We start from the raw sequence: 70950 nt of genomic DNA on the forward strand, positions 1-70950 counted from the left end.
TGTGTGATTTGAGCACTGTATTAACGAATGGGCCTTGATTAGCCAGTCGTCTAGATATGGGAACACATGTATTTGCTGCCTTCTTATGTGTGCAGCGACTACCGCTAGGCATTTGGTAAAGACTCTTGGTGCGGTTGTTAATCCGAAAGGCAGTACCTTGAATTGGTAATGTATTCCTTTGAATACAAACCTTAGGTATTTCCTGTGCGATGGGTGTATTGGTATATGGAAATAAAGCATCCTTGAGGTCTAAAGTTGCCATGTAGTCGTGTAGTTTTAGCAATGGCAATACTTCTTGTAGTGTGACCATGTGAAAGTGGTCTGATTTGATGAAAGTGTTCACTACTCTGAGGTCTAGGATTGGTCTCAGCGTTTTGTCCTTCTTTGGTATCAGAAAGTACAGTGAGTAAACTCCTGTGTTTATTTGTGTGTTTGGCACTAATTCGATTGCATTCTTTTGCAATAGTGCCTGCACTTCTATCTCCAGGAGATTGGAATGGTGTGTTGTCAAATTTTGTGCTTTTGGTGGTATGTTTGGAGGGAATTGTAGAAATTCTATGCAATAACCATGTTGGATAATTGCTAGAACCCAAGTGTCTGTAGTGATTTCCTCCCATGCTTTGTAATAATGACTTATTCTTCCCCCCACTGGTGTTGTGTGGAGGGGGTGAGTGACATGTGAGTCACTGTTTAGTAGTAGGGGGTTTTGGGGCTCTGAAATCTTCCTCTATTTCTAGGGAATTGCCCTCCTCTATATTGTCCCCGAAAACGTCCTCTATACTGTCCCTGGTAACTGGACGGTGTTGCTTGTGAGGTGCTGGCTTGTGTGCTCTGACCCCGAAACCCCCCTCGAAAGGGCGTTTTACGGAATGCGCTGTAATTCCCTCTGCTCTGCGGGGAGTAGAGTGCGCCCATGGCTTTGGCAGTGTCCGTATCTTTTTTGAGTTTCTCAATCGCTGTGTCCACTTCTGGACCGAACAGTTCTTTTTCATTAAAAGGCATATTGAGAACTGCTTGTTGAATCTCTGGTTTAAATCCAGACGTTCGGAGCCATGTATGCCTTCTGATAGTTACAGATGTATTAATTGTCCGTGCAGCTGTATCTGCAGCGTCCATGGAGGAGCGGATCTGGTTGTTGGAAATGGTCTGTCCCTCCTCAACCACTTGTTTTGCCCTATTTTGTAAGTCCTTGGGCAGATGTTCAATGAGATGTTGCATCTCGTCCCAGTGGGCTCTGTCATAGCGCGCAAGTAGTGCCTGGGAGTTCGCGATGCGCCACTGGTTTGCAGCTTGTGCTGCGACTCTTTTACCAGCTGCATCGAACTTGCGGCTTTCTTTATCTGGGGGTGGTGCATCTCCAGATGTGTGAGAGTTGGCCCTTTTCCTAGCTGCTCCTACAACGACAGAGTCTGGTGGCAGCTGTGTAGTGATGAAAACCGGGTCTGTAGGAGGCGCCTTATACTTTTTTTCCACCCTTGGTGTGATTGCCCTACTTTTGACCGGCTCCTTAAAGATTTTTCGCGTGCCGGAGCATACCAGGGAGCATAGGCAGGCTTTGGTATGAGCTGTGGGTGGAGGAGAGTGTGTTGAATAAAAAATCATCCTCGACCTGTTCTGAGTGGAGGCTTACGTTGTGAAATTGTGCTGCTCTAGCCACCACTTGAGAATACGCGGTGCTGTCTTCTGGTGGAGATGGCTTCGTAGGGTACGCCTCCGGACTGTTATCTGACACTGGGGCGTCGTATAGGTCCCATGCGTCTTGATCTTGGTCACCCTGGCTTATGGTGGTGTGAGCTGGGGAATGTGATGGAGTTCGTGCTGGTGAGACGTTAATCACGGGCGGAGGAGAGGGTGGTGGGGTAACTCTTTTCACCACTTTTGGTTGTGGTGTCTGTTCAGTCTGGAACTCCAACCTTCTCTTTCTCCTAATGGGGGGGAAGGGTGCTTATTTTTCCTGTCCCCTGCTGTATGAAGATACGCTTTTGCGTATGGTCCACATCAGTTGCTTGTAGCTCTTCCTCAAACCTATGCTTTTGCATTTGGGAGGTTAGCGAGTGCTCTTCTGTATAAGAGCCTGAAGCTGGGTCGCTTGCAGTTTGTTTCGGCATCGAAACCCTGTCTGCGTGTTTTTTCGGCTCCGAGGTGACTTTTCTTTTTCGGGGCCGAAACCTCTCGGCGTCGATCTTCTTCGGTGCCGCTGTCTCAGCGTCGAGCCGTGTCCACACCGGCATCTCGGTGTCGAGGCTTGTCTCCAGCACTTTCTCGGTGTCGAGAAGGCTGCGTGCTGGTGTCTCGACCGGAGTCGGACGACCTCGGCACTGTTTGGGCCTTTTTCGGTGCCGACGGTCGGTCACCGAATTTATGGGTGGAGCCATGGCCGGATGGCAGTGGCGTCCCCTGGGCCTTGTAAATCTTTCTCTGTGTGGTTTTCGACGTCTTACTCACAGTTTGTGTATCGTCGAATCCTTCGGAGTCCGATTCTTGGATCGAGAAGGTACCTTCCTCTTCCTGCTCCTCGAACTCTGTGGGCTGTCGGCGCGGACGCCATCTGAAGTCTTCTGGCTCGACGGTCTCGGAGTGTCTTTCGGGACCGGAACGCACGACAGGCCTCACAGGTGTCTTCACTGTGCTCAGGTGACAGGCACAGGTTACAGACCAAGTGTTGGTCTGTATAGGGGTATTTATTGTGGCATTTGGGGCAGAAACGGAACTGGGTCCGTTCCATCGGCGTTCTTCAGCACGCGGTCGGGCCGACCAGGCCCCGACGGGGGATCGAAAAACTACCCCGAAGGGCACCGGAGCTCTTCGATCTTCGATGCGGTGTGGAATCTAAGTACGCCGATCCCGAACGCAACAATACCGACGAAAATCTTCCGAAATTAGCTAATTTTCCGTTCCGAAACTCGGAGCGACAGGAACACGTCCGAACCCGATGGCGGAAAAAAAACAATCGAAGATGGAGTCGACGCCCATGCGCAATGGAGACCAAAGGAGGAGTCACTTGGTCCCGTGACTCGAAAGACTTCTTCGAAGAAAAACAACTTGTAACACTCCGGCCCAACACCAGATGGCGAGCTATTGCAAAACATGCGTATCTACAGCGACAGATGCCATCGAACAAATACGTTTCTGCGTATGGTCTACATCGGTGGATTGCAGGTCTTCCTCAAACCTATGCTTTCGCATTTGGGAGGTCATTGATTGCTCTTCGGTATAAGAGCCTGAAACTGGGTCGGTTGCAGGTTGTTTCGGCACCGAAACCCTGTCTGCATCTTTTTTCGGCTCCGAGGTGGCTTTTTTCTTTTTCGGAGTCGAAACATCTCGGCGTCGATCTTCATCGGTGCCGCTGTCTCAGCGTCGAGCCGTGTCTACACCGCTATCTCGGTGTCGATGTATGTCTCCAGCACTTTCTCAGTCCCGAGAAGGCTGCGTGCCGGTGTCTCGACCGGAGTCGGACGGTCTCGGCACTGATTGGGCCTTTTTCGGTGCCGACGGTCGGTCACCGAATTTATGGGTGGAGCCATGGCCTGGTGGCAGTGGCGTCCCCTGGGCCTTGACTATCTTCTTATGCGTGGTTTTCGAAGTCGTACTCATGGTTCGTGGATCGTCAAATTCCTCGGAGTCCGATTCGTGAATCGAAAAGGTTTCTTCCTCTTCCTGTACCTCGAACTCTCGGTGCGCTGTCGGCATGGACGCCATTTGAAGTCTTCTTGCTCGACAGTCTCGGAGTGTTTTTCGGGACCGGAACGCACGACAGGCCTCGCAGGTGTCTTCACTGTGCTCAGGTGATAGGCACAGGTTACAGACCAAGTGTTGGTCTGAATAGGGGTATTTTTTGTGGCATTTGGGACAGAAACAGAACGGGGTCCGTTCCATCGGCGTTCTTCTACACGCAGTCGGGCCGAGCAGGCCCCGACGGGGATCGAAAACTACCCCGAAGGGCTCCGGAGCTCTTCGATGCGGTGTTGATTCTGACTACGCCGATCCCGAACGCAACAATACCGACGAAAATCTTCCGAAATTTAGCTGTTTTTCCGTTCCGAAACTCGGAGCGACAGGAACACGTCCGAACCCGATGGCGGAAAAAAAACAATCGAAGATGGAGTCGACGCCCATGAGCAATGGAGACAAAAGGAGGAGTCACTCGGTCCCGTGACTCGAAAGACTTCTTCGAAGAAAAACAACTTGTAACACTCCGACCCAACACCAGATGGCGAGCTATGCAAAACATGCGTATCTACAGCGACAGATGCCATCAAACACCTAGTTTGTGGAGGATTTGTATGACATATCTTGTGTGTTGTGAACACCGTCTTAGTGTGTTGGTTTTGATTAACCAATCGTCTAGGTACGGGAACACATGTATTTGCTGCCTTCTTATATGTGCAGCTACTACTGCCAGGCATTTTGTAAAAACTCTTGGTGCAGTTGTTATTCCGAATGGCAACACTTTGAATTGGTAATGTATCCCTTGGAATACAAACCTTAGGTACTTTCTGTGTGAAGGATGTATTGGTATATGGAAATATGCATCCTTTAGGTCTAGTGTTGTCATGTAGTCTTGTTTGAGCAGTGGGATTACGTCTTGTAATGTAACCATTTGAAAGTGATCTGATTTGATGTAGGTATTTAATGTTCTGAGATCTAGTATAGGTCTCATAGTCTTGTCTTTTTTGGGTATGAGAAAGTACAGGGAGTAAACTCCTGTGTTTGTTGTTTTGGTACTAATTCTATTGCTTCTTTCTGTAGCAATGCCTGAACTTCTAGTCCTAGAAGATCTATATGTTGTTTTGACATATTGTGTTTTCGGTGGGACGTTTGGAGGGAATTTGCGAAATTCTATGCAATAACCATGCTGGATAATTGCTAAGACCCAAGTGTCTGTTATTTCCTCCCAATGTTTGTAAAACTTGGTTAGTCTTCCCCCCCCCCCCACGGGTGTTGTGTTGGGGATTTGTGACCTTGAAGTCACTGCTTGTTTGGAGGAGTTTTGGGACTTTGGAACTTTCCTCTATTCCTTTGAAATTGTCCCCCTCTATATTGCCCCCGAAAACCTCCCCGCTGATACTGGCTCTGGTAAGTGGGCTTTGTTTGTGAGGTTGTGGCTTCTGTGGTTTGCCCTCGAAACCCCCCTTGGAATTGTGTCTTTCGAAATGTGCCTCTGCTCTGTGGGGAGTAGAGTGCGCCCATGGCTTTGGCTGTGACTGTGTCTTAAGTTTTTCGATCGCAGTGTCCACTTCCGGCCCAAACAACTGCTGTCCGTTGAATGGCATATTCAGCACAGCTTGCTGTATCTCTGGTTTAAATCCTGATGTACGCAGCCATGCATGTCTCATTGTTACTGCTGTGTTGACAGTTCTAGCAGCTGTGTCTGCAGCATCCATTGCTGACCGTATCGGATTATTGGAGATACTCTGTCCTACTACTTGCTGCGCTCTTTTTTGGAACTCCTTGGGTAAATGTTCAATAAAGTGTTGCATCTCATCCCAATGGGCCCTATCATATCTGGCTAACAAAGCTTGCGAATTTGCAATACGCCACTGATTTGCTGCCTGTGCCGCCACCCTTTTGCCTGCAGCATGGAATTTTCGACTTTCTTTATCTGGAGGTGGTGCATCTCCTGAAGTTTGAGAGTTGGCTCTTTTGCGCGCTGCTCCCACTACAACAGTCTGGTGTTAGCGGTTGTGTAATGTACACTGGGTCTGTTGGTGGCGGTTTATATTTTTTTATCTACTCTTGGAGTAATGGCTCTCCCTTTAACAGGCTCCTCAAACACTTGTTTGGAGTGTTTTAGCATTCCGGGTAGCATAGGAAGACTGATATTGGCTGTGTGTGGACGACAGTGTATTAAAAATAAAGTCGTCTTCAATGGGCTCTGAATGAAGGCTGACATTATGAAATGGCGCTGCTCTTGACACCACCTGTGCGTAGCCTGTACTATCCTCTGGTGGCGATGGTCTAGCTGGATAGCATTCTGGACTATTATCTGACACTGGTGCGTCATAAAGGTCCCATGCGTCAGGGTCATCTTGACTCATTCCTGTATGAGTTGGGGATTGCATCATTGGTGGAGTGGCTACCGGTGATGGTTGCGGAGAGTGATGTGGGGATGGTGGCGGCGTTACTTGTTTAGCCACCTTTGCGTGTTGGCTGCTTGTCTTTGTCTTGGAAGGCAAGCTTGCGTTTCATTTTGACTGGAGGAAGAGTGCTGATCCTCCCTGTATCTTTTTGAATAAAGAGCCGTCTTTGTGTGTGATCTGGCTCTATTGTCTCTAATTCCTGTCCAAATCTATGTGTACAGTCCTTGTTCCTCAGTGCAGGAACTTGTTTTCGGTTCCGAGGCCGGATGTTTCGGTACCAAAACCTTTTCAGCTGCTTTTTTTCGGCTCCGACGAAACTTTCTTTACTTTCGGCGTCGTGCTCTCTCGGTGCCGACCCGTTTCGGTGCTGCTGTCTCGGTGCCGAATTTTTTCTGAGCCACTATCTCGGGCCCGAGATTGCTGTGTGCCGGTATCTCGACCGGAGTCGGAGGACTTCGACACCAGCTCGCCCTTTTTCGGTGCCGATGAACGGTCACCTATTTTTCGGGTTAAACCATGGCCTGTTGGCGGTGGCGTCCCCTGGGCTTTAGCGGTTTTCTTGTGAGTTCTTTGTTTCGACGTCTTACTCACGGTTTTCGGCGTTTCCTCGGGATCGATCTCCTCAGAGTCCAAATCTTGGGTGGAGAATGTTTCTTCCTCCTCCTCGAAACACCCTTGTCCTGTCGGCACCGACGCCATTTGCAGTCTTCTTGCTCTTCGGTCTCTGAGTGTCTTCCTGGACCGAAACGCTCGACAGGCCTCACAAGTATCTTCCTTGTGTTCTGGTGACAAACACAAGTTACAGACCAGATGTTGATCTGTATATGGATACTTGTTATGGCATTTTGGACAGAAGTGGAATGGGGTCAGTTCCATCAGCCTTGAAGAGACACGTGGCCGGGCCGACCAGGGCCCGACGGGGACCGAAAAAACCCCAGAGGGCCACCGGAGCTCTTCTTAATTCGGTGTCGACCTGTTGTAACTAACCCGATACCGAACGCAAACAATACTGACGATTTTTCTGAGATTCTAACTAACTTTCCGACCCGAAACACGGAGCGAAAAGGAACACGTCCGAACCCGATGGCGGAAAAAAAAACAATCTAAGATGGAGTCGACGCCCATGCGCAATGGAGTCGAAATGGGAGGAGTCCCTCGGTCTCGTGACTCGAAAAGACTTCTTCGAAGAAAAACAACTTGTAACACTCCGAGCCCAACACCAGATGGCGGGATGTGCACAGCATGTGTATCTGCAGCTACACATGCCATCGAACATTAATATACACATTCTAATTAGTTCAAGCGAGACTGGCGTTTTAAAATAGTTATGTGATTTATTTTTAGCAAGCAATTCAACGTGGATTTGCGTTAACTTTGGGGTTTAAAAAAAAACAACCTAGCTCTTTTCAAAACTTATTTGAGCCACGCAAAATCGAGAATATGCATGCTTTTTAAAAGCGTTCTTTAGTGAAGGCAGTGAGACGCAGAGCTTAAAACATCAACAAATTAGCAGTTACAAGACCACGTTTACCTACTTTCATTAGTTGGTCGGTCCATCTCCTGTTCCTAAAAGCAATGAAAACATTTTAGACACAAGATTTCTGGTAATACAAGTTAAAAACTTGACAGCCTCAGCAGATTATGTTTATAGGAAAAATCCTGTCCACTACTCTTGCATCTCACATCACAGACTCTGCTAGCTACACTATATGACAATGCCCCTAAAGGTGCAAAAGCTTCAGCGTTCATGCTAAAATGCTAAGGTGCAATCTGAACTTAACTCGCACAAAATCGAAAACCATGGAAAACCGAGTGTAAACACCAAATGTCAGCATTCCACACGTACATCTGAAAATTATGGGCATCCAACAATGGTCCCCATGCATCCAGTTGGGCCGTAACAGACAAAAAGGAAAATGTCACTTACCCAGTGTACATCTGTTCGTGGCATTAGTCGCTGCAGATTCACATGTTGTGCATAGTCTGCCGTCTGGTGTTGGGTCGGAGTGTTACAAGTTGTTTTTCTTCGAAGAAGTCTGAGTCACGAGACCGAGGGACTCCTCCTCCTTTATTCCATTGCGCATGGGCGTCGACTCCATGTTAGATTGTTTTCCCCCGCAGAGGGTGAGGTAGGAGTTGTGTATGTTAGTAATAGTGCCCATGCAATGGATTGAATAAGTATGTACCAAATAAGGTTTAAGTATGAAAATGTCACTTACCCAGTGTACATCTGTTCGTGGCATTAGTCGCTGCAGATTCACATGTTTGGCACAGTCCGCTGCCTGGTGTTGGGCTCGGAGTATTACAAGTTGTTTTTCTTCGAAGAAGGCGGGTGGGCACATGTGAATCTGCAGCGACTAATGCCACGAACAGATGTACACTGGGTAAGTGACATTTTTCGTTCGGTGGCATGTGTAGCTGCAGATACACATGTTGTGCATAGACTAGTAAGCAGTTATCTCCCCAAAAGCGGTGGCTCAGCCTGTAGGAGTGGAAGTAGTCTGAAATAAAGTTCTTAGTACGGCTTGACCTACTGTGGCTTGTTGTGCGGATAGCACGTCTACACAGTAGTGCTTAGTAAATGTGTGAGGCGTAGACCATGTGGCTGCCTTACATATCTCGTTCATTGGAATGTTTCCTAGGAAGGCCATGGTAGCGCCTTTCTTTCTGGTTGAATGTGCCCTTGGTGTAATGGGCAGCTCTCTCTTTGCTTTGAGGTAGCAGGTTTGGATGCACTTAACTATCCATCTGGCTATACCCTGTTTTGATATTGGGTTCCCTGTATGAGGTTTTTGAAATGCAATAAACAGTTGTTTTGTTTTCCTAATTTCTTTCGTTCTGTCAATGTAGTACATTAATGCTCTTCTGATGTCTAATGTATGTAGTGCCCTTTCAGCTACTGAGTCTGGCTGTGGGAAGAACACTGGTAGTTCTACCGTTTGATTTAAGTGGAACGGTGAAATAACTTTTGGTAAAAATTTAGGATTGGTTCTTAGGACTACCTTATTTTTGTGTATTTGAATAAAAGGTTCTTGTATAGTAAACGCCTGAATTTCACTTACTCTTCTTAGAGATGTGATGGCAATGAGAAATGCAACCTTCCACGTTAAGAATTGCATTTCGCAAGAGTGCATGGGTTCAAAAGGTGGGCCCATGAGTCTTAAGACGATGTTGAGGTTCCATGAAGGGACAGGTGGTGTTCTTGGTGGTATAATTCTTTTTATGCCTTCCATAAACGCTTTAATGACAGGTATCCTAAATAGTGAAGTTGAATGGGTAATCTGCAGGTATGCAGATATTGCTGCGAGGTGTATTTTTATGGAAGAGAAGGCTAGATTTGATTTCTGTAAATGTAGTAAGTATCCCCCTACATCCTTTGGAGATGCATGTAATGGTTGAACTTGCTTATTATGGCAGTAGCAAACAAATCTTTTCCATTTGCTTGCGTAGCAGTGTCTAGTGGATGGTCGTCTAGCTTGTTTTATGACTTCCATACATTCTTGGGTGAGGTTTAAATGTCCGAATTCTAGGATCTCAGGAGCCAGATTGCTAGATTCAGCGATGCTGGGTTTGGATGCCTGATCTGTTTGTGTTGTGTTAACAGATCTGGCCTGTTGGGTAACTTGACATGGGGTACTACTGACAGGTCTAGTAGTGTTGTGTACCAAGGTTGTCTTGCACATGTTGGTGCTACTAGTATGAGTTTGAGTTTGTTTTGACTCTATTTGTTTACTAGATATGGAAGGAGAGGGAGAGGGGGAAAAGCGTACGCAAATATCCCTGACCAGTTCATCCATAGAGCATTGCCTTGAGACTGCCTGTGTGGGTACCTGGATGCGAAGTTTTGGCATTTTGCGTTCTCTTTTGTTGCAAATAAGTCTATTTGAGGTGTTCCCCAAATCTTGAAGTGTTTAGAATTTGGGGGTGAATCTCCCATTCGTGGACCTGTTGGTGATCCCGAAAGATTGTCCGCTAGGTGATTTTGGATCCCTGGGATAAATTGTGCCATTAGGCGAATGTGGTTGTGAATTGCCCATTGCCATATCTTTTGTGCCAGGAGGCACAGCTGTGTCAAGTGTGTTCCCCCTTGTTTGTTTAGATAATACATTGTTGTCATGTTGTCTGTTTTGACAAGAATGTATTTGTGGGTTATGATGGGTTGAAGTGCTTTCAACGCTAGGAATACTGCCAACAATTCGAGGTGATTTATATGCAGCTTCGTTTGATGTACGTCCCATTGTCCTTGGATGGTTTGTTGACTGAGGTGTGCTCCCCACCCTGTCATGGAAGCATCTGTTATCACGTATTGTGGCACTGGGTCTTGGAAAGGCCGCCCCTTGTTTAAATTTATACTGTTCCACCATAGAAGCGAGAGGTATGTTTGGCGGTCTATCAACACCAGATCTAGAAGGTGACCCTGTGCATGTGACCATTGTGATGCTAGGCACTGTTGTAAGGGCCTCATGTGCAGTCTTGCGTTTGGGACAATGGCTATGCATGAGGACATCATGCCTAGGAGTTTTAATACCATCTTTGCCTGTATTTTTTGTGTTGGATACATGGCTTGTATAACCTTGTGAAAATGTTGAACCCTTTGTGGACTTGGAGTGGCTATTCCCTTTGTTGTGTTGATTGTTGCTCCCAAGTACTGCTGTGTTTTGCACGGCAGAATGTGAGATTTTGTATAGTTGATGGAGAAACCGAGTTTGTAGAGGGTTTGTATGACATAATCCATGTGGTGTGAACACTTTGTTAGGGAGTTGGTCTTGATTAGCCAATCGTCTAGATACAGGAATACGTGTATTTGCTGCCTTCTGATGTGTGCAGCTACTACTGCAAGGCATTTTGTAAATACTCTTGGTGCGGTTGTTATACCGAACGGCAACACTTTGAATTGGTAATGTATGCCTTTGAATACGAACCTTAGGTATTTCCTGTGCGAGGGATGTATCAGTATGTGGAAATACGCGTCCTTTAGATCTAAGGTTGTCATGTAGACTTGTTGCTTTAGCAGTGGTAACACGTCTTGTAGCGTGACCATGTGAAAGTGGTCTGATTTGATGTAGGTGTTTAGTGTTCTGAGATCTAGGATTGGTCTCCGTGTTTTGTCCTTTTTTGGTATTAGAAAGTACAGTGAGTAAACTCCCGTGTTTTTTGTGTGTACATGGTACCAATTCTATTGCGGCCTTTTGCAGTAATGCTTGAACTTCTAGTTCCAGAAGGTCTAGATGTTGTTTTGACATATTCTGTGTTTTTGGTGGGACATCTGGAGGGAGTTGGAGAAATTCTGTGTTTTTGGTGGGACATCTAGAGGGAGTTGGAGAAATTCTATGCAATAACCATGTCGGATAATTGCTAAGACCCAAGTGTCTGTTATCTCCTCCCAAGATTTGTAAAACTGACTTAGTCTTCCCCCCACTGGTGTTGTGTGAAGGGGTTGAGTGACTTGTGAGTCACTGTTTGGTTGGAGGGGTTTTTGGACTTTGAAATTTTCCCCGGTTTCTAGGGAATTGTCCTCCTCTCTACTGGCCCCGAAAGCCTCCCCTTTGGTACTGTCCCTGGTATGTAGACGGTGTTGATTGTGAGGTGCTGGCTTGTGTGGCTTGACCCCGAAACCCCCCTCTGAAGGTTGTTTTGCGGAAGGTGCCGAAAGTGCCTCTGCCCTGCGGGGAATAGAGTGCGCCCATGGCCTTGGCTGTGTCAGTGTCTTTTTTCAATTTCTCAATTGCCGTGTCGACTTCGGGTCCAAACAATTGTTGTTCATTGAACGGCATATTGAGCACCGCTTGCTGTATTTCCGGTTTAAAGCGAGATGTGCGCAACCATGCGTGCCTTCTTATGGTTACTGCGGTATTTATTGTTCTTGCAGCTGTGTCCGCAGCGTCCATAGAGGAGCGTATTTGGTTATTGGAGATGTTTTGTCCCTCCTCAACCACTTGTTTTGCCCGTTTTTGAAATTCCTTGGGTAGATGCTCGATGAGATGCTGCATCTCGTCCCAATGGGCTCTATCATATCGCGCTAGGAGCGCCTGAGAGTTGGGGATGCGCCACTGGTTTGCAGCTTGTACTGCGACCCTTTTCCCAGCTGCGTCGAACTTGCGGCTCTCCTTATCCGGAGGTGGCGCCTCGCCTGATGTGTGCGAGTTGGCTCTCTTGCGAGCTGCCCCTACCACGACTGAATCTGGTGGCAGCTGTGAGGTGATAAAAGTAGGGTCCGTGGGCGGTGCTTTATATTTTTTCTCCACCCTTGCAGTTATAGCTCTACTCTTGACAGGTTCTTTGAAGATCTGCTTTGCGTGCCTTAGCATTCCTGGAAGCATAGGCAGGCTTTGGTAGGTGCTATGGGTGGAAGAGAGGGTGTTGAAAAGGAAGTCATCCTCAACAGGTTCTGCGTGTAACGACACGTTATGGAACTCTGCTGCCCTAGCTACCACCTGTGCATACGCTGTGCTGTCCTCAGGTGGTGAGGGCTTGGTAGGGTACGACTCAGGACTATTGTCTGATACTGGGGCGTCGTATAGGTCCCAAGCGTCTTGGTCATCTTGGCTCATGGTGGTATGAGCCGGTGAATGTGACGGAGTCTGTGCCGGTGATTGAAAATGAAAATGTCACTTACCCAGTGTACATCTGTTCGTGGCATCAGTCGCTGAGATTCACATGGTATGCATGAGCTCGCCATCTGGTGTTGGGCCGGAGTGTTACAAGTTGTTTTTCTTCGAAGAAGTGTTTTCGAGTCACGGGACCGAGTGACTCCACCTTCTGTGCTCATTGCGCATGGGCGTCGACTCCATCTTCGATTGTTTTCCCCGCAGAGGGTGAGGTAGGAGTTGTACTATAGTAATAGTGCCCGCGCAATGAAAAATGTAAGTATGTACCTATTAAAGGATTAAGTAATATATATACAAATGTACAAAATTGAAGGTAACTTCTGAACTGCTACAGGCTTCCGGGGAGGTGGGTGGGTCCATGTGAATCTCAGCGACTGATGCCACGAACAGATGTACACTGGGTAAGTGACATTTTCAGTTCGATGGCATCTGTCGCTGTAGATACACATGGTATGCATAGACTAGTAAGCAGTTAGTTCCCCATAAGCGGTGGTTTAGCCTGTAGGAGTAGAAGTTGTCTGAAATAGAGTTCTTAATACAGCTTGACCTACTGTAGCTTGTTGTGCGGATAGCACATCTATACAGTAGTGTTTGGTGAATGTGTGAGGCGTAGACCAAGTGGCTGCCTTACATATTTCTTGCATTGGGATGTTTCCTAAAAAGGCCATTGAAGCACCTTTTTTCCTTGTTGAATGTGCCCTGGGAGTAATGGGCAGTTGTCTTTTTGCTTTAAGGTAGCAGATTTGGATGCATTTAACTATCCATCTGGCTATACCTTGTTTTGATATTGGGTTACCTGCATGAGGTTTTTGGAATGCAATAAATAGCTGTTTAGTTTTTCTGATGTTCTTCGTTCTGTCAATGTAGTACATTAATGCTCTTTTGACATCTAATGTATGTAGTGCTCTTTCAGCCACAGAATCTGGCTGTGGGAAGAATACTGGTAATTCTACCGTTTGATTTAGATGGAATGGAGAAATAACTTTTGGTAAAAATTTTGGATTAGGTCGTAGGACGACCTTATTTTTATGTATTTGTATAAAAGGCTCTTGTGTTGTGAACGCTTGAATTTCACTTACTCTTCTTAGAGATGTAATGGCGATGAGAAAGGCAACTTTCCAGGTGAGGAATTGTATTCCGCAAGAGTGCATGGGTTCGAAGGGTGGGCCCATGAGTCTTGTTAGAACCACGTTTAGGTTCCATGAAGGAACAGGTGGTGTTCTTGGTGGTATAATTCTTTTAAGCCCTTCTATGAATGCTTTGATAACTGGTATCCTATACAAGGAAGTTGAATATGTAGTTTGCAGGTATGCAGATATTGCTGCAAGGTGTATTTTAATAGAAGAGAAGGCTAGCTTTGCTTTTTGTAAATGGAGCAAGTAATTTACTATATGTTTTGGAGTTGCCTCTAGTGGTTGTATCTGATTATGATGGCAGTACCAAACAAATCTTTTCCACTTACTTGCGTAGCAGTGTCTAGTGGATGGCCTTCTGGCCTGCTTTATGACTTCCATACACTCTTGGCTAAGTTGTAAGTGTCCGAATTCTAGGATTTCAGGAGCCAGATTGCTAGATTCAGCGATGCTGGGTCCGGGTGTCTGATCTGTTGGTTGTGTTGCGTTAACAGATCTGGTTTGTTGGGCAGTTTGATGTGTGGTACTACAGACAGATCTAGCAGTGTTGTGTACCAGGGTTGTCTTGCCCACGTTGGTGCTATTAAAATGAGTTTGAGTTTGTTTTGACTCAATTTGTTTACTAGGTAAGGAAGGAGAGGGAGAGGAGGAAAAGCGTAAGCAAATATTCCTGACCAGTTCATCCATAGGGCATTGCCTTGGGATTGCTTGTGTGGGTATCTGGACGCGAAGTTTTGGCATTTTGCGTTCTCTTTTGTTGCAAATAAGTCTATTTGTGGTGTTCCCCAGAGTGTGAAGTAGGTGTTCAGAATTTGTGGGTGGATTTCCCATTCGTGGACTTGCTGGTGATCTCGAGAGAGATTGTCTGCCAGCTGATTCTGGATCCCCGGAATAAACTGTGCTATTAGACCAATTTGATGGTGGATTGCCCACTTCCATATTTTTTGAGCTAACAAGCTTAACTGCGTTGAATGTGTTCCTCCTTGTTTGTTTAGATAATACATCGTTGTCATGTTGTCTGTTTTGACAAGGATGTATTTGTGGGTTATGATTGGTTGGAAAGCTTTTAGTGCTTGAAAAACTGCTAATAATTCTAGATGATTTATATGCAGTTTTGTTTGATGTATGTTCCATTGTCCTCTTATGTTGTGTTGATTGAGATGTGCTCCCCACCCTGTCATGGAAGCATCTGTTGTTATTACGTACTGTGGCACTGGGTCTTGGAAAGGCCGCCCTATGTTTAAATTTATACTGTTCCACCATAGAAGCGATAGGTAAGTTTGGCGGTCTAGCAACACCAGATCTAGAAGGTGACCCTGTGCTTGAGACCACTGTGAGGCTAGGCACTGTTGTAAGGGCCTCATGTGCAGTCTTGCGTTTGGGACAATGGCTATGCATGAGGACATCATGCCTAGGAGCTGTAGTATTGTTCTTGCTTGTATTGTTTGGTTTGGAGACATGTGTTGAATGACCCTGTTGAAATTGTGGATCCTTTGTGGAGTTGGCGTTGCTACTCCTTTTGTCGTGTCTATTATGGCTCCTAGATATTGCTGTACTTTGCTTGGCAGAATGTTTGATTTTGCAAAGTTGACGGTGAACCCTAAATTGTAGAGGGTTTGTATGACTTGATTTGTGTGGTTTGAGCATTGTGTGAGCGAACTGGTTTTGATTAGCCAGTCGTCTAGATACGGGAACACATGTATTTGCTGCCTTCTGATGTGTGCAGCGACTACTGCTAGGCACTTTGTGAATACTCTTGGAGCGGTTGTTAAACCAAAAGGCAATACTTTGAATTGGTAATGTATTCCTTTGAATACAAACCTTAGATATTTCCTGTGTGATTGATGGATTGGTATATGGAAATATGCGTCCTTGAGGTCTAGGGTTGTCATGTAGTCGTGTTTTCTGAGCAATGGTAACACTTCTTGTAGTGTGACCATGTGAAAGTGGTCTGATTTGATGAATGTGTTTACTACCCTGAGGTCTAGAATTGGTCTCAGTGTTTCGTCCTTTTTTGGTATCAAGAAGTACAGTGAATAAACTCCTGTGTTTATTTGTGTGCTTGGTACTAATTCTATTGCATTTTTTTGCAGTAGTGCTTGAACTTCTATCTCTAGAAGTTGTGAATGGTATTTTGATAAATTTTGTGATTTTGGTGGTATGTCTGGAGGGAATTGCATGAATTCTATGCAATAACCATGTTGGATAATTGCTAGGACCCATGTATCTGTAGTTATTTTGTCCCATGCTTCGTAATATTGATGTATCCTCCCCCCCACTGGTGTTGTGTGGGAGGGGTGAGTGACGTGTGAGTCACTGCTTGTTGGTAGTGGTTTTGGGGCTTTGAAATCTTCCTCTATTCCTAGGAAATTGCCCCCCTCTATACTGGCCCCGAAAACCTCCCCTGTACTGTCCCTGGTAGGTGGGCGGTGCGGACTGTGAGGTGCTAGCTTGTGTGGCCTGACCCCGAAACCCTCCTCTAAAAGGTGTTTTGCGGAAGGTGTTATAAGATCCTCTGCTCTGCGGGGAGTAGAGTGCGCCCATGGCCTTGGCAGTGTCAGTGTCCTTCTTGAGCTTTTCTATAGCTGTGTCGACCTCCGGACCGAACAGAAGTTTCTCGTTTACTGGCATGTTAAGCACTGCCTGCTGAATTTCTGGCTTGAATCCAGACGTTCTGAGCCATGCGTGCCTACGGATGGTAACCGACGTATTAATGGTTCTTGCGGCCGTGTCTGCTGCATCCATGGAGGAGCGTATTTGATTGTTGGAAATGTTTTGACCCTCCTCAACAACCTGTTTTGCTCTTTTTTGCAGATCTTTTGGGAGATGTTCAATGAGATGCTGCATCTCATCCCAGTGGGCTCTGTCGTATCGCGCTAGCAGCGCTTGTGAATTTGCGATGCGCCACTGGTTTGCTGCTTGGACAGCAACCCTCTTCCCGGCTGCATCGAACTTCCTACTTTCTTTATCTGGGGGAGGTGCATCCCCAGAAGTGTGTGAGTTTGCCCGTTTTCTGGCAGCCCCTACCACCACAGAGTCTGGTGGCAGCTGAGAGGTGATGAAGACAGGGTCCGTAGGAGGCGCCTTATACTTTTTGTCCACCCTAGGCGTCACTGCCCTACTTTTAACTGGCTCCTTGAAAATGTCCTTTGCATGGCGTAGCATGCCTGGGAGCATCGGCAGGCTTTGGTAGGAGCTGTGGGTTGAGGAGAGGGTGTTAAATAAAAAATCATCCTCTACTTGTTCCGAGTGTAGTTCCACATTATGGAATAGAGCTGCTCTAGCCACCACTTGTGAGTAGGCTGTGCTGTCTTCCGGTGGTGATGGCCTAGTTGGGTATGTGTCTGGGCTGTTATCAGACACTGGTGCGTCGTACAAGTCCCACGCATCCTGATCTTGGTCGTCGTGGCTTATGGCGGTGTGAGCTGGCGAATGTGACGGGGTGTAAGTTGGCGAAGCCGGAGTTACAGGTGGAGGCGAGGGAGGAGGTGTTACCTTTTGTGTTGTTTGTTGCTGAGGAGTAAACTGAAGCGTTCTCTTTCGTTTGACAGGTGGAAGGGTACTGATCTTCCCAGTCCCCTGCTGAATAAAGATACGCTTTTGCGTGTGATCCACGTCAGTGGATTGCAGTTCTTGTTCAAATCTATGTTTCTTCATTTGAGAAGACATAGAATGCTCTTCGGTATAGGAGCCAGAAACAGGGTCTGATGTCGCTTTTTTCGGCTCCGAAAGCCCTGTCGATTGTTTTTTCGGCTCCGAGGTAACCTTCCTCTTTTTCTGTGCCGAAAATTCTTGGCCTCTATGGTCTTCGGCGCCACTGTCTCGGCGTCGATCGGTGTCGACACCGAACTCTCGGTGTCGATGCTTCTGTTTAGCACTCTCTCGGTCCCGAGGAGGCTGCGTGCCGGTGTCTCGACCGAAGTCGGACGATCTCGACACTGAATGGGCCTTTTTCGGTGCCGATTGTTGGTCACCGAGAATTTGGGTGGAGCCATGGCCGGTTGGCAGTGGCGTCCCCTGGGCCTTCTTTCCTTTTTTAAGGTTTGATCTCGACGTCTTACTCACAGTTCTTGTAGAGTGTAGCTCGTCGGAGTCTGAATCCTGGATGGAAAAGGATTCCTCCTGTTCTTCTTCTGTCTCGAACTGTCGACGCTCTTTTTGGCGTGGACGCCATCTGCAGTCTTCTCGCTCGACGGTCGCGCAGAGTTTTTCGGGACCGGAACGCCCGACAGGCCTCGCAGGATTCTTCACTGTGCTCGGGTGACAGGCACAGATTACAGACCGAGTGCAGGTCCGTATAAGGATATTTGTTGTGGCATTCGGGGCAGAATCGAAACGGGGTCCGATCCATCGGCGTTGTCCTCCACGCGGTCGGGCCGACTAGGCCCCGACGGGGTGCCGAAATCTACCCCGAAGGGCACCGAAGCGCTTCGATGTTCAACGCGTCGTCGTATGTGTCTATCTCTAACCGGATCGCAACGATACCGTCGAAAATCTTCCGTCTTCAGCTATCTTTCCGTTCCGAAACTCGGAGCGACATGAACACGTCCGAACCCGATGGCGGAAAGAAAACAATCGAAGATGGAGTCGACGCCCATGCGCAATGAGCACAGAAGGTGGAGTCACTCGGTCCCGTGACTCGAAAACACTTCTTCGAAGAAAAACAACTTGTAACACTCCGGCCCAACACCAGATGGCGAGCTCATGCATACCATGTGTATCTACAGCGACAGATGCCATCGAACTGTCACTTACCCAGTGTACATCTGTTCGTGGCATCAGTCGCTGGAGATTCACATGTTCTGCATAGCTCGCCATCTGGTGTTGGGTCGGAGTGTTACAAGTTGTTTTTCTTCGAAGAAGTCTTTCGAGTCACGGGACCGAGTGACTTCTCCTTCTGTCTCCATTGCGCATGGGCGTCGACTCCATCTTCGATTGTTTTCCCCGCAGAGGGTGAGGTAGGAGTTGTGTTGTAGTAATAGTGCCCATGCAATGGAGTGACTAAGTATGTACCTATTTAAGGTGGAAAATATATATATATACAAATGTACAAAGTTGAAGCTAACTTCCGAACTGCTACAGGCTCCCGGGGAGGCGGGTGGGCACATGTGAATCTCCAGCGACTGATGCCACGAACAGATGTACACTGCGTAAGTGACATTTTCAGTTCTATGGCATCTGTCGCTGTAGATACACATGTTCTGCATAGACTAGTAAGCAGTTATCTCCCCAAAAGCGGTGGCTCAGCCTGTAGGAATGGAAGTGGTTTGAAATAATGTTCTTAACACGGCTTGACCTACTGTGGCTTGCTGTGCGGATAGCACGTCTACACAGTAGTGCTTGGTGAACGTGTGTGGCGTAGACCATGTGGCTGCCTTACATATTTCTTGCATTGGGATGTTCCCTAGAAAGGCCATGGTAGCACCTTTTTTTCTGGTTGAGTGTGCTCTTGGTGTAATGGGCAGTTGTCGTTTTGCTTTAAGGTAGCAGATTTGGATGCATTTAACTATCCATCTGGCTATACCTTGTTTTGATATTGGGTTTCCTGCATGAGGTTTTTGGAATGCAATAAATAGTTGTTTAGTCTTTCTGATGTTCTTCGTTCTGTCAATGTAGTACATTAATGCTCTTTTGACGTCTAAGGTATGTAGTGCCCTCTCAGCTACGGAATCTGGCTGTGGGAAGAACACTGGTAGTTCCACTGTTTGATTTAGGTGGAACAGTGAAATAACCTTTGGTAAAAATTTAGGATTAGTCCTTAGGACGACTTTATTTTGGTGTAGTTGTATAAAAGGTTCTTGTATTGTAAACGCCTGAATTTCGCTTACTCTTCTTAGAGATGTAATGGCGATGAGAAATGCAACCTTCCAGGTTAGGAACTGTATTTCGCAAGAGTGCATGGGTTCAAAAGGTGGACCCATGAGTCTTGTTAAGACAACATTTAAGTTCCATGAAGGAACAGGTGGTGTTCTTGGTGGTATAATTCTTTTAAGGCCTTCCATGAATGCTTTAATGACTGGTATCCTATTTAGGGAAGTTGAATAGGTTGTCTGCAGGTATGCAGATATTGCTGCAAGGTGTATTTTAATGGAAGAACAACTTGTAACACTCCGACCCAACACCAGATGGCGAGCTATGCAAAACATGCGTATTTACAGCGACAGATGCCATCGAACGGCTAGGTTAGATTTTTGTAAGTGAAGCAAGTAACCCACTACATCCTTTGGAGTTGCGTGTAAAGGTTGGATCTGATTATGATGGCAGTAGCAAACAAACCTCTTCCATTTACTTGCATAGCAGTGCCTAGTGGACGGCCTTCTGGCTTGCTTTATGACTTCCATACATTCTTGGGTAAGTTGTAAATGTCCGAATTCTAGGATTTCAGGAGCCAGATTGCTAGATTCAGCGATGCTGGATCTGGATGTCTGATCTGTTGGTTGTGTTGTGTTAACAGATCCGGCCTGTTGGGCAATTTGATGTGGGGTACTACTGATAGGTCTAGCAGTGTTGTGTACCAGGGTTGCCTTGCCCAAGTTGGTGCTATTAATATGAGTGAGTTTGTTTGGACTCAATTTGTTTACCAGATAAGGAAGGAGAGGGAGAGGAGGAAAAGCGTAGGCAAATATCCCTGACCAGTTCATCCATAGGGCATTGCCTTGGGACTGCCTGTGTGGGTATCTGGATGCGAAGTTTTGGCATTTTGCGTTCTCTTTTGTTGCAAACAAGTCTATTTGAGGTGTTCCCCAGAGTCTGAAGTAAGTGTTTAGAATTTGGGGGTGAATTTCCCATTCGTGGACCTGTTGGTGATCGAGAGAGATTGTCTGCAAGTTGATTCTGGATCCCTGGAATAAACTGTGCTATTAGGCGAATGTGGTTGTGAATTGCCCATCGCCATATCTTTTGTGCCAGCAGGCTCAACTGCGTTGAGTGTGTCCCCCCTGGTTTGTTTAGATAATACATTGTTGTCATGTTGTCTGTTTTGACAAGAATGTATTTGTGAGTTATAATTGGTTGGAAAGCCCTTAATGCTTGAAAAACTGCTAGCATTTCTAGGTGATTTATATGCAGTTTTGTTTGATGTACGTTCCATTGTCCTTGTATGCTGTGTTGATCGAGGTGTGCTCCCCACCCTGTCATGGAAGCATCTGTGTAAGGAAATGCCTCCTTGGCATGGTTGCCCCCTGACTTTTTGCCTTTGCTGATGCTATGTTTACAATTGAAAGTGTGCTGAGGCCTGCTAACCAGGCCCCAGCACCAGTGTTCTTTCCCTAACCTGTACTTTTGTATCCACAATTGGCAGACCCTGGCATCCAGATAAGTCCCTTGTAACTGGTACTTCTAGTACCAAGGGCCCTGATGCCAAGGAAGGTCTCTAAGGGCTGCAGCATGTCATTATGCCACCCTGGAGACCTCTCACTCAGCACAGACACCCTGCTTGCCAGCTTGTGTGTGCTAGTGAGGACAAAACGAGTAAGTCGACATGGCACTCCCCTCAGGGTGCCATGCCAGCCTCTCACTGCCTATGCAGTATAGGTAAGACACCCCTCTAGCAGGCCTTACAGCCCTAAGGCAGGGTGCACTATACCATAGGTGAGGGTACCAGTGCATGAGCATGGTACCCCTACAGTGTCTAAACAAAACCTTAGACATTGTAAGTGCAGGGTAGCCATAAGAGTATATGGTCTGGGAGTTTGTCAAACACGAACTCCACAGCACCATAATGGCTACACTGAAAACTGGGAAGTTTGGTATCAAACTTCTCAGCACAATAAATGCACACTGATGCCAGTGTACATTTTATTGTAAAATACACCCCAGAGGGCACCTTAGAGGTGCCCCCTGAAACTTAACCGACTATCTGTGTAGGCTGACTAGTTTTAGCAGCCTGCCACAAACCGAGACATGTTGCTGGCCCCATGGGGAGAGTGCCTTTGTCACTCTGAGGCCAGTAACAAAGCCTGCACTGGGTGGAGATGCTAACACCTCCCCCAGGCAGGAATTGTCACACCTGGCGGTGAGCCTCAAAGGCTCACCTCCTTTGTGCCAACCCAGCAGGACACTCCAGCTAGTGGAGTTGCCCGCCCCCTCCGGCCAGGCCCCACTTTTGGCGGCAAGGCCGGAGAAAATAATGAGAAAAACAAGGAGGAGTCACTGGCCAGTCAGGACAGCCCCTAAGGTGTCCTGAGCTGAAGTGACTCTAACTTTTAGAAATCCTCCATCTTGCAGATGGAGGATTCCCCCAATAGGGTTAGGATTGTGACCCCCTCCCCTTGGGAGGAGGCACAAAGAGGGTGTACCCACCCTCAGGGCTAGTAGCCATTGGCTACTAACCCCCCAGACCTAAACACGCCCTTAAATTTAGTATTTAAGGGCTACCCTGAACCCTAGAAAATTAGATTCCTGCAACTACAAGAAGGACTGCCCAGCTGAAAACCCCTGCAGCGGAAGACCAGAAGACGACAACTGCCTTGGCTCCAGAAACTCACCGGCCTGTCTCCTGCCTTCCAAAGATCCTGCTCCAGCGACGCCTTCCAAAGGGACCAGCGACCTCGACATCCTCTGAGGACTGCCCCTGCTTCGAAAAGACAAGAAACTCCCGAGGACAGCGGACCTGCTCCAAGAAAAGCTGCAACTTTGTTTCCAGCAGCTGTAAAGAACCCTGCAAGCTCCCCGCAAGAAGCGTGAGACTTGCAACACTGCACCCGGCGACCCCGACTCGGCTGGTGGAGATCCGACACCTCAGGCGGGACCCCAGGACTACTCTGATACTGTGAGTACCAAAACCTGTCCCCCCTGAGCCCCCACAGCGCCGCCTGCAGAGGGAATCCCGAGGCTTCCCCTGACCGCGACTCTTTGAACCTAAAGTCCCGACGCCTGGGAGAGACCCTGCACCCGCAGCCCCCAGGACCTGAAGGACCGGACTTTCACTGGAGAAGTGACCCCCAGGAGTCCCTCTCCCTTGTCCAAGTGGAGGTTTCCCCGAGGAATCCCCCCCTTGCCTGCCTGCAGCGCTGAAGAGATCCCGAGATCTCTCATAGACTAACATTGCGAACCCGACGCTTGTTTCTACACTGCACCCGGCCGCCCCCGCGCCGCTGAGGGTGAAATTTCTGTGTGGACTTGTGTCCCCCCCGGTGCCCTACAAAACCCCCCCTGGTCTGCCCTCCGAAGACGCGGGAACTTACCTGCAAGCAGACCGGAACCGGGGCACCCCCTTCTCTCCATTCTAGCCTATGCGTTTTGGGCACCACTTTGAACTCTGCACCTGACCGGCCCTGGGCTGCTGGTGTGGTGACTTTGGGGTTGCTCTGAACCCCCAACGGTGGGCTACCTTGGACCAAGAACTAAGCCCTGTAAGTGTCTTACTTACCTGGTTAACCTAACAAATACTTACCTCCCCTAGGAACTGTGAAAATTGCACTAAGTGTCCACTTTTAAAACAGCTACTTGTGAATAACTTGAAAAGTATACATGCAATTTTGATGATTTGAAGTTCCTAAAGTACTTACCTGCAATACCTTTCGAATGAGATATTACATGTAGAATTTGAACCTGTGGTTCTTAAAATAAACTAAGAAAAGATATTTTTCTATACAAAAACCTATTGGCTGGATTTGTCTCGGAGTGTGTGTACCTCATTTATTGTCTATGTGTATGTACAACAAATGCTTAACACTACTCCTTGGATAAGCCTACTGCTCGACCACACTACCACAAAATAGAGCATTAGTATTATCTCTTTTTACCACTATCTTACCTCTAAGGGGAACCCTTGGACTCTGTGCATGCTATTCCTTACTTTGAAATAGCACATACAGAGCCAACTTCCTACAATCTGTTATTACGTATTGTGGCACTGGGTCTTGGAAAGGCCGCACTTTGTTTAAATTTATACTGTTCCACCATAGAAGCGAGAGGTAAGTTTGGCGGTCTATCAACACCAGATCTAGAAGGTGACCCTGTGCTTGTGACCATTGTGATGCTAGGCACTGTTGCAAGGGCCTTATGTGCAGTCTTGCGTTCGGGACAATGGCTATGCATGAGGACATCATGCCTAGGAGTTGTAATATCATCTTTGCTTGTATTGTTTGTGTTGGATACATGCGTTGTATGATCTTGTTGAAATTTTGAATTCTTTGTGGACTTGGAGTGGCTACTCCTTTTGTTGTGTCTATTATGGCTCCCAGGTATTGTTGTACCTTGCACGGCAAAATGTTGGATTTTGCAAAGTTGACGGTGAAACCTAGTTTGTAGAGGGTTTGTATGATTTGATTTGTGTGGTGTAAGCACTTTGTTAGTGAATTGGTTTTGATTAGCCAGTCGTCTAGATACGGGAATACATGTATTTGCTGCCTTCTGATGTGTGCAGCCACTACTGCTAGACATTTGGTAAAGACTCTTGGTGCGGTTGTTAAACCAAAAGGCAATACCTTGAATTGGTAATGTATTCCTTTGAATACGAACCGTAGGTATTTTCTGTGCGATGGATGTATTGGTATATGGAAATACGCGTCTTTGAGGTCTAGGGTTGTCATGTAGTCCTGTAGTTTTAGCAATGGTAACACTTCTTGTAGCGCGACCATGTGAAAGTGGTCTGATTTGATGTAGGTGTTCAGTATTCTGAGGTCTAGGATTGGTCTCAGTGTTTTGTCCTTTTTTGGTATTAAGAAGTACAGTGAATAGACTCCTGTGTTTGGTACTAATTCGATTGCATTCTTTTGCAATAGTGCTTGAACTTCTATTTCCAGAAGTTCGGAATGTTGTTTTGATAAATTCTGTGCTTTTGGTGGTATGTTTGGAGGGAATTGTAGGAATTCTATGCAATAACCATGTTGGATAATTGCTAAGACCCAAGTGTCTGTAGTTATTTCCTCCCATGCTTTGTAATAATGACCTATTCTTCCCCCCACTGGTGTTGTGTGGAGGGGGTGAGTGACATCTGAGTCACTGCTTGGTTGTAGGGGCTTTGGGGCTTTGAAATTTTCCTCTATTCCTAGGGAATTGCCCTCCTCTGTATTGACCCCGAAAGCCTCCCCTGTACTGTCCCTGGTAGCTGGACGGTGTTGCCTGCGAGGTGCTGGCTTGTGTGGCCTGACCCCGAAACCCCCCTCTAAAGGGTGTCTTGCGGAAGGTGCTGTAGGTTCCTCTGCTCTGCGGGGAGTAGAGTGCGCCCATGGCTTTAGCAGGGTCAGTGTCTTTTTTTTGTTTTTCGATTGCTGTGTCCACTTCTGGTCCGAACAGTTGTTTTTCGTTGAATGGCATATTGAGCACTGCCTGCTGTATCTCTGGTTTGAACCCAGACGTTCTTAGCCATGCATGCCTTCTAATGGTCACAGATGTATTAATTGTTCTTGCAGCTGTGTCTGCTGCGTCCATAGAGGATCGTATCTGGTTATTTGATATGTTCTGTCCTTCCTCGACCACCTGCTTTGCCCTCTTTTGTAGTTTCTTGGGTAGATGCTCGATGAGGTGTTGCATCTCATCCCAATGGGCTCTGTCATAGCGCGCAAGTAGTGCTTGAGAGTTAGCGATGCGCCACTGGTTTGCAGCTTGTACTGCGACTTTTTTCCCAGCTGCATCGAACTTGCGGCTCTCTTTATCTGGGGGTGGTGCATCCCCAGATGTGTGGAAGTTGGCTCTTTTCCGAGCTGCTCCTACTACGACGGAATCAGGTGGCAGCTGTGTGGTGATGAAAACAGGGTCTGTAGGAGGTGCCTTATATTTCTTTTCCACCCTTGGCGTTATTGCCCTACTTTTGACCGGCTCCTTGAAGATTTCCTTTGCGTGCCGAAGCATACCTGGCAGCATAGGCAGGCTTTGGTAGGAGCTGTGGGTGGAGGAGAGGGTGTTGAATAAAAAGTCATCCTCGACTTGTTCTGAGTGGAGGTTTACGTTGTGGAATTGTGCTGCTCTAGCCACCACTTGAGAATATGCTGTGCTGTCTTCTGGTGGTGAGGGCTTTGTTGGATATGCCTCCGGACTGTTGTCCGACACTGGGGTGTCATAAGTCCCAAGCGTCTTGATCCTGGTCACCTTGGCTCATGGTGGTGTGAGCCGGGGAATGTGACGGGGTTTGTGCTGGTGAGATGTTAATTACAGGTGGAGGAGAGGGTGGCGGAGTCACCTTTTTCACCATCTTTGTTTGTGGCGCCTGGTCTGTTTGAAACTCCAGTCTCCTTTTTCTCCTAATAGGGGGAAGGGTGCTTATTTTTCCTGTTCCCTGCTGTATGAAAATACGTTTTTGCGTATGGTCCACTTCGGTGGATTGCAGCTCTTCCTCAAACCTATGCTTTCGCATCTGAGAGGACAGTGATTGCTCCTCTGTAAAAGAGTCTGGACCTGGGTCGGTTGCGGGTTGTTTCGGCACCGAAACCCTGTCTGTATGTTTTTTCGGCTCCGAGGTGGCTTTTTTCTTTTTTGGAGTCGAAACCTCTCGGCGTCGATCTTCGTCGGTGCCGCTGTCTCGGTGTCGAGCAGTTTCTACACCGCTATCTCGGTGTTGTTGCTTTTCTCCAGCACTTTCTCGATCCCGAGAAGGCTGCGTGCCGGTGTCTCGACCGGAGTCGGACGATCTCGGCACTGTTTGGGCCTTTTTCGGTGCCGATGGTCGGTCACCGAATTTATGGGTGGAGCCATGGCCTGGTGGCAGTGGCGTCCCCTGGGCCTTCTCACTTTTCTTATGTGGTGTTTGACGTCTTACTCGCGGTTCTTTGATCGTCGAATTCCTCGGAGTCCGATTCGTGGATCGAAAAGGTTTCTTCTTCCTCCTCGAACTCTCGGTGCGCTGTCGGCGTGGACGCCATCTGAAGTCTCCTGGCTCGACGGTCACGGAGTGTCTTTCGGGACCGGAACGCGCGACAGGCCTCGCAAGTCTCCTCACTGTGCTCAGGTGACAGGCACAGGTTACAGACCAAATGTTGGTCTGTATACGGGTATTTGTTGTGGCATTTGGGACAAAAACGGAACGGGTCCGTTCCATCGGCGTCGTTCTACACGCGGTCGGGCCGACCAGGCCCCGACGGGGGATCGAAAGCTACCCCGAAGGGCACCGGAGCACGTCGACCTTCGATGCGGTGTTGAATCTAACTACGCCGATCCCGAACGCAACAATACTGACGAAAATCTTCCGATATTTACTAACTTTCCGTTCCGAAACTCGGAGCGACAGGAACACGTCCGAACCCGATGGCGGAAAGAAAACAATCGAAGATAGAGTCGACGCCCATGCGCAATGGAGACAGAAGGAGTCACTCGGTCCCGTGACTCGAAAGACTTCTTCGAAGAAAAAACTTGTAACACTCCGACCCAACACCAGATGGCGAGCTATGCAGAACATGTGTATCTACAGCGACAGATGCCATCGAACAAATGAGTTACAGGTGGAGGAGAGGGTGGCGGGGTTACCTTTTTAACCACTTTTGTTTGTGGTGTTTGTTCCTGTGTTTGGAACTCGAGTCTCCTTTTTCTCCTGATTGGGGGAAGGGTGCTGATTTTCCCTGTCCCACTTTGTATGAAGATTCGCTTGTGTGTGGTCCACGTCAGTGGTCTGCAACTCTTCCTCAAATCTGTGTTTGCGCATTTGAGAGGACAGTGATTGTTCCTCTGAATACGAGCTGGCAGTCGGTTTGGTTGCCGGTCGTTTTGGCACCGAAACTGTGTCTTTGTTTGTTTTCGGCTCCGAGGAGAATTTCCTTTTTTTCGGAGTCGAGCCTTCTCGGCGTCGATCATCCTTGGTGCCGCTGTCTCTGCGTCGAGCAGCTTCGGTTCCGCTGTCTCGGCGTTGATCTTTTTCGGCAGCACTGTCTCGGTCCAGAGATTGCTCGTGCCTGTGTCTCGACCCGAGTCGGACGATCTCGGCACCGGTTCAGCCTTTTTCGGTGCTGATGGACGGTTACCTACTTTGTGGGTGGAGCCATGGCCTGTTGGCAGTGGCGTCCCCTGGGCCTTGTCTGTTTTCTTGTGTGGTGCTTGCTTCGACGTCTTACTCACGGTTTCTTTGACGTCGAATTCTTCCGAGTCCGATTCATGGATGGAGAAGGCTTCCTCTTCTTCTCCTTGTTCCTCGAACCCTCGTTGTCCTGTCGGCGTGGCCGCCATCTGCAATCTTCTGGCTCGCCGGTCATGGAGCGTTTTTCGGGACCGAAACGCACGACAGGCCTCACACGTCTCTTCCCTGTGCTCGGGCGACAGGCACAAGTTACAGACCAAATGTTGGTCTGTATATGGATATTTATTGTGGCATTTAGGACAGAATCGGAACGGGGTCCGTTCCATCAGTGTCGATGTTACACGCGGTCGACCAGGCCCCGACGGGGGATCGAAATTACCCCGAAGGGCTACCGGAGCTCTTCACGATTCGGTGTCGATTCTATTCTAACCAGATACCGAACGAAACAATACCGACGTAGTTTTCCGAAGTTATGACTATCTTTCCGTCCCGAAACCCGGAGCGAAAAGGAACACGTCCGAACCCGATGGCGGAAAAAAAACAATCTAACATGGAGTCGACGCCCATGCGCAATGGAACAAAGGAGGAGGAGTCCCTCGGTCTCGTGACTCGAAAAGACTTCTTCGAAGAAAAACAACTTGTAACACTCCGACCCAACACCAGACGGCGGACTATGCACAACATGTGTATCTGCAGCTACACATGCCACCGAACGTTACATTAAACCTGCCTACGTTTTTATTCATCAGTGCACAGACGTTAATGGGAATGTAAAAACATTGTGATGGAAGATGGGAATGTCAAAACAATGAGGGAAGGAGGTCATCGGTATGAAATAAAGCACTACACCTTGCTACGTCACATTCTAAAGTTGCACCAGTACTTTGCGTTAAGCTCAATAACTTTAAAAAGCAATGTGTGACTAGTTAAATGCAGACATCGAAACCAGCTTTTGCAAGGACAATTATCCTTTAGCTTAATTCCTACACTTTATCATCGTGGAGGTTAACACTCAATCATAATTCAAAATATTATTTTCGGAAAAAACTTTGTACTTTAGGTAAACATCCAAATACAGCAATTAGCAATAGAAAGGTGCCCGGTCAAACGCGTTAAGGGCCTTCCACTGTGGAGCAACACATGGTGCGGCGTGTTTAGTTACTTTTCATCCCATTGAGATAGAAGCAACATTGTTAAATCTAAAGATTATACATCAGACGATTGTGGCAAATAGATTGTTAGGTGGACCACCACAACTGTAAATTAAAAATACGTTTGTGATCTAGTTTTTTTTGTCACCAAGATAAACCTCGATGAAGACTCACTCCCTGACCATACTTCTTCGTTTTCTTCAGGACTGAAACATCAAACCCACTACTTCAGCCATAGTCTAAACTTTGAAAAGCATGAAAAAAAAAATCCCTGTACAGAGAATACTATGAGAGGATCTGAATGTGAGGGAAAGCTGTTTTTTGGGAGTTCAATCAAATCAGACATACCATTTCATACATTAAACACACTACTGAAAAAGAAATTCATGCAAGTTAATGAAAATGTCACTTACCCAGTGTACATCTGTTCGTGGCATTAGTCGCTGCAGATTCACATGTTGAGCACAGTCCGCTGCCTGGTGTTGGGCTCGGAGTATTACAAGTTGTTTCTCTTCGAAGAAGTCTTTTTTGGTCACGGGACCGAAGTACTCCTCCCTCTTCGGCTCCATTGCGCATGGGCGTCGACTCCATCTTAGATTGTTTTCCCCGCAGAGGGTGAGGCTGGAGTTGTTTGCTATAAATAGTGCCCATGCAATGGAGTGAATACGTATGTACATAAAAAGTTTATAATAATTATTTACAAATGTACAAATGTTTAAGATTTAAGATTTACTTCTAAACGGCTACAGGCTTCCCGGGGAGGCGGGAGGGCACATGTGAATCTGCAGGGACTAATGCCACGAACAGATGTACACTGGGTAAGTGACATTTTCAGTTCGATGGCATATGTTGCTGCAGATACACATGTTGAGCATAGACTATAAAGCAGTTACCTCCCCTGAAAGCGGTGGTTTAGCCTGTAGGAGTTGAAGTAGTTTGGACTAATGTTCTTAGTACAGCTTGGCCCACTGTAGCTTGTTGTGCATTTAGTACATCTACACAGTAGTGTTTAGTAAATGTATGAGGCGTAGACCAGGTTGCAGCCTTACATATTTCGCTCATAGGAATGTTTCCTAGAAAGGCCATTGTAGCACCTTTCTTTCTGGTTGAGTGTGCCTTTGGTGTAATAGGCAATTCTCTCTTGGCTTTAAGATAGCATGTTTGAATACATCTGACTATCCATCTAGCAATGCCTTGTTTAGAGATTGGATTTCCTATGTGTGGTTTTTGAAAAGCTATGAACAGTTTTGTTTTCCTGATTAACTTTGTTCTGTCAATGTAGTACATTAGTGCTCTTTTGATGTCTAATGTATGTAGTGCCCTTTCAGCCACGGAATCTGGCTGTGGGAAGAACACTGGTAATTCTACTGTTTGATTTAAATGGAATGGTGAGATTACTTTTGGTAGAAATTTTGGATTTGTTCTTAGAACTATTTTATTTTTGTGTATTTGAATAAATGGTTCTTGTATGGTAAATGCCTGTATTTCACTTACTCTTCTGAGGGATGTGATTGCAATGAGAAATGCGACTTTCCACGTTAAATATTGCATTTCACAGGAATGCATGGGTTCAAAAGGTGGACCCATGAGTCTTGTTAAGACGATGTTAAGGTTCCATGAAGGAACTGGTGGTGTTCTTGGTGGTATAATTCTTTTTAGCCCTTCCATGAATGCTTTAATAACTGGTATTCTAAATAGAGACGATGAATGAGTAGTTTGTAGGTAAGCAGATATTGCTGCGAGGTGTATTTTTATAGATGAAAAAGCGAGGTTTGCTTTTTGCAAATGTAGTAAGTATCCCACTATGTCCTTTGTAGAGGCATGCAATGGTTGGATTTGATTGGTATGGCAGTAGCAAACAAATCTTTTCCACTTAGATGCATAGCAGTGTCTAGTGGAAGCTTTTCTAGCTTGTTTTATGACCTCCATACATTCTTGTGTGAGGTCTAAGTGTCCGAATTCTAGGATTTCAGGAGCCAAATTGCTAGATTCAATGATGCTGGGTTTGGATGCCTGATCTGTTGTTTGTGTTGTGTTAACAGATCTGGTCTGTTGGGTAGTTTGACATGCGGTACTAGTGAAAGGTCTAGTAGAGTTGTATACCAAGGTTGTCTTGCTCATGTGGGTGCTATCAGTATGAGTTTGAGTTGGTTTTGACTCAACTTGTTTACTAGATATGGAAGGAGAGGGAGAGGGGGAAAAGCGTACGCAAATATCCCTGACCAACTCATCTATAGAGCATTGCCTTGTGATTCGCGGTGTGGGTACCTGGATGCGAAGTTTTGGCATTTTGAGTTTTCTTTTGTTGCGAACAAATCTATCTGGGGTGTTCCCCAAATTTGAAAGTAATTGTTCAGAACTTGGGGGTGAATTTCCCATTTGTGGACTTGTTGGTGATCTCGCGAAAGGTTGTCTGCTAGTTGGTTTTGGATCCCTGGAATAAATTGTGCTATTAGGCGAATGTGGTTGTGAATCGCCCACTGCCATATTTTTTGTGTTAGGAGACACAATTGTGTTGTGTGTTCCTCCTTGTTTGTTTAAATAATACATTGTTGTCATGTTGTCTGTTTTGACAAGAATGTATTTGTGTGTTATTATGGGTTGAAAGGCTTTTAACGCTAGAAATACTGCTAACAGTTCTAGGTAATTTATATGAAATTTTGTTTGGTGTACGTCCCATTGTCCTTGAATGCTGTGGTGATTGAGGTGTGCTCCCCACCCTGTCATGGAAGCATCTGTTATAACGTATTGAGGCACTGGGTCCTGAAATGTCCGCCCTTTGTTTAAATTGTTGCTGTTCCACCATAGAAGCGAGAGGTATGTTTGGCGGTCTACCAACACCAGATCTAGAAGTTGACCCTGTGCTTGTGACCATTGTGATGCTAGGCACTGTTGTAAGGGTCGCATGTGTAGTCTTGCGTTTGGGACAATGGCTATGCATGATGACATCATGCCTAGAAGTTTTAGCACAAATTTTGCTTGTATCTTTTGGTTTGGAAACATAGCACTTATTACCTTGTGGAATGCTTGAACTCTTTGTTGACTTGGAGTGGCAATTCCTTTTGATGTGTTGATGGTTGCCCCTAGATATTGTTGTGTCTGACACGGTTCGAGGTGTGACTTTGTATAGTTGATGGAGAAACCCAGTTTGTGAAGGGTTTGTATGACATATGTGGTGTTGTTTGTGCACTTTCTTACTGTGTTGGTCTTGATTAGCCAATCGTCTAGGTAAGGAAACACATGTATTTGTTGTCTCCTGATATGTGCTGCTACTACTGCTGCTAGACATTTTGTGAATACTCTTGGTGCAGTTGTTATTCCGAATGGCAACACCTTGAATTGGTAATGTATTCCTTTGAATACGAACCTTAGGTACTTTCTGTGAGAAGGATGTATCAGTATATGAAAGTACGCATCTTTTAGGTCTAATGTGGTCATGTAATCTTGCTGTTTGAGCAGTGGAATGATGTCTTGTAGTGTGACCATGTGAAAGTGGTCCGATATGATGTAGGTATTTAGTGTCCCGAGATCTAATATTGGTCTTAATGTTTGGTCTTTTTTTGGAATTAGAAAGTACAGGGAGTAAACTCCTGTGTTTTTTTTGTTGTACTGGTACTAACTCTATTGCATCCTTTTGCAGTAGTGCTTGAACTTCTAGTCCTAAAAGTTCTAAATGTTGTGGTGACATTTTGCGTGTATTTGGAGGGATGTTTGGTGGGAATTTGTGGAATTCTATGCAATAGCCATGTTGGATTATTGCTAGTACCCAATTGTCTGTTGTAATCTGCTGCCAAGATTGGTAGAATTGGCTTAATCTTCCCCCCACTTGAAAGTCACTGTTTAGGTGGAGGTGTTTTTGGAGTCTGGAATTTTCCCCTACTCCTTGGGAATTGACCCCCTCTATATCCCCTGAAACCTCCCCTTTGGAATGAACCCTGATAGGGTGTGGTTCTTGTTTGTTGGCTGGTGGTGTCTGTGGGTTGGCCACGAAACCCCCCTCTAAATGGAGTTTTTCTAAAAGAGCCTCTGCTCTGCGGGGAGTAGAGTGCGCCCATGGCTTTGGCCGTGTCTGTGTCCTTTTTAAGTTTTTCAATGGCTGTGTCCACTTCAGGGCCAAAAAGTTGTTTTTCGTTGAAGGGCATATTAAGGACAGCCTGCTGGATTTCAGGTTTGAAGCCTGAAGTGCGGAGCCAAGCGTGTCTCCTTATGGTGACAGCAGTGTTGACTGTTCTTGCTGCAGTATCGGCTGCGTCCATTGAAGAGCGGATTTGATTGTTTGAGATAGTTTGTCCCTCTTCAACTATTTGCTGCGCCCTTTTTTGGTATTCCTGGGGAAGATGGTCTATGAGAAGTTGCATCTCATCCCAGTGTGCGCGGTCATATCGGGCTAGCAGCGCTTGAGAATTTGCGATGCGCCATTGGTTGGCTGCCTGTGATGCGACTCTTTTTCCTGCCGCATCAAATTTTCGGCTTTCTTTGTCCGGAGGTGGGGCGTCGCCAGATGTATGGGAATTTGCTCTTTTGCGAGCTGCCCCTACTACTACGGAGTCAGGTGGTAACTGCGAAGTAATAAACACTGGGTCTGTGGGTGGTGGTTTGTATTTCTTATCCACCCTTGGGGTGATGGCTCTTGATTTTACGGGATCTTCAAAAATTTGTTTTGCGTGCCGTAACATCCCTGGTAGCATTGGGAGACATTGATATTGGCTATGTGTAGCCGAGAGGGTGTTAAATAAAAAATCATCCTCTATAGGATTGGAATGCAGTTGGACATTGTGGAATTCTGCTGCCCTAGCCACCAGTTGCGAGTATGAGGTACTGTCCTCTGGCGGTGACGGCTTTGTGGGGTATGAATCGGGATCATTGTCCGGCACTGGGGTGTCGTATAGGTCCCAAGCGTCTTGATCCTGATTATCTTGACTTATAGTAGTTTGCGCTGGTGAGTGCATTTGTGGCGGAGTTTGTGCCGGCGATGCCTGTTGTGGTGGAGAGGGCGGAGGCGTGACTTTTTTAACCACTTTGGCTTTTGGTTGTGCGTCATCCTTGAGAAATCCGATCCTTCTTTTTCTCATTATTGGGGGAAGGGTTGATATCTTCCCTGTGTCTTGTTGGATGTACAGTCTCTTTTGTGTGTAGTCTGATTCTACACTTTGGAGCTCTTGTCCAAATCTGTGCATCTGGCCACTTATTCCTTGTTCCTCTGTGTAGGAAGGAGGTGTGGAACTTTTCGGCGCCGAGAAAGAATCTTTTTTCGGCTTCGGTACCGACTGAATTTTTGTGGCTTTCGGCAGTGTGTCTCGGTGCCGGCATCTTGTTTTTGCTTCTCGGAGCCGCTATCTCGGCTCCGAGGTTGCTCCATGGCGGTCCCTCGACCGGAGTCGGGTGTCTTCGCTATGGGCGTGCCCTTTTTCGGCGCGTCGCCGGTTTTATGGGTCGAGCCATGGCCTGCTGGTAGTGGCGTCCCCTGGGCTTTTGTTTTTTCGATGGTTTTTATTTTCGACGTCTTACTCACTGTTTGTTGTTGTTGTTCGACGTCGTAGTCTCCGGATTCTGAGTCCGGAACCGAGAATGTTTCCTCTTCGTCGTCGAAACGTTGTTTTGTCGGCGTGGACGCCATTTGTAGACGCCTGGCTCTTCGGTCCAGGAGTGTTTTTCTGGACCGGAAGGCTCGACAGGCCTCACAGGTATCCTCCTTGTGCTCGGGGGACAAGCACAAGTTACAGACCAAGTGCTGATCTGTATAAGGATACTTACTGTGACATTTTGGGCAGAAACGGAACAGGGTCCGTTCCATCGGCTTCGATGTCGCACGCGGTTGGGCCGACCAGGCACCGATGGGGGAATCGAAGCTACCCCAAAGTCTTCCGATGATCGGTGTCGATGTACCCAACTATCCCGATACCGAACGGAACAATACCGACGCTTTCTTCCGAGATTCTGACTAACTTTCCGAACCGAAACACGGAGCGAAAAGGAATACGTCCGAACCCGACAGCGGAAAAAAACAATCTAAGATGGAGTCGACGCCCATGCGCAATGGAGCCGAAGAGGGAGGAGTCCTTCGGTCCCGTGACCAAAAAAGACTTCTTCAAAGAAAAACAACTTGTAATACTCCGAGCCCAACACCAGGCAGCGGACTGTGCTCAACATGTGTATCTGCAGCAACATATGCCATCGAACCGGACTACCTTAATGATATTATATGTTACGTTACAATTATAGAAGTCTACCTTTAACTCCATCCGACAGGAATCAGACATCCTCGAACATTTACAGGAAGATCGATTTCCTGAAATGAAAAGAGCGGGTTCTTTAATGCTTGCGCTTTCGACCACAATCCTGTCTAGTGAAAGGTCTTGGATGAATCAGTTCTTGTAAGTTTCATCAGGCGCTCAGTGAGAGAGTTCAAGTTACTATCATCATACATCCCAATTCTGAAAGTGAACACTACCAACTGACAATTCTCACCTGATGAAGGATCTGCACAGGCAAGCTTCAGAAATCCTTTGCTCCAGGCTACCAAGAGCTGACATTTTCACCTAAAAACAAAGAAACGCATACGCTGTTTTCTATTTTCCAGGAAGAGAAGTATTTTCATTGTTTTTACCACATTACTCCCCCTAATGATTATTCTGGTGGCTAAAGCAGCATTGAAAAAAGGTCCACAAGCAGGCGCTAGTGTGGAGTTAACTTGTATCTACACCAAGCCAACGGCTACCCTAGTCAAACAACCTCAGACAAATGGAACGGTAGGAGTATAATCAGCATTACTCATATGGCAGAATCAGTTTCATCATTGGTTGTTTATTAATTTCCCTTGACCTCTACAATATCCCCACATAAAAAACATCTACCACTTGAGGCTTTGCTTAGGGGGAAGTACTGAATGGATGACTGTTTAACCACGTACCAGTAATATGGACTGGAGGATGCACAGTAGCACTTACAAAGACAAGGAGGGTGAACTTGCAAATGCTAAGCAAGGCTTCTCGGCGTATCCCAAAAACCAAGGCAAACTTACCTGCAGGCAACAATCCTAAGAGCTGGCCCCTTTAACACCTGGGAAGAAAAACAGAAATATATAGTTCAGTTGGAGAGGACACTAGTTTTGTAGAAATACTACAGCCAGACTGGCATCTGTATCAGGTTGATGAATGTATCCTCATATGGATCGGAGACCTGATTCTAATCATCACATACAAATCCCATGGTAACACAGCATTATGAAGTACAAATGAAGCAATCAAGTTTGGCATTACACTGTACCAATCAATCACTCTCAAAGCACTGAACAGCCAAGCCATTGGCAGAGCAGGACTGCAGGTGTCTAGTGGCATTGGAAATACCATACCATGTTGCCCGATAAAGTGATTACGTCATTGCATTAGTGCCCTACCCAATAAGTAGAAGCGTGAAAAAGCAAATCAAGCCATTCTACTGGCTATAAGCAACAGCCTGCACAGTTAAGATTGTCATTAGAAAGAAGAAAAAAAAAAAAAACAGCTTTTGAAAATGGCTGGCCCACGTTGGCACATGGCTTTACATACACAAGTCAATGATGGGAAAAAACCCTGACCCTGAACACACAATTACTAACCTGGCTCATCTGTTTTCCAAGAGTCACAAACAATGCAGCCTGAAAAAGAAACATGAAAGCAAAAACTGGTCAGAGGCAGATCGCATCAAGCGATAAAGACCACTGTCTTCTACTAGATACAATTGTTGATTCAATTAATGCAATTAACACTAGAGCCGGTTGGAAAGCAAGCTTCAGGATTATACCAACTGATAGCTTTGAGACTGGCAAGCTTCTCGATTTAGTGACACAAAGAGCGTCAAATCTGGGATATTAGAAGGGAAAATGGGGCAGCACCTTTTTACTTGAGGATGCATCAGCTAGGAGCGAAAGACTGTTCTTCATAGAGAATCAGCTGAACTATGTGCTCATCATACACACCCTGGACTGAGCGCTACAAGGAGAACGTCTGAGCAGAAGTATTCCTGAACTCACCTTGTCCTGCGGAGTACACATCTGAGAAGGGATTCTACTTGGAGGCAGATGGACAGTTCTACAAGTCAAGATTAAGGGGGAGAAAAAAAATCATTAAGTAAAACCTTACTGTAAGACAAAAGCCCACAGCAGGACATCAGCGTGCTCTCAGTGTACAAAGTGTGGTTATTGATCTCATCATACTCTTAGTCAAGAGTAGCAAATAAACAGTCATCATAGCAGCACGCTCCAGCCGCCCACCCACCTTAAGACGCCTCTTCAAACTAATTCTTAGTTGCAATCTGATGTATATGCCTCCCATCTTCATCCTATAGGCCGGCTAAGCCATTTACACCACAACATTAACATTTCCATACTGACAAATGACAAAAACAATTCTACAGCAGTCGATATTTACCATTCTAGGTGCAGCCTGGAGCGCAAATCTACAAGACAAAATAAAGTGACATGTCATGCAGAGTTCAGCACAAGTGTTGTCTATTGCTCCTGAACTAGTCCTCAAGCCTCAGTATTTGAGTTTTCAGAAATCTTTTCTGTCCACTACTCTTATATTGACATCAAGGGCTTTGGATTAGAGGAGCAAAATATAGAAAAAAAAGAAAAAAAGAAAGTCAATCACCACATGCAAGTAAGCGTTCCAACCAACGTTTGAGCCAAATGCTTTGAGACTGGCAACACCAAACAGAACCGAAACCACTGTGCCAGGAAATGCACCATAATGCAGTTCTTACAAGACAAAAAAACAACAAATCATAAGATTGTGTTTGTCTTTTGAGAAAGAACAGAAGCATACTAGAGGCACTGTATGTCTTCTCTTCAATAACTCGATTCTGAAACGTACAACTCATGCAGAATGTCTCCCTTAAATGGCATATTTAACACCAAACACTTAATGTTTTAAAGATGTATCCCAATCTTTGTTTATATGGAAGGATCTGAAATCTAATTTAAGATTGGTGTGACGTGTAGAGACAGACCGAGAGAGAGAACGAGAACATGACAGTCGAACATTCCCAGGACTTGACCAAAACATGTCAATCAGCGCATGGGATATTAAACATTTTTAACATGACATTTTCAAAAAGGGTTGCTCAATGCAGTATAATCCCAAGTGTTTGACATAGTCAAATCAAAATACAATGTGTGCTACTGGCAATTTCCACCATGCTGAATCTTTCAGTGGTTAGCCTCCCAGCTTTTGCTCGAAGCTATACCACATCCAGCTCTGAGTTGGTTGGCTTGCCCTCATATGCGTACACACAACAATAACCAGCCTAGTACTTCTGTTCAGCCCTGCAAATGTTAATGTAGTTGATAGTCCAAATGCACTCACTTAAAGCCTGGTTAAGCAGGACATACAAATGGGATGCAGGAACTAAACTAAACCCTACTTTGCAAGTGGACCTCGCTAATCAAACCCGTTGCCCCAAACACTTCTTTCGTATAAAATACAGCCCCTTTGTTTGACCAATAATCCCTGCTTCATGCCACACCTGGAACAAGATAGCAACCCCACTCAATCCATACTTTTGATTTCCTTTCACTGTTACATGTGCCAGTACTTGTATACTTCGAATGCTACATAGGCCCCAAGGGCTGCCATTAAACAGCACAGGGACCCACATCCGCACCCCTGAGTCGGTTCGAATTACATTGCAATTTAGTCCTCCTTACCCACATGGCATAATACTATACTGGGATAGAAATTTACCTGCCAATTTCAAGCAAGAGGAACTCCAAGCACTCTTGAATCCAGTGGAGCTGAAACTGAGGGAAGAAAACGTTTTCCATTAAAAACTATGTTCAGTGATGGTGGGGGTTGAAGTAAGCACTATACACACAAGAGCGACCGCATAAACCAGCATGCAATCCGCTCAGAGATGTTGGTAATCTTCATACTAATCAGATGTCCCTACCAACATATTTATCATCATCTGCAGATTTTGCTGTGGCTGTACCAGCTTGCACTTCCAGAATTGTAGTTATCATCCTCACCCAGACCGCTTCACAGATTAAACAATCATAGGCAAAGTAAGAGCAAACCGTGGCACCAATGTCAAACCCACGATAAACCAGTTGTGTTAAATGTCATGGAAAAATGCCATTTACTCTAAAAGCTAAAGCGCAGCAGTGCTGGCAGAGACAGGACTCCTGCAATACACAGGCAGTTACATCATTAGCAACTGCAATAATACTCACTAGTTTTAATATCCATGCCATAAAAAGTAACCTCATAACAATGGAACAGTAAGAAGTAGCATCGGCAAGATTCATACGGCAAATGGATTTTATCCTTGGTTACACAGCAGTTTAAGAAGAGTGCCCATTACAAAGCATAGCTATGCGGCAGTAAAAGCAGATTAAGTTGACACTTGTTGAACCAACTGCAGTCAGTGGTTCGTCTACAAAAAAAATGAAAATGTCACTTACCCAGTGTACATCTGTTCGTGGCATCAGTCGCAGTAGATTCACATGTTCTGCAATAGCTCGCCATCTGGTGTTGGGCCGGAGTGTTACAAGTTGTTTTTCTTCGAAGAAGTCTTTCGAGTCACGGGACCGAGTGACTCCTCCTTTTGTCTCCATTGCGCATGGGCGTCGACTCCATCTTCGATTGTTTTTCCCCGCAGAGGGTGAGGTAGGAGTTGAATTGTAGTAATAGTGCCCATGCAATGGAGTGACTAAGTATGCACCTATTTAAGGTTGAGATGATACATATATAAATAATTGAAGGTAACTTCCAAACTGCTACAGGCTCCCGGGGAGGCGGGTGGGCACATGCGAATCTACTGCGACTGATGCCACGAACAGATGTACACTGGGTAAGTGACATTTTCAGTTCGATGGCATCTGTCGCTGTAGATACGCATGTTCTGCATAGACTAGTAAGCAGTTATTTCCCCAAAAGCGGTGGATCAGCCTGTAGGAGTGGAAGTAGTCTGAAATAATGTCCTTAATACGGCTTGACCTACTGTGGCTTGCTGTGCGGATAACACGTCTACACAGTAGTGCTTGGTGAACGTGTGTGGCGTAGACCATGTGGCTGCCTTACATATTTCTTGCATTGGGATGTTTCCTAGAAAGGCCATGGTAGCACCTTTCTTTCTGGTTGAGTGTGCCCTTGGTGTAATGGGCAGCTGTCGTTTAGCTTTAAGGTAGCAGATTTGGATGCATTTAACTATCCATCTGGCTATACCTGGTTTTGAAATTGGGTTTCCTGCGTGAGGTTTTTGAAAGGCAATAAAGAGTTGTTTAGTCTTTCTGATGTTTTTTGTTCTGTCAATGTAATACATCAATGTTCTTTTGACATCTAATGTATGTAGTGCCCTTTCAGCTACGGTATCTGGCTGTGGAAAGAACACTGGAAGTTCCACTGTTTGATTTAGATGGAACGTGAAATAACCTTAGGCAAAAATTAGGCTAGAGCAGCACAATTTCACAATGTAAGCCTCCACTCAAACCACTTGTTTTGCCCTATTTTGGAAGTCCTTGGGCAGATGTTCAATGAGATGTTGCATCTCGTCCCAGTGGGCTCTGTCATAGCGCGCAAGTAGTGCCTGGGAGTTCGCGATGCGCCACTGGTTTGCAGCTTGTGCTGCGACTCTTACCAGCTGCATCGAACTTGCGGCTTTCTTTATCTGGGGGTGGTGCATCTCCAGATGTGTGGGAGTTGGCCCTTTTCCTAGCTGCTCCTACAACGACAGAGTCTGGTGGCAGCTGTGTAGTGATGAAAACCGGGTCCGTAGGAGGCGGCTTGTACTTTTTTTCCACCCTTGGTGTGATTGCCCTACTTTTGACCGGCTTCTTAAATATGTCTTTTGCGTGCCGGAGCATACCAGGGAGCATAGGCAGGCTTTGGTATGAGCTGTGGGTGGAGGAGAGTGTTGAATAAAAAATCATCCTCGACCTGTTCTGAGTGGAGGCTTACATTGTGAAATTGTGCTGCTCTAGCCACCACTTGAGAATACGCGGTGCTGTCCTCTGGTGGAGATGGCTTCGTAGGGTATGCCTCCGGACTGTTATCTGACACTGGGGCGTCGTATAGGTCCCATGCGTCTTGATCTTGGTCACCCTGGCTCATGGTGGTGTGAGCTGGGGAGTGTGATGGAGTTTGTGCTGGTGAAACGTTAATCACGGGCGGAGGAGAGGGTGGTGGTGTAACTCTTTTCACCACTTTTGGTTGTGGTGCTTGTTCCGTCTGGAACTCCAACCTTCTCTTTCTTCTAATAGGGGGAAGGGTGCTTATTTTTCCTGTCCCCTGCTGTATGAAAATACGCTTTTGCGTATGGTCCACATCAGTTGATTGTAGCTCTTCCTCAAACCTATGCTTTTGCATTTGGGAGGTTAGCGAGTGCTCTTCTGTATAAGAGCCTGAAGCTGGGTCGGTTGCAGTTTGTTTCGGGCCCGAAACCCTGTCTGCGTCCTTTTTCGGCTCCGAGGTGACTTTTCTTTTTCGGGGCCGAAACCTCTCGGCGCCGATCTTCTTCGGGGCCGCTGTCTCGGCATCGAGCCGTGTCTACACCGGCATCTCAGTGTCGATGCTTGTCTCCAGCACTTTCTCGGTACCGAGAAGGCTGCGTGCCGGTGTCTCGACCGGAGTCGGACGATCTCGGCACTGTTTGGGCCTTTTTCGGTGCCGGTCGGTCACCGAATTTATGGGTCGAGCCATGGCCTGGTGGCAGTGGCGTCCCCTGGGCCTTGTAAATCTTCCTCTGAGTGGTTTGACGTCTTACTCGCGGTTTGTGTATCGTCGAATCCTTCGGAGTCCGAGTCTTGGATCGAGAAGGTACCTTCCTCTTCTTGTTCCTCGAACTCTCGGTGGGCTGTCGGCGCGGACGCCATCTGAAGTCTTCTGGCTCGACGGTCTCGGAGTGTTTTTTGGGACCGGAACGCACGACAGGCCTCGCAGGTGTCTTCACTGTGCTCAGGTGACAGGCACAGGTTGCAGACCAAGTGTTGGTCTGTATAGGGGTATTTATTGTGGCATTTGGGGCAGAAACGGAACAGGGTCCGTTCCATCGGCGTTCTTCAGCACGCGGTCGGGCCGACCAGGCCCCGACGGGGGATCGAAAAAACTACCCCGAAGGGCACCGGAGCTCTTCGATCCTTCGACGCGGTGTTGAATCTAACTACGCCGATCCCGAACGCAACAATACCGACGAAAATCTTCCGAAATTAGCTATCTTTCCGTTCCGAAACTCGGAGCGACAGGAACACGTCCGAACCCGATGGCGGAAAAAAAAACAATCGAAGATGGAGTCGACGCCCATGCGCAATGGAGACAAAAGGAGGAGTCACTCGGTCCCGTGACTCGAAAGACTTCTTCGAAGAAAAACAACTTGTAACACTCCGGCCCAACACCAGATGGCGAGCTATGCAAAACATGCGTATCTACAGCGACAGATGCCATCGAACATATATTTTTCTATATAAAAACCTATTTGCCTGGAATTGTCTGAGTGTGTGTTCCTCATTGTAGGAAGTTGGCTCTGTATGTGCTATTTCAAAGTAAGGAATAGCATGCACAGAGTCCAAGGGTTCCCCTTAGAGGTAAAATAGTGGTAAAAATAGATAATACTAATGCTCTATTTTGTGGTAGTGTGGTCGAGCAGTAGGCTTATCCAAGGAGTAGTGTTAAGCATTTGTTGTACATACACATAGACAATAAATGAGGTACACACACTCAGAGACAAATCCAGCCAATAGGTTTTGTATAGAAAAATATCTTTTCTTAGTTTATTTTAAGAACCACAGGTTCAAATTCTACATGTAATATCTTATTCGAAAGGTATTGCAGGTAAGTACTTTAGGAACTTCAAATCATAAAAATTGCATGTATACTTTTCAAGTTATTCACAAATAGCTGTTTTAAAAGTGGACACTTAGTGCAATTTTCACAGTTCCTAGGGGAGGTAAGTATTTGTTAGTTTTACCAGGTAAGTAAGACACTTACAGGGTTCAGTTCTTGGTCCAAGGTAGCCCACCGTTGGGGGTTCAGAGCAACCCCAAAGTCACCACACCAGCAGCTCAGGGCCGGTCAGGTGCAGAGTTCAAAGTGGTGCCCAAAACACATAGGCTAGAATGGAGAGAAGGGGGTGCCCCGGTTCCGGTCTGCTTGCAGGTAAGTACCCGCGTCTTCGGAGGGCAGACCAGGGGGGTTTTGTAGGGCACCGGGGGGGACACAAGTCCACACAGGAATTTCACCCTCAGCGGCGCGGGGGCGGCCGGGTGCAGTGTAGAAACAAGCGTCGGGTTTTCAATGTTAGTCTATGAGAGATCTCGGGATCTCTTCAGCGCTGCAGGCAGGCAAGGGGGGGATTCCTCGGGGAAACCTCCACTTGGGCAAGGGAGAGGGACTCCTGGGGGTCACTTCTCCAGTGAAAGTCCGGTCCTTCAGGTCCTGGGGGCTGCGGGTGCAGGGTCTCTCCCAGGCGTCGGGACTTGGGATTCCAAGAGTCGCGGTCAGGGGAAGCCTCGGGATTCCCTCTGCAGGCGGCGCTGTGGGGGCTCAGGGGGGACAGGTTTTGGTACTCACAGTATCAGAGTAGTCCTGGGGTCCCTCCTGAGGTGTTGGCTCGCCACCAGCCGAGTCGGGGTCGCCGGGTGCAGGGTTGCAAGTCTCACGCTTCTTGCGGGGAGCTTGCAGGGTTCTTTAAAGCTGCTGAAAACAAAGTTGCAGCTTTTCTTGGAGCAGGTCCGCTGTCCTCGGGAGTTTCTTGTCTTTTCGAAGCAGGGGCAGTCCTCAGAGGATGTCGAGGTCGCTGGTCCCTTCGGAAGGCGTCGCTGGAGCAGGGTCTTTGGAAGGCAGGAGACAGGCCGGTGAGTTTCTGGAGCCAAGGCAGTTGTCGTCTTCTGGTCTTCCGCTGCAGGGGTTTTCAGCTGGGCAGTCCTTCTTCTTGTTGCAGGAATCTAATTTTCTAGGGTTCAGGGTAGCCCTTAAATACTAAATTTAAGGGCGTGTTTAGGTCTGGGGGGTTAGTAGCCAATGGCTACTAGCCCTGAGGGTGGGTACACCCTCTTTGTGCCTCCTCCCAAGGGGAGGGGGTCACAATCCTAACCCTATTGGGGGAATCCTCCATCTGCAAGATGGAGGATTTCTAAAAGTTAGAGTCACCTCAGCTCAGGACACCTTAGGGGCTGTCCTGACTGGCCAGTGACTCCTCCTTGTTATTCTCATTATTTTCTCCGGCCTTGCCGCCAAAAGTGGGGCCTGGCCGGAGGGGGCGGGCAACTCCACTAGCTGGAGTGTCCTGCTGGGTTGGCACAAAGGAGGTGAGCCTTTGAGGCTCACCGCCAGGTGTGACAATTCCTGCCTGGGAGAGGTGTTAGCATCTCCACCCAGTGCAGGCTTTGTTACTGGCCTCAGAGTGACAAAGGCACTCTCCCCATGGGGCCAGCAACATGTCTCGGTTTGGGGCAGGCTGCTAAAACTAGTCAGCCTACACAGATAGTCGGTTAAGTTTCAGGGGGCACCTCTAAGGTGCCCTCTGTGGTGTATTTTACAATAAAATGTACACTGGCATCAGTGTGCATTTATTGTGCTGAGAAGTTTGATACCAAACTTCCCAGTTTTCAGTGTAGCCATTATGGTGCTGTGGAGTTCGTGTTTGACAGACTCCCAGACCATATACTCTTATGGCTACCCTGCACTTACAATGTCTAAGGTTTTATTTAGACACTGTAGGGGTACCATGCTCATGCACTGGTACCCTCACCTATGGTATAGTGCACCCTGCCTTAGGGCTGTAAGGCCTGCTAGAGGGGTGTCTTACCTATACTGCTTAGGCAGTGAGAGGCTGGCATGGCACCCTGAGGGGAGTGCCATGTCGACTTACTCGTTTTGTCCTCACTAGCACACACAAGCTGGCAAGCAGTGTGTCTGTGCTGAGTGAGAGGTCTCCAGGGTGGCATAAGACATGCTGCAGCCCTTAGAGACCTTCCTTGGCATCAGGGCCCTTGGTACTAGAAGTACCAGTTACAAGGGACTTATCTGGATGCCAGGGTCTGCCAATTGTGGATACAAAAGTACAGGTTAGGGAAAGAACACTGGTGCTGGGGCCTGGTTAGCAGGCCTCAGCACACTTTCAATTGTAAACATAGCATCAGCAAAGGCAAAAAGTCAGGGGGCAACCATGCCAAGGAGGCATTTCCTTACACAACCCCCCCCCCAAACGAAAGAGGATGAGACTAACCTTTCCCAAGAGAGTCTTCATTTTCTAAGTGGAAGAACCTGGAAAGGCCATCTGCATTGGCATGGGCAGTCCCAGGTCTGTGTTCCACTATAAAGTCCATTCCCTGTAGGGAGATGGACCACCTCAACAGTTTAGGATTTTCACCTTTCATTTGCATCAGCCATTTGAGAGGTCTGTGGTCAGTTTGAACTAGGAAGTGAGTCCCAAAGAGGTATGGTCTCAGCTTCTTCAGGGACCAAACCACAGCAAAGGCCTCCCTCTCAATGGCACTCCAACGCTGCTCCCTGGGGAGTAACCTCCTGCTAATGAAAGCAACAGGCTGGTCAAGGCCATCATCATTTGTTTGGGACAAAACTGCCCCTATCCCATGTTCAGAGGCATCAGTCTGCACAATGAACTGCTTAGAATAATCTGGAGCTTTGAGAACTGGTGCTGAGCACATTGCCTGTTTCAGGGTGTCAAAGGCCTGTTGGCAGTCCACAGTCCAGTTCACTTTCTTGGGCATTTTCTTGGAGGTGAGCTCAGTGAGGGCTGTCACAATGGATCCATACCCCTTCACAAACCTCCTGTAGTACCCAGTCAAGCCAAGGAATGCCCTGACTTGAGTCTGGGTTTTTGGAGCTACCCAGTCCAGAATAGTCTGGATCTTGGGTTGGAGTGGCTGAACTTGGCCTCCACCTACAAGGTGTCCCAAGTAAACCACAGTTCCCTGCCCTATCTGGCATTTGGATGCCTTGATAGAGAGGCCTGCAGATTGCAGAGCCTTCAAAACCTTCCTCAGGTGGACCAGGTGATCCTGCCAGGTGGAGCTAAAGACAGCAATATCATCAAGGTAAGCTGTGCTAAAGGACTCCAAGCCAGCAAGGACTTGATTCACCAACCTTTGGAAGGTGGCAGGGGCATTCTTTAAACCAAAGGGCATAACAGTAAACTGATAATGCCCATCAGGTGTGGAGAATGCTGTCTTTTCTTTTGCTCCAGGTGCCATTTTTATTTGCCAGTACCCTGCTGTCAAGTCAAAGGTACTTAGAAATTTGGCAGCACCTAATTTATCAATGAGCTCATCAGCTCTTGGAATTGGATGAGCATCTGTCTTGGTGACAGAATTGAGCCCCCTGTAGTCCACACAAAACCTCATCTCTTTCTTTCCATCTGTGGTGTGAGGTTTGGGGACTAAGACCACTGGGCTAGCCCAGGGGCTGTCAGAGCGCTCAATGACTCCCAATTCCAGCATCTTGTGGACTTCCACCTTGATGCTTTCCTTAACATGGTCAGACTGTCTAAAGATTTTGTTTTTGACAGGCATGCTGTCTCCTGTGTCCACATCATGGGTACACAGGTGTGTCTGACCAGGGGTTAAGGAGAAGAGTTCAGGAAACTGTTGTAGGACTCTCCTACAATCAGCTTGCTGTTGGCCAGAGAGGGTGTCTGAGTAGATCACTCCATCTACTGTACCATCTTTTGGGTCTGATGACAGAAGATCAGGGAGAGGTTCACTCTCTGCCTCCTGATCCTCATCTGTTACCATCAACAGATTGACATCAGCCCTGTCGTGGAAGAGCTTAAGGCGGTTTACATGGATCACCCTCTTGGGGCTCCTGCTTGTGCCCAGGTCCACCAGGTAGGTGACCTGACTCTTCCTCTCTAGCACTGGGTAAGGGCCACTCCATTTGTCCTGGAGTGCCCTGGGAGCCACAGGCTCCAGAACCCAGACTTTCTGCCCTGGTTGGAACTCAACCAGTGCAGCCTTTTGGTCATACCCAAAACTTCTGGAGTTGTTGGCTGGCCTCAAGGTTTTTGGTTGCCTTTTCCATGTACTCTGCCATTCTAGAGCGAAGGCCAAGTACATAGTCCACTATGTCCTGTTTAGGCTCATGGAGAGGTCTCTCCCAGCCTTCTTTAACAAGGGCAAGTGGTCCCCTTACAGGATGACCAAACAGAAGTTCAAAGGGTGAGAACCCTACTCCCTTCTGTGGTACCTCCCTGTAAGCGAAAAGCAGACATGGCAGGAGGACATCCCATCTCCTTTTGAGTTTTTCTGGGAGCCCCATGATCATGCCCTTTAATGTCTTGTTGAATCTCTCAACTAAGCCATTAGTTTGTGGATGGTAAGGTGTAGTGAATTTATAAGTCACTCCACACTCATTCCACATGTGCTTTAGGTATGCTGACATGAAGTTGGTACCTCTGTCAGACACCACCTCCTTAGGGAAACCCACTCTGGTAAAGATACCAATGAGGGCCTTGGCTACTGCAGGGGCAGTAGTCGACCTAAGGGGAATAGCTTCAGGATACCTGGTAGCATGATCCACTACTACCAGGATATACATATTTCCTGAGGCTGTGGGAGGTTCCAGTGGACCAACTATGTCCACACCCACTCTTTCAAAGGGCACCCCCACCACTGGAAGTGGAATGAGGGGGGCCTTTGGGTGCCCACCTGTCTTACCACTGGCTTGACAGGTGGGGCAGGAGAGGCAAAACTCCTTAACCATGTTGGACATATTGGGCCAGTAGAAGTGGTTGACTAACCTCTCCCACGTCTTGGTTTGTCCCAAATGTCCAGCAAGGGGAATGTCATGGGCCAATGTTAGGATGAACTCCCTGAACAGCTGAGGCACTACCACTCTCCTAGTGGCACCAGGTTTGGGGTCTCTGGCCTCAGTGTACAGGAGCCCATCTTCCCAATAGACCCTATGTGTTCCATTTTTCTTGCCTTTGGACTCTTCAGCAGCTTGCTGCCTAAGGCCTTCAAGAGAGGGACAGGTTTCTTGTCCCTTACACAGCTCCTCCCTTGAGGGTCCCCCTGGGCCTAAGAGCTCAACCTGATAAGGTTCAAGCTCCAAAGGCTCAGTTCCCTCAGAGGGCAGAACTTCTTCCTGAGAAGAGAGGTTCCCTTTCTTTTGCTGTGTTGCAGTTGGTTTCCCAACTGACTTTCCTGTTCTCTTGGTAGGCTGGGCCATTTTTCCAGACTCCAGCTCTACTTTTTCACCCTGTGCCTTGCATTGTGCTCTCGTTTTCACACACACCAGTTCAGGGATACCCAGCATTGCTGCGTGGGTTTTTAGCTCTACCTCAGCCCATGCTGAGGACTCCAGGTCATTTCCAAGCAGACAGTCCACTGGGATATTTGAGGAGACCACCACCTGCTTCAGGCCATTGACCCCTCCCCATTCTAAAGTAACCATTGCCATGGGATGTACTTTTCTCTGATTGTCAGCGTTGGTGACTGTGTAAGTTTTTCCAGTCAGGTATTGGCCAGGGGAAACCAGTTTCTCTGTCACCATGGTGACACTGGCACCTGTATCCCTCAGGCCCTCTATTCTAGTCCCATTAATTAAGAGTTGCTGTCTGTATTTTTGCATGTTAGGCGGCCAGACAGCTAGTGTGGCTAAATCCACCCCACCCTCAGAAACTAGAGTAGCTTCAGTGTGGACCCTGATTTGCTCTGGGCACACTGTTGATCCCACTTGGAGACTAGCCATACCAGTGTTACCTGGATGGGAGTTTGGAGTGGAACCTTTCTTGGGACAGGCCTTGTCTCCAGTTTGGTGTCCATGCTGTTTACAGCTATGACACCAGGCCTTTTTGGGATCAAAGTTTTTACCCTTGTACCCATTGTTTTGTGAAGAGGCTCTGGGCCCACCCTCCTGTGCAGGTTTTTGGGGGCCTGTAGAAGACTCTTTACTATTTTTAGTTTTGGTTGTCTCATCACCCTTCTGCTGGGGAGTCTTTGTGACCCCTTTCTTTTGGTCACCCCCTGTTGAAGTCTTGGACACCCTTGTCTTGACCCAATGGTCCGCCTTCTTTCCCAATTCTTGGGGAGAAATTGGTCCTAGGTCTACCAGATGCTGATGCAGTTTATCATTGAAACAATTACTTAACAGGTGTTCTTTCACAAATAAATTGTACAGCCCATCATAATTACTTACACCACTGCCTTGAATCCAACCATCTAGTGTTTTCACTGAGTAGTCAACAAAGTCAACCCAGGTCTGGCTCGAGGATTTTTGAGCCCCCCTGAACCTAATCCTGTACTCCTCAGTGGAGAATCCAAAGCCCTCAATCAGGGTACCCTTCATGAGGTCATAAGATTCTGCATCTTGTCCAGAGAGTGTGAGGAGTCTATCCCTACACTTTCCTGTGAACATTTCCCAAAGGAGAGCACCCCAGTGAGATCTGTTCACTTTTCTGGTTACACAAGCCCTCTCAAAAGCTGTGAACCATTTGGTGATGTCATCACCATCTTCATATTTAGTTACAATCCCTTTGGGGATTTTCAACATGTCAGGAGAATCTCTGACCCTATTTATGTTGCTGCCACCATTGATGGGTCCTAGGCCCATCTCTTGTCTTTCCCTCTCTATGGCTAGGATCTGTCTTTCCAAAGCCAATCTTTTGGCCATCCTGGCTAACTGGATGTCCTCTTCACTGGGGTTATCCTCAGTGATTTCAGAGTTGTTGGTCCCTCCTGTGAGGGAACCAGCATCTCTGACTATTATTTGTGGAGTCAGGGCTTGAGAAGCCCTGCTCTCCCTAAGTAGGACTGGAGGGGGGGAATTTCCCTCCAAGTCACTATCTTCATCCTCTGAGTTGCCATCCTCAGAGGGGTTGGCCTTTTCAAACTCTGCCAAAAGCTCCTGGAGCTGTACTTTGGTAGGTTTGGGGCCCATTGCTATTTTCTTTAGTTTACAGAGTGACCTTAGCTCTCTCATCTGTAGATGGAGGTAAGGTGTGGTGTCGAGTTCCACCACATTCACATCTGTGCTAGACATTATGCTTCTAAAAGTTGGAATACTTTTTAAGAAACTAAAACTGGTTCTAGAATCTAATTCAAACTTTTACCAAACTTTTAAACTCTAAAAGAAATGCTAAACAGGATCTAACACAAGGCCCTAGCAGGTCTTTTAAGAATTTAGAAAACTTTTCAAATTGCAAAAATCAATTTCTAATGACAATTTTGGAATTTGTCGTGTGATCAGGTATTGGCTGAGTAGTCCAGCAAATGCAAAGTCTTGTACCCCACCGCTGATCCACCAATGTAGGAAGTTGGCTCTGTATGTGCTATTTCAAAGTAAGGAATAGCATGCACAGAGTCCAAGGGTTCCCCTTAGAGGTAAAATAGTGGTAAAAATAGATAATACTAATGCTCTATTTTGTGGTAGTGTGGTCGAGCAGTAGGCTTATCCAAGGAGTAGTGTTAAGCATTTGTTGTACATACACATAGACAATAAATGAGGTACACACACTCAGAGACAAATCCAGCCAATAGGTTTTGTATAGAAAAATATCTTTTCTTAGTTTATTTTAAGAACCACAGGTTCAAATTCTACATGTAATATCTTATTCGAAAGGTATTGCAGGTAAGTACTTTAGGAACTTCAAATCATAAAAATTGCATGTATACTTTTCAAGTTATTCACAAATAGCTGTTTTAAAAGTGGACACTTAGTGCAATTTTCACAGTTCCTAGGGGAGGTAAGTATTTGTTAGTTTTACCAGGTAAGTAAGACACTTACAGGGTTCAGTTCTTGGTCCAAGGTAGCCCACCGTTGGGGGTTCAGAGCAACCCCAAAGTCACCACACCAGCAGCTCAGGGCCGGTCAGGTGCAGAGTTCAAAGTGGTGCCCAAAACACATAGGCTAGAATGGAGAGAAGGGGGTGCCCCGGTTCCGGTCTGCTTGCAGGTAAGTACCCGCGTCTTCGGAGGGCAGACCAGGGGGGTTTTGTAGGGCACCGGGGGGGACACAAGTCCACACAGGAATTTCACCCTCAGCGGCGCGGGGGCGGCCGGGTGCAGTGTAGAAACAAGCGTCGGGTTTTCAATGTTAGTCTATGAGAGATCTCGGGATCTCTTCAGCGCTGCAGGCAGGCAAGGGGGGGATTCCTCGGGGAAACCTCCACTTGGGCAAGGGAGAGGGACTCCTGGGGGTCACTTCTCCAGTGAAAGTCCGGTCCTTCAGGTCCTGGGGGCTGCGGGTGCAGGGTCTCTCCCAGGCGTCGGGACTTGGGATTCCAAGAGTCGCGGTCAGGGGAAGCCTCGGGATTCCCTCTGCAGGCGGCGCTGTGGGGGCTCAGGGGGGACAGGTTTTGGTACTCACAGTATCAGAGTAGTCCTGGGGTCCCTCCTGAGGTGTTGGCTCGCCACCAGCCGAGTCGGGGTCGCCGGGTGCAGGGTTGCAAGTCTCACGCTTCTTGCGGGGAGCTTGCAGGGTTCTTTAAAGCTGCTGAAAACAAAGTTGCAGCTTTTCTTGGAGCAGGTCCGCTGTCCTCGGGAGTTTCTTGTCTTTTCGAAGCAGGGGCAGTCCTCAGAGGATGTCGAGGTCGCTGGTCCCTTCGGAAGGCGTCGCTGGAGCAGGGTCTTTGGAAGGCAGGAGACAGGCCGGTGAGTTTCTGGAGCCAAGGCAGTTGTCGTCTTCTGGTCTTCCGCTGCAGGGGTTTTCAGCTGGGCAGTCCTTCTTCTTGTTGCAGGAATCTAATTTTCTAGGGTTCAGGGTAGCCCTTAAATACTAAATTTAAGGGCGTGTTTAGGTCTGGGGGGTTAGTAGCCAATGGCTACTAGCCCTGAGGGTGGGTACACCCTCTTTGTGCCTCCTCCCAAGGGGAGGGGGTCACAATCCTAACCCTATTGGGGGAATCCTCCATCTGCAAGATGGAGGATTTCTAAAAGTTAGAGTCACCTCAGCTCAGGACACCTTAGGGGCTGTCCTGACTGGCCAGTGACTCCTCCTTGTTATTCTCATTATTTTCTCCGGCCTTGCCGCCAAAAGTGGGGCCTGGCCGGAGGGGGCGGGCAACTCCACTAGCTGGAGTGTCCTGCTGGGTTGGCACAAAGGAGGTGAGCCTTTGAGGCTCACCGCCAGGTGTGACAATTCCTGCCTGGGAGAGGTGTTAGCATCTCCACCCAGTGCAGGCTTTGTTACTGGCCTCAGAGTGACAAAGGCACTCTCCCCATGGGGCCAGCAACATGTCTCGGTTTGGGGCAGGCTGCTAAAACTAGTCAGCCTACACAGATAGTCGGTTAAGTTTCAGGGGGCACCTCTAAGGTGCCCTCTGTGGTGTATTTTACAATAAAATGTACACTGGCATCAGTGTGCATTTATTGTGCTGAGAAGTTTGATACCAAACTTCCCAGTTTTCAGTGTAGCCATTATGGTGCTGTGGAGTTCGTGTTTGACAGACTCCCAGACCATATACTCTTATGGCTACCCTGCACTTACAATGTCTAAGGTTTTATTTAGACACTGTAGGGGTACCATGCTCATGCACTGGTACCCTCACCTATGGTATAGTGCACCCTGCCTTAGGGCTGTAAGGCCTGCTAGAGGGGTGTCTTACCTATACTGCTTAGGCAGTGAGAGGCTGGCATGGCACCCTGAGGGGAGTGCCATGTCGACTTACTCGTTTTGTCCTCACTAGCACACACAAGCTGGCAAGCAGTGTGTCTGTGCTGAGTGAGAGGTCTCCAGGGTGGCATAAGACATGCTGCAGCCCTTAGAGACCTTCCTTGGCATCAGGGCCCTTGGTACTAGAAGTACCAGTTACAAGGGACTTATCTGGATGCCAGGGTCTGCCAATTGTGGATACAAAAGTACAGGTTAGGGAAAGAACACTGGTGCTGGGGCCTGGTTAGCAGGCCTCAGCACACTTTCAATTGTAAACATAGCATCAGCAAAGGCAAAAAGTCAGGGGGCAACCATGCCAAGGAGGCATTTCCTTACACTCATTTATTGCCTGTGTGTACAACAAGTGCTTAACACTACCCTCTGATAACCCTACTGCTCGACCACACTACCACAAAATAGAGCATTAGAATGGTCTCTTTTTGCCACTATCTTACCTCTAAGGGGAACCCTTGGACTCTGTGCACACTTTACTAGGAAATTGTATATACAGAGCAAACTTCCTACAGATGCTAAATGGCAACATTTACATTTTTGGCTGCAGATGGAGGAAGAAGGTAAATGGAAGTGCTTTAGTTATGTGCGGGACCACTAGAATTATGTGGCAGGAAAAGTTCATATTCGGAGGCAGAGTTGACCCATTTATTAAGAATTGTCCAGTTATGAATTTACAACGTCACTAGCTCCAACTTAAGCAAATGCGAGACGCAATGCACTGCAAATGTTTGTTTCAATTGTCAGATCGTGTCCAAGTTATGTCCTTCCTGTGGTTGTCAATATATGAGGCTGGTGAGACAATGAAGGTTTGAACCAAGCCAGACGTCTGTCACAGCAAAGTTGAGTCCAATCATCAAACCAAGCCCTGGTGTGACTTCTGTCTGCCACCAACTATTTAACTCCATGTGCCAAGAACTAAATACAAAGCATTAGCTTCCTACTAAAGGGAGGAAACAAATCTAGTGGCTGTATTCCACAATGTGAAACCAAAGTCCCGGTTTTAATCCAGCTTCATGACTTGACCAAATTAGGTGATCCTAGTAAATTGCTTCATTTAACCTTCCCTATTTCCCATGGGAGAACCAATAAAAATCATGTGTGCTCCACAATTTAATTAGTTGACCATATTGCTGTAACATGAACAAAGCCACACAACTGTTCTACTTTTACATGTTTGTCTACAATGTCCGCAATATGAAGCTATTCCTCAGAGCTAAATAGTGCAGGACACCAACTGATTCTTTACCTCTACTTCGGTTAGCATGTAACTAGCGCTTTTAACATCTTTTCACAAGTTAGTGCTCAGTCAGGCTACCAGCAGCCCACTCCTGATGTTGACTAGGGGCCCGCATGTAAAGGTCATGTAGAGACTCAAGAGGACCCTGAGGAATGCAATGAGTATTCCAAAGTTAGATCTTTTAACCTACTGCTACATCAAAAGGTACCCTCAAGGCCTTTTGCTAACATTCCCTTGGTACAATTGTTCATGAGGGGACAGATATCCAGTGCTGCTGAGTGTGCTATCCCCATGCAGCACATTAACCCTTTCATAATAGTTGAGGGTCACAGAAAGACAAAGCAAGCTGCAAGTGCCAGACAGGCTCACGTAGAAGACATGCCATAAGCAACTTATTGAGTTACACCATTGTACAGTTAATGCAGGAGCATCTCTAGGTGGATCAGTCTGCACGCTATTCACATGGTTGTTCAGCTCAGACATTTGCCAACACCACTTAAACCATGAAGAGCTATTTACCTGGTTAGGACTGAAAGTAGTAGAAACTGACCGTTCATGGTGACTGTGGTGTCTTAAATCTGAAAGAAAAAAAGAAAAATAATCATCCTTAGAGAGATGATAAAAAAAACAAACCAAAAAAACTCATTGGGGGGGGGGAGGGGGGGACGACGACTTACAAAGCCTTATCAGATAGAGCTAATACAGACTTCCACGAGCATGTCAAGTCTGATTGCCTCATCACACATGGCAGAGCAAGTAGTGCCAGCAACCCCCATAATCTGGCATGGAACGTTCATCTACTCACTGTACTACACAAACTAATAAAGAGCATTACTGTTGACTTCTCTAAATAGGATGAAGGCTGCACAGTTTGAGAGTCACATTGCCAAAATTGTATGAAAAGGCCAGAACTTCAAGCGAAAAAGGACAGAAAGGACGAGAAAAGCCAAGCCAATTTCTCCAACAAAACCATGCTGTTATTTAAAGAATGTGTTAAATTAAAACTTGCATGTCGGAAAGTACCCTCTTTCTTGGCATGGTTAACCCAATTTTCTGCCTCTGTGTTTAACTGTCTACTGGGATCCAGCTAACCAGGACCCCCAGTAGTTTTGCTCTCTCCTGTTAGAGGTACCTTTTTCTTCCCACAATTGGCATACGGGTGCCCCCATGTAAGTCCCTAGTATATGGTACCCAAGTGCTCAGGGTATTGGGGTCCCAGGGGATACCAATGGGCTGCAGCAGTGATTCTACCACCCATAGGGAGCCCATGCAAAGGGTTCTGCAGGCCTGCCATTGCAGCCTGTGTGAAATGGGTGCACGCACCCGTTTTCACTACAGGTCACTAAGTTATCCCTATGGTAGGCCCTCTCAGCCCAAAGGGCACACAGTGTGCAGGTACCTGCGTGTGAGTGCACCCCTGCACTGGCAGAGGTACCTCCACAAACTCCATATCCATTTTCCTGGACTTTGGGAGTGCGGGGATGCCATTTTACGTGTATACTGGACATAGGTCACTACCTCTATCCAGCTACATACTGGTAACTCTGAACCTGGGCATATCTGGTATCCAACATGTCAGAATCATACCCCAATACAGTTGCAAGTATTGGAAGTATGATTCAATGCACTCTGGGGGCTCCTTTGAGAACCCCCAGCACTGCAACTGCCAGTCTTACAGGGTTTTCCGGGCAGCCGCAGCCACCCCTCAGACCGGTTTCTGCCCTCCTGCTGCTTTATCCGATCAATCCCAGAAAGGCAGAACAAGGGATTTCCTTTGGGAGAGGTAGGTAACATCCTCTTCTCCCATTGGAAATAGGTGTGACTGGCTTGGGAGGGGTAGCCTCCCCAGGCCACTTGTTTGCTTTGAATTGCTTATTTGGTGCATAAACCAGACCACACCATTTCAGGGTCCCACAGTCCCTGCTCTGGAGCAAAAGTGGACAATGGAAAGGGGACTGACCACTTCCCTGTCCATCACCACCTCAGGGCTGGTGTCCAGAGCTCCTCCAGGGGGTCCCTGGGTTCTGCCATCTTGTTTCCAAGGTTGGCAGTGAACTCTGGGAGCATCTGAGTGGCCAAGCCAGGCAGGTGACGTCAGAGGTCGCCCCACCTCCGATAGGTGTTTACCTGGTTATGTGGCCAATCCCCCTTTCAGGGAGATTTAGGGTCTCTCTCCTGGGTGGGTCTTCAGATTTGGCTTGCAAGACTCCAGCAGGTTTCCTCTGGAACCTCCACTTCGACTTCTGGCCACTAGAACTGCAACTGGAACCTCCAGGAACCAACAACGCTGCAACCAATGAAGACTCTTCTGCAACTTTGTTTCCTCAACTCCTGCCAGCTTTGCAACATTATGTGCTTTCTCAGAAGACAGCAACTCTTCAGCCTGCACAAGAAGGAATTTCCTTTGGAGTGAAGGAGTCACTCCCCTGCAACCGCAGACACCTACAGCAAGCAACAACCAGCTGTGAGAATCCTGCATCAATAGTGGTGGTCCGGAGTAGTACTCTTGGTCCTCTCTGCCAGCTGTTCAACTTTAGTGGAGGTAAGCCTTTGCCGTACCACACGATCAGTACCCCCGTACACCAAGTCTTTTTTGCCGCTGCCAAGGCTTGTTGGCATCTGCTCCAAGGGATCTTCAGGTGTCATGCAGCTCCAGACCCCAGCACTGCTTCCTACAAAGCACAGCCTCTGGCAGCGCGGCATCCTCTTTTATAGTGCTGCATGGGCTGCTGTGTACCAGTCCTGTGGGACTGCTGCAGGCACTGCCTGTGCTCCTGTGGACACAGAGGGTCCCCTGTGACTCCCCCCTCCTGGGTTGAGTCATTCTGGGTCTTGCTGGTCCCTGGCAATACTGCTTTTCCACTAACCGCAAGTTTGCCTTTGCCAAGGCATGTTGGTGGAATTCCTGCACTGACACCCATCTGCAATCTTCACTCCAGTGCGTGACATCTACACTCATCTCCTGCTCCACGGCTGCAGTGCTGACCTGTTCCTCATCACCGACCAACTACTGCAAGTACAGCTGGGTGGGTAGTAGCTCCTCTTCCTGGACTCCTGCGACTGTTGGGCTTGGTCCCCTCTCTCCACAGTTCTTTCTTCAGTAATCCACCGCTGGTTTTCTTGCAGTCTTCTCTAGGTGTCTTTTCTACCTTTTGGGTAGTTTGTGAAGGTTCTTGATTGACTTCTTTCCTAGTCGCTGGAGGGTACTGTGTTGCCTCTGTGGTTCTCTAGTACTTCCAGCTCTCCTCAACACATTCCACTTACCTAGGTGGGGGTCCTATGTTTGCATTTCATTTCTTTAGTTTGTGCTCCCCCTAGGGTCACTGTTGGTTATTGCTATTTGCACTGTTTTCTAACCTTTTCTATGCCTATTTCTGATAACTAGTGTATGTATTTAGTGTATTACTTAGCTCCTATTGGAGGGTTGCCCTGCTAGTAATTTGTGGTATTCTATTCTAAAACTAAATTACCTTTATTTTTGTACAAATTAGTGTTTTCTTTCCTGTGTGTAAGTGCTGTGTGACTACAGTGGTATTGCATGAGCTTTGCATGTCTCCTAGATAAGCCTTTGCTGCTCATTCACAGCTACCTCTAGAGAGCCTGGCTTCTAGGCACTGCCAGTACTTCACTAAGAAGGGATACCGGGACCTGGTATAAGGCTTACGTACCATAAGTACCACCCACACACCAGGCCAGCTTCCTACATTGCTTTATAACAAGCCAAATTCAAATCTCAGATCATGAGCAACTTAACCTCCGAGACACGAGTCAACTAAAGCAGAATAGAAATGACAACGATAGGAAAATCTAAAACTGAAAACAAGTACTAAACTAGAAAGAACAGAAAAAAAAAGACAATCTTACCTTCAATCATCCGTCGCTTGAGGCTTAAATAAAAAAGTACAGGATCTGCATTAGCTTCCCTACATACATTACATACCAACTGCTGATGTGGCCATAAACGATCAATACATCAGATAGGAGCGAAAGACAAAAGCTCTTATTCACCACTGTTCATCTGCTGAACTATGTGCTCATCATTGTATCAATCTTGGCGCAAACTTGCTGTGTATTGCATTAGTGCAGCGCTGTAAGACTACTACATGCATTTTGCCCCTTAAAAAACCCCAAGGAATCAGTTGAAGCAGGTGCTTAACTAGAAAAAAAAAAAAGCACGCAGCACATAAGTCTCGAGCATTTTATCAATTTCCAATACTAGAGAGCATCCGTATAAGTAAAAAGGATAAATTCAATAAGAAAACCTTTCGTCAACAAACATAGCCAAATCAAACCCTTGAACAAAACAAATTAACCCAAGGCATAGTACTAACAACCCAACACACAGAATTACCAGTTTCATCCCAACGCGTCCCATTTCTCCGGCACCACACCCAGGGCAGTCTGGCAGGCCGCTAGTATTTGAACCAACTCGCTCTGTAGCCTCCTTTATGGTGCACCGTTCACCAAGTGTGGTCCTGCAAATTTTAAAGTGGCAAAATTAAGAGAGGCATTTCAAGTGTGTACATTAGTCCCTCAAGCACATTGCCACACAAGTCAGCCCTGTGCAATTTCAGATACAAGTGCATCCCTCATTCTTTTTCAGAGAGATTCCCATTTGTTTAATAATCATAAACAGCACATGGAGCCAGACTGGACTGCAGATTGCAAGAATTATATGCAATATTAAGAGCCCCTACAACATTCCATGCAACACAATCAATGCACCAAAAACATGCTGAGGCAAAGGGCTGAAGGACAATCTACTGAACAAGTCTAGCATAATTTATGTAAGGGGAATTTAACTGGCAAAATTAGGAATACTTCCTTAACTTCCGCTTCCCTTCCGAATGGTTTAATCTCTTCAAAAACTAAAGTCTCTTCAATAAATGGGTTTGGTACTTGCTTTTGCTGCTACAGATAAACAGCACCAATGCCATTCAGTCAGTGCTCTTAAAAAAATTAATATACACATTCTTAATTAGTCCAAGCGAAACTGGCGTTTTAAAATGGTTGTGACTTTTTATTTTTAGCAAGCAATTCAATGTAGATTTGCATTAACTTTGGGGTAAAAAAAAACAAAAAAAACAACCACCTAGCTCTTTTCAAAACTTAAGAGCCATGCAATATCGAGAATATACACGTTTTTTTAAATGGATTCTTTAGTGAAGGCAGTGAGAAACAGAGCTTAAAAATATCAACAAATTAGTTACAAGACCACGTTTACCTACTTTCATTAGTTGGTCAGTGTAGGAAGTTGACTCTGTATATATACTATTTCAAAGTAAGGAATAGTATGCACAGAGTCCAAGGGTTCCCCTTAGAGGTAAGATAGTGGCAAAAAGAGATAATACTAATGCTCTATTTTGTGGTAGTGTGGTCGAGCAGTAGGGTTATCAGAGGGTAGTGTTAAGCACTTGTTGTACACACAGGCAATAAATGAGGAACACACTCAGACAATTCCAGGCCAATAGGTTTTTATATAGAAAATGAAAATGTCACTTACCCAGTGTACATCTGTTCGTGGCATTAGTCGCTGCAGATTCACATGTTTGGCACAGTCCGCTGCCTGGTGTTGGGCTCGGAGTATTACAAGTTGTTTTTCTTCGAAGAAGTCTTTTTGGTCACGGGACCGAAGGACTCCTCCCTCCTCGGCTCCATTGCGCATGGGCGTCGACTCCATCTTAGATTGTTTTCCCCGCAGAGGGTGAGGATGGAATAAATAGTTTGGTATAAATAGTGCCCATGCAATGGAGTGAATATGTATGTACGTTAAGAGTTTCTAATAATTATTTACAAATGTTCAGATGTTTAAGATTTATGATCTACTTCTAAACGGCTACAGGCTTCCCGGGGAGGTGGGAGGGTACATGTGAATCTGCAGCGACTAATGCCACGAACAGATGTACACTGGGTAAGTGACATTTTCAGTTCGATGGCATATGTTGCTGCAGATACACATGTTTGGCATAGACTATAAAGCAGTTACCTCCCCTAAAAGCGGTGGTTTAGCCTGTAGGAGTTGAAGTAGTTTGGAATAATGTTCTTAGTACAGCTTGGCCCACTGTAGCTTGTTGTGCATTTAGTACGTCTACACAGTAGTGTTTAGTAAACGTATGAGGCGTAGACCAGGTTGCAGCCTTACATATTTCGCTCATAGGAATGTTTCCTAGAAAGGCCATTGTAGCACCTTTCTTTCTGGTTGAGTGTGCCTTTGGTGTAATAGGCAATTCTCTTTTGGCTTTAAGATAGCATGTTTGAATGCATCTGACTATCCATCTAGCAATGCCTTGTTTAGAGATTGGATTTCCTATGTGTGGTTTTTGAAAAGCTATGAACAGTTGTTTTGTTTTCCTGATTAGCTTTGTTCTGTCAATGTAATACATTAGTGCTCTTTTGATGTCTAATGTATGTAGTGCCCTTTCAGCCACAGAATTTGGTTGTGGGAAGAACACTGGCAATTCTACTGTTTGATTTAAATGGAATGGTGAGATTACTTTTGCCTGAAATTTTGGATTTGTTCTTAGAACTATTTTATTGTTGTGTATTTGAATAAATGGTTCTTGTATGGTAAATGCCTGTATTTCACTTACTCTTCTGAGGGATGTGATTGCAATGAGAAATGCGACCTTCCAGGTTAGATATTGCATTTCACAGGAATGCATGGGTTCGAAAGGTGGACCCATGAGTCTTGTTAAGACGATGTTAAGATTCCATGAAGGAACTGGTGGTGTTCTTGGTGGTATAATTCTTTTTAGCCCTTCCATGAATGCTTTAATAACTGGTATTCTAAATAGAGACGATGAATGAGTAGTTTGTAGGTAAGCAGATATTGCTGCGAGGTGTATTTTTATAGATGAAAAAGCGAGATTTGCTTTTTGCAAATGTAGTAAGTATCCTACTATGTCTTTAGTAGAGGCATGTAATGGTTGTATTTGATTGGCATGGCAGTAGTAAACAAATCTTTTCCACTTAGATGCATAGCAGTGTCTAGTGGAAGGTTTTCTAGCTTGTTTTATGACCTCCATGCATTCTTGTGTGAGGTCTAAGTGTCCGAATTCTAGGATTTCAGGAGCCAAATTGCCAGATTCAATGATGCTGGGTTTGGATGCCTGATCTGTTGTTTGTGTTGTGTTAACAGATCTGGCCTGTTGGGTAGTTTGACATGCGGTACTAGTGAAAGGTCTAGTAGAGTTGTATACCAAGGTTGTCTTGCCCATGTGGGTGCTATCAGTATGAGTTTGAGTTGGTTTTGACTCAACTTGTTTACTAGATATGGAAGGAGAGGGAGAGGGGGAAAAGCGTACGCAAATATCCCTGACCAACTCATCCATAGAGCATTGCCTTGTGATTCGCGGTGTGGGTACCTGGATGCGAAGTTTTGGCATTTTGAGTTTTCTTTTGTTGCGAACAAATCTATCTGGGGTGTTCCCCAAATTTGAAAGTACTTGTTCAGAACTTGGGGGTGAATTTCCCATTCGTGGACTTGTTGGTGGTCTCGCGAAAGGTTGTCTGCTAGTTGGTTTTGTATTCCTGGAATAAATTGTGCTATTAGGCGAATGTTGTTGTGAATCGCCCACTGCCAAATTTTGTGTTAGGAGGCACAATTGTGTTGAGTGTGTTCCTCCTTGTTTGTTTAAATAATACATTCTTGTCAAAACAGACAACATGACAACAATGTATTTGTGTGTTATTATGGGTTGGAAGGCTTTTAACGCTAGAAATACTGCTAACAGTTCTAGGTAATTGATATGAAATTTTGTTTCGTGTATATCCCATTGTCCATGAATGCTGTGGTGATTGAGGTGTGCTCCCCACCCTGTCATGGAAGCATCTGTTGTTATAACGTATTGAGGCACTGGGTCCTGAAATGTCCGCCCTTTGTTTACATTTTTGCTGTTCCACCATAGAAGCGAGAGGTATGTTTGGCGGTCTACCAACACCAGATTTTGAAGTTGACCCTGTGCTTGTGACCATTGTGATGCTAGACACTGTTGTAAGGGTCGCATGTGTAGTCTTGCGTTTGGGACAATGGCTATGCATGATGACATCATGCCTAGAAGTTTTAGCACAAATTTTGCTTGTATCTTTTGGTTTGGAAACATAGCACTTATTACCTTGTGGAATGCCTGCACTCTTTGTGGACTTGGAGTGGCAATTCCTTTTGATGTGTTGATGGTTGCTCCTAGATATTGTTGTGTTTGACACGGTTCTAGGTGTGATTTTGTATAGTTGATGGAAAACCCCAGTTTGTGAAGGGTTTGTATGACAAATGTGGTGTCGTTTGCGCATTTTTTTACTGTGTTGGTCTTGATTAGCCAATCGTCTAGGTAAGGGAACACATGTATCTGTTGTCTCCTGATGTGTGCTGCTACTACTGCTAGACATTTTGTGAACACTCTTGGTGCAGTTGTTATTCCGAATGGCAACACCTTGAATTGGTAATGTATTCCTTTGAATACGAACCGTAGGTACTTTCTGTGAGAAGGGTGTATTGGTATATGAAAGTACGCATCCTTTAGGTCTAATGTGGTCATGTAATCTTGCTGTTTGAGCAGTGGAATGATGTCTTGTAGTGTGACCATGTGAAAATGGTCCGATATGATGTAGGTATTTAGTGTCCTGAGATCTAATATTGGTCTTAAAGTTTTGTCTTTTTTTGGAATTAGAAATTACAGGGAGTAAACTCATGTGTTTTTTTGTTGTACTGGTACTAACTCTATTGCATCCTTTTGCAGTAGTGCTTGAACTTCTAGTCCTAAAAGTTCTAAATGTTGTGGTGACATTTTGCGTGTTTTGGGGGGGGATGTTTGGTGGGAAGTTGTGGAATTCTATGCAATAGCCATGTTGGATTAGTGCTAATACCCAATTGTCTGTTGTAATCTGTTGCCAAGATTGGTAGAATTGGCTTAGTCTTCCCCCCACTGGTGTTGAGTGAAGGGGTTGTGTGACTTGAAAGTCACTGTTTAGGTGGAGGTGTTTTTGGAGTCTGGAATCTTCCCCTACTCCTTGGGAATTGACCCCCCCGATATCCCCTGAAACCTCCCCTTTGGAAGGAACCCTGATATGGTGTGGTTCTTGTTTGTTGGCTGGTGGTGTCTGTGGGTTGGCCACGAAACCCCCCTCTAAATGGAGTTTTTCTGAAAGAGCCTCTGCTCTGCGGGGAGTAGAGTGCGCCCATGGCCTTGGCCGTGTCTGTGTCCTTTTTAAGTTTTTCAATGGCTGTATCCACTTCAGAGCCAAAAAGTTGTTTCTCGTTGAAGGGCATATTAAGGACAGCCTGCTGGATTTCAGGTTTGAAGCCTGAAGTGCGTAGCCAAGCGTGTCTCCTTATGGTGACAGCAGTGTTGACTGTTCTTGCTGCAGTATCGGCTGCGTCTAGTGAAGAGCGGATTTGATTGTTTGAGATAGTTTGTCCCTCTTCCACTATTTGCTGCGCCCTTTTTTGGTATTCCTGGGGAAGATGGTCTACGAGAAGTTGCATCTCGACCCAGTGTGCGCGGTCATATCTGGCCAGCAGCGCTTGTGAATTTGCGATGCGCCACTGGTTGGCTGCCTGTGATGCTACTCTTTTCCCTGCCGCATCAAATTTTCGGCTTTCTTTGTCCGGAGGTGGGGCGTCGCCAGATGTATGTGAATTTGCTCTCTTGCGAGCTGCCCCTACTACCACGGAGTCAGGTGGTAACTGCGAAGTAATAAACACTGGGTCTGTGGGTGGTGGTTTGTATTTCTTATCCACCCTTGGGGTGATGGCTCTTGATTTTACGGGCTCTTCAAAAATTTGTTTTGCGTGCCGTAACATCCCTGGTAGCATTGGGAGACATTGATATTGGCTGTGTGTAGCCGAGAGGGTGTTAAATAAAAAATCATCCTCTATAGGATCGGAATGCAGTTGGACATTGTGGAATTCTGCTGCCCTAGCCACCAGTTGCGAGTATGAGGTACTGTCCCCTGGCGGTGACGGCTTTGTGGGGTATGACTCGGGATCATTGTCCGGCACTGGGGTGTCATACAGGTCCCAAGCGTCTTGATCCTGATCGTCATGACTTATGGTAGTTTGCGCTGGTGAGTGCATTTGTGGCGGTGTTTGTGCCGGCGATGCCTGTGGTGGAGAGGGCGGAGGCGTGACTTTTTTAACCACTTTGGCTTGTGGTTGTGCGTCATCCTTTGGAAGTCCGATCCTTCTTTTCCTCATGATTGGGGGAAGGGTTGATATCTTCCCTGTGTCGTGCTGGATGTACAGTCTCTTTTGTGTGTAGTCCGATTCTACACTTTGGAGCTCTTGTCCAAATCTGTGCATTTGGCCACTTATTCCTTGTTCCTCTGAGTAGGATGAAGGTGTGGTATTTTTCGGCGCCGAGAGAGAATCTTTTTTCGGTTTCGGCACCGACAGACTTTTTGTTCCTTTCGGCATGGATTCTCGGTGCCGATGTTTTTCGGTGCTGGTATCTTGTTTTTGTCTCGGAGCCGCTTTCTCGGCTCCGAGGTTGCTCCATGGCGGTCCCTCGACCGGAGTCGGGTGTCTTCGCTATGGGCGTGCCCTTTTTCGGCGCCTTCGACGGGTCGCCTGTTTTATGGGTCGAGCCATGGCCTGTTGGCAGTGGCGTCCCCTGGGCTTTCGGTTTGTCGATGATTTACTTTGACGTCTTACTCACAGTTTGTTGCTGTTGTTCGACGTCGGAGTCTCCGGATTCTGATTCCGGAACCGAGAATGTTTCCTCTTCCTCGTCGAAACGTTGTTTTGTCGACGTGGACGCCATTTGTTGACGCCTGGCTCTTCGGTCCCGGAGTGTTTTTCTGGACCGGAAGGCTCGACAGGCTTCACAGGTATCCTCCTTGTGCTCGGGGGACAAGCACAAGTTACAGACCAAGTGCTGATCTGTATAAGGATACTTACTGTGACATTTTGGGCAGAAACGAAACGGGGTCCGTTCCATCGGCTTCGATGTCGCACGCGGTCGGGCCGACCAGGCCCCGATGGGGGATCGAAACTACCCCAAAGTCTTCCGATGATCGGTGTCGATGTACCTAACTATCCCGATACCGAACGGAACAATACCGACGCTTTCTTCCGAGATTCTGACTAACTTTCCGAACCGAAACACGGAGCGAAAAGGAATACGTCCGAACCCGACAGCGGAAAAAAACAATCTAAGATGGAGTCGACGCCCATGCGCAATGGAGCCGAGGAGGGAGGAGTCCTTCGGTCCCGTGACCAAAAAGACTTCTTCGAAGAAAAACAACTTTTAATACTCCGAGCCCAACACCAGGCAGCGGACTGTGCCAAACATGTGTATCTGCAGCAACATATGCCATCGAACCTAAGGTTTTGCTTAGCGATTGTAGGGGCACAGTGCTCATGCATGTAGGAAGTTGGCTCTGTATGCACTATTTCAAAGTAAGGAATAGTATGCACAGGGTCCAAGGGTTCCCCTTAGAGGTAAGATAGTGGCAAAAAGAGATAATACTAATGCTCTATTTTGTGGTAGTGTGGTCGAGCAGTAGGCTTATCCAAGGAGTAGTGTTAAGCATTTGTTGTACATACACATAGACAATAAATGAGGTACACACACTCAGAGACAAATCCAGCCAATAGGTTTTTATATAGAAAAATATCTTTTTAGTTTATTTTAAGAACCACAGGTTCAAATTCTCCATGTAATATCTCATTCGAAAGGTATTGCAGGTAAGTACTGTAGGAACTTCAAATCATCAAAATTGCATGTATACTTTTCAAGTTATTCACAAATAGCTGTTTTAAAAGTGGACACTTAGTGCAATTTTCACAGTTCCTAGGGGAGGTAAGTATTTGTTAGGTTAACCAGGTAAGTAAGACACTTACAGGGCTTAGTTCTTGGTCCAAGGTAGCCCACCGTTGGGGGTTCAGAGCAACCCCAAAGTCACCACACCAGCAGCTCAGGGCCGGTCAGGTGCAGAGTTCAAAGTGGTGCCCAAAACACATAGGCTAGAATGGAGAGAAGGGGGTGCCCCGGTTCCGGTCTGTTTGCAGGTAAGTACCCGCGTCTTCGGAGGGCAGACCAGGGGGGTTTTGTAGGGCACCGGGGGGGACACAAGTCCACACAGAAATTTCACCCTCAGCGGCGCGGGGGCGGCCGGGTGCAGTGTAGAAACAAGCGTCGGGTTTTCAATGTTAGTCTATGAGAGATCTCGGGATCTCTTCAGCGCTGCAGGCAGGCAAGGGGGGGGTTCCTCGGGGAAACCTCCACTTGGTCAAGGGAGAGGGACTCCTGGGGGTCACTCCTCCAGTGAAAGTCCGGTCCTTCAGGTCCTGGGGGCTGCGGGTGCAGGGTCTCTCCCAGGTGTCGGGACTTAGGATTCAAAGAGTCGCGGTCAGGGGAAGCCTCGGGATTCCCTCTGCAGGCGGCGCTGTGGGGGCTCAGGGGGGACAGGTTTTGGTACTCACAGTATCGGAGTAGTCCTGGGGTCCCTCCCGAAGTGTTGGATCGCCACCAGCCGAGTCGGGGTCGCCGGGTGCAGTGTTGCAAGTCTCACGCTTCTTGCGGGGAGCTTGCAGGGTTCTTTAAAGCTGCTGGAAACAAAGTTGCAGCTTTTCTTGGAGCAGGTCCGCTGTCCTCAGGAGTTTCTTGTCTTTTCGAAGCAGGGGCAGTCCTCAGAGGATGTCGAGGTCGCTGGTCCCTTTGGAAGGCGTCGCTGGAGCAGGATCTTTGGAAGGCAGGAGACAGGCCGGTGAGTTTCTGGAGCCAAGGCAGTTGTCGTCTTCTGGTCTTCCGCTGCAGGGGTTTTCAGCTAGGCAGTCCTTCTTCTTGTAGTTGCAGGAATCTAATTTTCTAGGGTTCAGGGTAGCCCTTAAATACTAAATTTAAGGGCGTGTTTAGGTCTGGGGGGTTAGTAGCCAATGGCTACTAGCCCTGAGGGTGGGTACACCCTCTTTGTGCCTCCTCCCAAGGGGAGGGGGTCACAATCCTAACCCTATTGGGGGAATCCTCCATCTGCAAGATGGAGGATTTCTAAAAGTTAGAGTCACTTCAGCTCAGGACACCTTAGGGGCTGTCCTGACTGGCCAGTGACTCCTCCTTGTTTTTCTCATTATTTTCTCCGGCCTTGCCGCCAAAAGTGGGGCCTGGCCGGAGGGGGGCGGGCAACTCCACTAGCTGGAGTGTCCTGCTGGGTTGGCACAAAGGAGGTGAGCCTTTGAGGCTCACCGCCAGGTGTGACAATTCCTGCCTGGGAGAGGTGTTAGCATCTCCACCCAGTGCAGGCTTTGTTACTGGCCTCAGAGTGACAAAGGCACTCTCCCCATGGGGCCAGCAACATGTCTCGGTTTGTGGCAGGCTGCTAAAACTAGTCAGCCTACACAGATAGTCGGTTAAGTTTCAGGGGGCACCTCTAAGGTGCCATCTGTGGTGTATTTTACAATAAAATGTACACTGGCATCAGTGTGCATTTATTGTGCTGAGAAGTTTGATACCAAACTTCCCAGTTTTCAGTGTAGCCATTATGGTGCTGTGGAGTTCGTGTTTGACAAACTCCCAGACCATATACTCTTATGGCTACCCTGCACTTACAATGTCTAAGGTTTTGTTTAGACACTGTAGGGGTACCATGCTCATGCACTGGTACCCTCACCTATGGTATAGTGCACCCTGCCTTAGGGCTGTAAGGCCTGCTAGAGGGGTGTCTTACCTATACTGCATAGGCAGTGAGAGGCTGGCATGGCACCCTGAGGGGAGTGCCATGTCGACTTACTCGTTTTGTCCTCACTAGCACACACAAGCTGGCAAGCAGTGTGTCTGTGCTGAGTGAGAGGTCTCCAGGGTGGCATAAGACATGCTGCAGCCCTTAGAGACCTTCCTTGGCATCAGGGCCCTTGGTACTAGAAGTACCAGTTACAAGGGACTTATCTGGATGCCAGGGTCTGCCAATTGTGGATACAAAAGTACAGGTTAGGGAAAGAACACTGGTGCTGGGGCCTGGTTAGCAGGCCTCAGCACACTTTCAATTGTAAACATAGCATCAGCAAAGGCAAAAAGTCAGGGGGCAACCATGCCAAGGAGGCATTTCCTTACACAACCCCCCCCCCAAACGAAAGAGGATGAGACTAACCTTTCCCAAGAGAGTCTTCATTTTCTAAGTGGAAGAACCTGGAAAGGCCATCTGCATTGGCATGGGCAGTCCCAGGTCTGTGTTCCACTATAAAGTCCATTCCCTGTAGGGAGATGGACCACCTCAACAGTTTAGGATTTTCACCTTTCATTTGCATCAGCCATTTGAGAGGTCTGTGGTCAGTTTGAACTAGGAAGTGAGTCCCAAAGAGGTATGGTCTCAGCTTCTTCAGGGACCAAACCACAGCAAAGGCCTCCCTCTCAATGGCACTCCAACGCTGCTCCCTGGGGAGTAACCTCCTGCTAATGAAAGCAACAGGCTGGTCAAGGCCATCATCATTTGTTTGGGACAAAACTGCCCCTATCCCATGTTCAGAGGCATCAGTCTGCACAATGAACTGCTTAGAATAATCTGGAGCTTTGAGAACTGGTGCTGAGCACATTGCCTGTTTCAGGGTGTCAAAGGCCTGTTGGCATTCCACAGTCCAGTTTACTTTCTTGGGCATTTTCTTGGAGGTGAGTTCAGTGAGGGCTGTCACAATGGATCCATATCCCTTCACAAACCTCCTGTAATACCCAGTCAAGCCGAGGAATGCCCTGACTTGAGTCTGGGTGTTTGGAGCTACCCAGTCCAGAATAGTCTGGATCTTGGGTTGGAGTGGCTGAACTTGGCCTCCACCTACAAGGTGTCCCAAGTAAACCACAGTTCCCTGCCCTATCTGGCATTTGGATGCCTTGATAGAGAGGCCTGCAGATTGCAGAGCCTTCAAAACCTTCCTCAGGTGGACCAGGTGATCCTGCCAGGTGGAGCTAAAGACAGCAATATCATCAAGATAAGCTGTGCTAAAGGACTCCAAGCCAGCAAGGACTTGATTCACCAACCTTTGGAAGGTGGCAGGGGCATTCTTTAAACCAAAGGGCATAACAGTAAACTGATAATGCCCATCAGGTGTGGAGAATGCTGTCTTTTCTTTTGCTCCAGGTGCCATTTTTATTTGCCAGTACCCTGCTGTCAAGTCAAAGGTACTTAAGAATTTGGCAGCACCTAATTTGTCTATGAGCTCATCAGCTCTTGGAATTGGGTGAGCATCTGTCTTGGTGACAGAGTTGAGCCCTCTGTAGTCCACACAAAACCTCATCTCTTTCTTTCCATCTTTGGTGTGAGGTTTGGGGACTAAGACCACTGGGCTAGCCCAGGGGCTGTCAGAGCGCTCAATTACTCCCAATTCCAGCATCTTGTGGACTTCCACCTTGATGCTTTCTTTAACATGGTCAGATTGTCTAAAGATTTTGTTCTTGACAGGCATGCTGTCTCCTGTGTCCACATCATGGGTACACAGGTGTGTCTGACCAGGGGTTAAGGAGAAGAGTTCAGGAAACTGTTGTAGGACTCTCCTACAATCAGCTTGCTGTTGGCCAGAGAGGGTGTCTGAGTAGATCACTCCATCTACTGTGCCATCTTTTGGGTCTGATGACAGAAGATCAGGGAGAGGTTCACTCTCTGCCTCCTGATCCTCATCTGTTACCATCAACAGATTCACATCAGCCCTGTCATGGAAGAGCTTAAGGCGGTTCACATGGATCACCCTCTTGGGGCTCCTGCTTGTGCCCAGGTCCACCAGGTAGGTGACCTGACTCTTCCTTTCTAGCACTGGGTAAGGGCCACTCCATTTGTCCTGGAGTGCCCTGGGAGCCACAGGCTCCAGAACCCAGACTTTCTGCCCTGGTTGGAACTCAACCAGTGCAGCCTTTTGGTCATACCAAAACTTCTGGAGCTGTTGGCTGGCCTCAAGGTTTTTGGTTGCCTTTTCCATGTACTCTGCCATTCTAGAGCGAAGGCCAAGTACATAGTCCACTATGTCCTGTTTAGGCTCATGGAGAGGTCTCTCCCAGCCTTCTTTAACAAGGGCAAGTGGTCCCCTTACAGGATGACCAAACAGAAGTTCAAAGGGTGAGAATCCTAATCCCTTCTGTGGCACCTCTCTGTAAGCGAAAAGCAGACATGGCAAGAGGACATCCCATCTCCTTTTGAGTTTTTCTGGGAGCCCCATGATCATGCCTTTTAATGTCTTGTTGAATCTCTCAACTAAGCCATTAGTTTGTGGATGGTATGGTGTAGTGAATTTATAAGTCACTCCACACTCATTCCACATGTGCTTTAGGTATGCTGACATGAAGTTGGTACCTCTGTCAGACACCACCTCCTTAGGGAAACCCACTCTGGTAAAGATACCAATGAGGGCCTTGGCTACTGCAGGGGCAGTAGTTGACCTAAGGGGAATAGCTTCAGGATACCTGGTAGCATGATCCACTACTACCAGGATATACATATTTCCTGAGGCTGTGGGAGGTTCCAGTGGACCAACTATGTCCACACCCACTCTTTCAAAGGGGACCCCCACCACTGGAAGTGGAATGAGGGGGGCCTTTGGGTGCCCACCTGTCTTACCACTGGCTTGGCAGGTGGGGCAGGAGAGGCAAAACTCCTTAACCATGTTGGACATATTGGGCCAGTAGAAGTGGTTGACTAACCTCTCCCACGTCTTGGTTTGTCCCAAATGTCCAGCAAGGGGAATGTCATGGGCCAATGTTAGGATGAACTCTCTGAACAGCTGAGGCACTACCACTCTCCTAGTGGCACCAGGTTTGGGGTCTCTGGCCTCAGTGTACAGGAGTCCATCTTCCCAATAGACCCTATGGGTTCCAGTTTTCTTGCCCTTGGACTCTTCAGCAGCTTGCTGCCTAAGGCCTTCAAGAGAGGGACAGGTTTCTTGTCCCTTACACAGCTCTTCCCTTGAGGGTCCCCCTGGGCCTAAGAGCTCAACCTGATAAGGTTCAAGCTCCAAAGGCTCAGTTCCCTCAGAGGGCAGAACTTCTTCCTGAGAAGAGAGGTTCCCTTTCTTTTGCTGTGTTGTAGTTGGTTTCCCAACTGACTTTCCTGTTCTCTTGGTAGGCTGGGCCATTCTTCCAGACTCCAGCTCTACTTGTTCACCCTGTGCCTTGCACTGTGCTCTTGTTTTCACACACACCAGTTCAGGGATACCCAGCATTGCTGCATGGGTTTTTAGTTCTACCTCAGCCCATGCTGAGGACTCCAGGTCATTTCCAAGCA

At 47.1% G+C, this 70950-nt stretch overlaps 6 non-coding genes and 1 pseudogene across 6 annotated transcripts; all 7 read right to left on the reverse strand.

Annotated features, from left to right (window-relative positions):
• Nucleotides 1-35276: 35276 nt before the first annotated feature.
• LOC138294348 (small nucleolar RNA SNORD81) lies at nt 35277-35351 on the reverse strand. Its single transcript, XR_011203363.1, has one exon. It is a non-coding gene; the product is annotated as a small nucleolar RNA SNORD81 (small nucleolar RNA).
• A 298-nt stretch (nt 35352-35649) lies between these two features.
• Nucleotides 35650-35722, reverse strand: LOC138294372 (small nucleolar RNA SNORD47). Its single transcript, XR_011203388.1, has one exon. It is a non-coding gene; the product is annotated as a small nucleolar RNA SNORD47 (small nucleolar RNA).
• A 1082-nt stretch (nt 35723-36804) lies between these two features.
• LOC138294401 (small nucleolar RNA snR60/Z15/Z230/Z193/J17) lies at nt 36805-36880 on the reverse strand (annotated as a pseudogene).
• A 552-nt stretch (nt 36881-37432) lies between these two features.
• On the reverse strand, nt 37433-37497 carry LOC138294419 (small nucleolar RNA SNORD75). The gene has a single exon (XR_011203428.1). It is a non-coding gene; the product is annotated as a small nucleolar RNA SNORD75 (small nucleolar RNA).
• A 1299-nt stretch (nt 37498-38796) lies between these two features.
• On the reverse strand, nt 38797-38878 carry LOC138294383 (small nucleolar RNA SNORD74). Its single transcript, XR_011203399.1, has one exon. It is a non-coding gene; the product is annotated as a small nucleolar RNA SNORD74 (small nucleolar RNA).
• Nucleotides 38879-57722: 18844 nt separating this feature from the next.
• Nucleotides 57723-57806, reverse strand: LOC138294390 (small nucleolar RNA snR60/Z15/Z230/Z193/J17). The gene has a single exon (XR_011203404.1). It is a non-coding gene; the product is annotated as a small nucleolar RNA snR60/Z15/Z230/Z193/J17 (small nucleolar RNA).
• Nucleotides 57807-58320: 514 nt separating this feature from the next.
• Nucleotides 58321-58395, reverse strand: LOC138294356 (small nucleolar RNA SNORD79). The gene has a single exon (XR_011203371.1). It is a non-coding gene; the product is annotated as a small nucleolar RNA SNORD79 (small nucleolar RNA).
• Nucleotides 58396-70950: the final 12555 nt, after the last annotated feature.

This window comes from Pleurodeles waltl, chromosome 4_2, assembly GCF_031143425.1.
Source record: "Pleurodeles waltl isolate 20211129_DDA chromosome 4_2, aPleWal1.hap1.20221129, whole genome shotgun sequence".
Taxonomy (NCBI): domain Eukaryota; kingdom Metazoa; phylum Chordata; class Amphibia; order Caudata; family Salamandridae; genus Pleurodeles; species Pleurodeles waltl.